The sequence below is a fragment of the Pollicipes pollicipes genome, unplaced genomic scaffold, assembly GCF_011947565.3.
Source record: "Pollicipes pollicipes isolate AB1234 unplaced genomic scaffold, Ppol_2.1 Scaffold_1600;HRSCAF=1878_pilon_pilon_pilon, whole genome shotgun sequence".
Taxonomy (NCBI): Eukaryota; Metazoa; Arthropoda; class Thecostraca; order Pollicipedomorpha; family Pollicipedidae; genus Pollicipes; species Pollicipes pollicipes.
Genome location: NW_023595962.1, coordinates 24,404,161 through 24,469,243, shown reverse-complemented (window position 1 = coordinate 24,469,243; position 65,083 = coordinate 24,404,161). Strand labels below are relative to the sequence as shown.

The window sequence follows — 65,083 nt, the reverse complement described above, 5'->3', positions numbered from 1 at the left end:
ATAGTGTACGCTTCGTAAACAGAATAGTGTACGCTTCGTAAGCAGAATAGTGTACGCTTCGTAAACAGAATAGTGTAGGCTTCGTGCAACGGTGCTGCTGCCGAGGCAATTTCGCACAAAAACATGGTGTACAAACCTCAACCTGGTCGCACAAACACATGGTGCAAAAACCTTAACCTCGTTCGCACAGTCACATGGTGCACAAACCTTAACCTGGCGTATCATTCGTGATGTAAAGCAGTCTGTCTGGCATTCCGGCTGTCCACCAATCAGATGGGATTTGAAAGGGCAGATCGGTGGGGCCCAACTGGGGCCCATTTGGGGTGATTATATGGGCCCCCACCTTGACTAGTTAAATGGGTCCCATCTGGAATGTTATATGGGTCCCAGCTCGGCATTCCCATGTGGGTCCCAGCTCACCATGCCCACGTGGATCCCAACTGGGCAGCCAGATGGGCCCCATGTGGGCTCCAGTTAAGCCTGACATGGGCCCCAGGTGGACTGCCCATGTGGAACCCATTTGGTTGGCCATGACATGCCTACAAGGGTCCGAAGAGGGCAGCCCAGACGAGCCCCATATGGCTGTCTATCTCGGACCCACAGTGGTGCCAGCTGGACACTGCTGGCATAGGCGTAAGAACGTTTCAAAAAGTGGAGGGGGGGGGGCAAGTTCAGGGCGTGGGGGGGAAGGGGGGGGGGGTGTACAGATGGAGGTTGTTGTCGTTCTTTATTCAAATGTCATAGCTGTTTTGCTAGATATATACCTAGAGCTGTTTCTCAGTGATGCACAATCTTGCCTGTTAGACTCGTCATGGTCTATGTCATTCGGCAAATAAGGCTGTCCAGCTTTCCAGAATTATTCGTCCATTTCAACATTGTCTTTCCTGGGGAGGAGAAATTCCACGCGCGAGTAGGCATTTTGCGTCATTAAGGAGGTATCTGCCCCCATAGAGTAAATGCCAAAATACGGCCTGGACGTAGGTTGGTCAGAATTTTGAAAGTAAATCGAGGGCTCACAGTGCGACAAATTTGTATACGCCTTCCATTTCGCCGGCTGATTTTCAAGAGATAAGACTTGTCGCAGTGAAACTGTTAAAAACAGTGTAACAAAAGCCATACAACTGAAAATTCTCCTTTAAAAACCGAGCCACAGAATGAAGACCCTTCTGTCATGTATTCCTTACTTGGGCCCTGCTAACGTCCGCAGTCGGCGGCCACTGCCCTGGGCCGGCTGTCTCCCCCATGACTGACTGCGAACTAAACGCATGGCTGCTTTGTTGGCATATTTCTGGATTAGCATTACTAAAAACATATGTTAAACACCTACCATATGTGTGGTGTAAAACATATTAAACACCAACAACAGCATCTTATCCGAATTGTCTTTCCTTACACCACACCATCGCAGAAAAAGCATCCGGGAAGCTGCCTGCCTTAGGTATGAATTGGCCCAATGGACATTTTAGTGCCCATCATTCAACGTAGACGACTGATCTGCTTTTGTGCGTAGGCAGTTGCGTAGGCAGAGCCTTGCCAAGGAGGAACACGGTGTTGAAAAAAACCTTCTGAAAATGATGACGCGTCTGAAAGAAGTACCTTTGAACGCATCAGGACATCAAATCTTACATTTAGCAGGCAGTCTGGGCACATAACTCACGTGTGCGATTTTTAGGCTGATGATACGAACGAATTGACCAATAAAGCACCACAAAGTGATGCTGGAATCTGGCGTGGGAATTGGAAGAGCAAAACTTAGAATCTCTATTTTTCGTGTTTCTGTAACTATCAATCTGTCGAGAAGACAGATTACCACGGGGCCCGCCGAGGTTATCTGTGTGTCTGGTGACACTTTCAGTGTAATTATAATCGCAAGTGTGTGGTGACACTTGCAGTGTTTGATGCCGTTTGGTTTTACGGAATCTGCAACCCAGGCCATCACTGTCCTTTCACTTGAGGTTGCGGGCGGGCATGTCCAAACATGTCGATGTAATTTGTTTTACTAATCCATTCTGAAAAAAATGAACGTTCTCCAGCAAACATGAGATGGCCTTGTTTGTTTTTTTAAACTCATTTCAACAAACTCTATTCAACAGTAGTGAGGCTACCACTCTACTCAACAACATTGGGACTCTCATTTCCTTCCAGGCAAGGGCCCCTATAGTAGAACACCCGGAGCACATTAACGTTTCAGGTCAAGTGCTGAACGGCCATTCCGGCCTATCGCAAAATGCCTTCTGGCTGTCATTCTGGCGACACGGGGCGGGATCTCCTGATCGATCCGGAGGCCATTAGGATATATCGTAACAAATTATTCCCCTCCCTGACACGGGTGGTCTTCTGATCCGCGCAGTTGGCCCTGGATCTGCACAGAGACCGTCACTGACGCATCAACACCCCTAATCGCCGCAGGTGGTCCAACAATTGTCAAATATACTCCGGCTCCATGTTTTTGTGTTCTTCAGTTATATTGAGGACTCCCTGAACGTTGATTGTAGATGAAATGGGGTCCAAAATTTGTATTAGCATAACTAATCCATGTTCATCTTAAAATGTTCAAGGTCCAGTCGGAATTGATTACTGATAAACGCTATGTAATATGGTTTGAACATTCCCGCTCGCAAGTCAAGCAACAACAGCCTCGATACCCGGCGTTGCAGTATCCATGGGCCGCGCGGCGTCGGCTCTGCGGCTGTAACACTAAGTGGTGGCCAATGAGCAGCCGAAAAAAAGATGACGCATCTTGAGGAAGATGGCTGGTGAACTAGGTAAATCGGCACATGTGTTTCATGTAGTGCAAAAGTTAGCCAAACACAGCCTTAATGTGAAAAGTGGGGTGGCCAGTTAACACTGTTAGCCCCCAACTTGAAAAGCGGGGGACATTGGCCCCCTGGCCCCCCTGTTCCTACATCTATGCATGCTGGTTGATACCTCCTCCCCCCCCCCCGGTCAACGGACCTGCTTCCCAGTTAGTTAAAGCATACCTTGAGTCTGACTCCAGCTTTTTAAAACGTTCTTACAACACCTATGCCCCACGCCAAGTAAAAGAGTCTCTTACTGACGTAATAGACCCATAAATTGCACAGGGTCTCCAGTTTCACTTTTCCCCCTTAGGTGAAACGGCTGGAGGATCTCTGTTCACTAACGCGGGTCACTTCCATTGTCTCATCGCGGCCGCTTCCCACCTCCTTTATTATCAGAGGGTCACGACCAACGCAACATTCTCACCCACATCCGGAGCCCCGTCCCTGTCTCAGATCAGAGAATGGGCCCCTGGCTGACTCAGAAATCCCTGCAAGCATGCGGTGCCCTGTTAGGCACTATGATCCCTGGCCAACACAGACCCCCCTCGCCTCCCCCCCCCATTGTCTGAGGGGTCCCAACCAAAGCTGAAAATCTCATGACACATATGCGGTTTGAAAAATGGCCCACTAGTTGACACGGGGTCAAATATGTGGCATTTGCGGACTCCGGCCAGCATGGGAACATGTCCTATGTCCATCCAGCATGTTCGGCCAACATGTCCTAGAAGGAGGAGATCGGTGCAGGAAACCCTCTAAATAAATGAATGAATGATATTTGCGGGCCCTGGGCCGCAGGACCGGAGTTCGTGAACATGACATCCGGCCGGTCCTTGGGGCTCTCAGACCCGGCAGTCAGACCCATGATCTTCGGATCCCATGAACCCTTTACCCCCCCCCCCCCCTTCGGGACATATGAGGAGGCGCATTCCCCCTGTAAATGCCTGAGCAACCAATAGGCCCTCAATATGTAGACTAGCACTGAGGTGGCTGAAAGGGCCGCTGCACAACCAGGGGTGCCCATAAGAAACCAGAGGGGACGTGGACGGTTGGTGCAGCCTCTGGGCAAGTTTTGCGGGGCACGGAAGTCGGGAGTAAGTCGGGAGTCACGACCCCCGACCTTCATGGCATCTCCAGCCATGACTTCGGGTGCGCGAAAAGCTTCCTTTTAAGAGCACACTTCCATAGTGTGCTTTGATCTTCTAGTTACATGGTGCTGCAATTCTATGGCGTTGGAAAAAACATTAGCGTTAAAAAACGCTATGCGTTTATTAGTACGTTTCTTCCGTTCCGCTACAGCGTGTTCATGCATTGCGCAAATTACGACTTCTCAGCGCGGCCCCTACGCTCTGAAAGTTGTTGGGGGACTCCTCCCCACGTCCCCCTGGATGTCACCGCCCCTGCCCATGATCTAAGGTCACTTTGGGCTATATATCTGGTAAGCTGTACAACTCTCAATAGTAAGATAGCTAAAATTTGACTTAACATACGTCATCATCAGCTGGCTGACTCAACTTCAAGTACCGCATCGCAATGAAAACCTGCGTCACATTCACAGGCAATGTTCGATTTGAGAGAGAGCGACGTGCTTCCTGCGTTATCGCCGTTGATGTAAGTATTTTCGTAGGACAATTATTGTGAGATGGCAGTAATCGTGTTTTTTATGTGATGTGGAGAACAGTTTATAACGTTATATAGGTGTGTATGAGCGTCGCGTCATAGTGCCGTTGAAATTCCCACTAGCTAGTCATTGTTACCGTCGCTGTGTGATCCCAATAAATTTGGGCAGTCGCGTGTCTCCTTTCGTGTGTTGGTTAGCGCCCACTGAGGTGAAAAAGTGAAGACCATTTAATTTAAAAAAAAATTCGGCGGTGGGAAAGATTTGATGTCCAAGATAGGAGCTGAACCCCACAAATCCGGAGTAACAGATGTGGCCAGTTGCATGGTGGGCAGGTGGATGATTACAGGGTGCTGTCCCCTATAGGCATCATTGTCATGTTATGGACTGACCTTTTCATGTTGAGCGCTATTAAAAAATTGCCACCAATTGAGTTAGGGGTGCATGCACAGTAATTCCAAATATTTTTTTACTTCATGAAGTTTTTGCAAGGCACCCCAAATATTTTCCCCCAACTCAATCACAGTGAGATGAAAATGGCATAACAGATTGAATAGTGTGGAGGTCAAGCTGCTTGATCAAGACTACCCACAAGGGATTGAGAGGTATTTTATACCTTACAAAGAGTTCAAGCTGCAATTCATTAGGAGCATACCTGTGATACAGTATTATAGACTATAGTCCTGTATATAGTCCAGTACTATAGAGCTCACAAATAACTGATGATATACTAATGGTTTGTTCAAGGTAGGCATAGGAACTTTTTGCTGCAAAAGAGCATTATACATAACTTGTCTTCTTCAAGGCAGTGGATATTGCAAACAATCTTAAAGCAGGTACATTACACTCTTACCTTCAAGCTTAAATAATTTTGGTAGTGATTGATGTCTGAACACTTTAGAGGAGCAGCACAATGCTCCTGGCCTGCCAGCTCCATAGTTTTGACATAGCCAAACTAATGTACATTGTCAAGAGCCCTAAGAAATGTAGCTGCAGGGAACATTTATCTGTTTTGTAAATATGCTTCTCAACATATAATTGTTTGATTGTCCTCATGCATTGTACAACTTAGATTAAAAGAGAGCTGACTGCTGTTGTATCTGGATATCTGGAAATGATGATTACTGCTGTTGTGTCTGAATATCCAGAAATGATGCTCACTGCTGTTGTGCCTGGATATCCAGAAATCATGCTCATTGCTGTTGTGTCTGGATATCTAGGAATTATGCTCACTGCTGTTGTGTCTGGATATCCAGAAGTCATGCTCACTGCTATTGTGTCTGGATATCCGGAAATCATGCTCACTGCTGTTGTGTCTAGATATCCAGAAATCATGCTCACTGCTGTTGTGTCTGGATATCCAGAAGGCATACTCACTGCTGTTGTGTCTGGATATCCGGAAGTCATGCTCGCTGCTGTTGTATCTGGATATCTGGAAGTCATGCTCACAAATACCACAAGATCATAAGTGGACTCCTCAAATGGTATTTTTAGCTTTGATTGATGACCAGGAAATTGAAGGGCAAGGTTTGAATGACATTATTGTAGCATCATGGATGTCTGTGTGGCACTGAAATAATATCCCTGAAATGGTCTGTACATCTTGTGTTATGTGCAACTAAGAAATAAGAGGGGCTTAGGTCCTAAGAAGGGTGGGGCTGTGACCTGCACCAAATGATCTTCAAAATTGTTATTTCAGTTCAAAACCCTATATAGTTGTAGAACACTCCCTTCAATAATGTGCACTGATGGTAACAAGTGAGCTTTTTCTATGATATCTAATGCTTGCATAAATATTGTTGAATGTGAGTCAGTTGCTTTATTTCAATGACTATTGGAGCTTCATATCTCACTAACTGCCAGGCCATTTTAAGATGGGGAACAGTCCTTTCTGCAAAGTGCTGCCTATTATTTGACAGTGCTTACCTGGTTGGTAAAAAATGTATGGTGGTAAATGCGCTTGGCCATGCAAAGATGTGACTAGTTGTTCGCTAGATGATTCAGCTGAAACACCACGTCTAGTAAGTTACATGTGGTGCCTTTGTGCCAGGCTTAGATTCTAGCTTTTACCTGTAGCCTGTTTTTGAAAAGTTGAGTGGACCTAGAGTTTTAAATTTTAACACCAACTTTCCAGAGGTGCCCCTTAAACTTGATGTTGACAAACACATTTTAACCAAGGTTAAGCAGGTTTCAGCTGCTATTGAATTTTGTATTGAAGCGTACCATTTGCCTAAACTGGCTCACATGCTGATGTGTTTTTATTATTTTGGTCTGGATAAAAATGCAATAGTCCACTGACCTACCTCAACAAATATTCAAACATTCAAGAAGTGGTCTTCAGGCTGTTCAGGTTTAGGATTGGTTGGACTCTTTATAAGCTGTGGTTGCTTCATAGCAAGTGTTGACTCCAAAGACCAAGGATGCAGGACCAGGGATGACCAGGGATGTAGGGAAATTTGCTCTGGCAAAGGTCATTGATCACCACAGTGCTGTCTATGATACATGTCTGCTCCATGCACAGTAAAGGCATCATCTTTAAGGCGACATCAGATGTGATGAAACAAGTTACTTATAACTATTGGTGTGCTTTTAAGTAGAAAAGATGGCTGTAGACACAAAAATTCCTCTGTTAAGTGAATATGCTGCTTAATGTGTCATTGTTTGACTACATCATCACATCTTGCACAACATTAATTAAGAGTCAATTGACCATCTTTTTATCTGAAATTCATGCTCAGAAACACTAGATATGAATGACTGGACCATTATATTTTTCTTGGTTTTGATTGTCACATGGCTTTTGAAATGGCAGGACTCCAGTGACGCTATTATGACATCATGAATCCCGAGGTGAATTTCAAATTCTCTATTAGCAATGCTCTCCCCATTCTTGCGGGTATGGAACTGAGAAACTAGAGGGGTTTATGTCTTCAGAAGGACAGGGCTATGAAGTGCTCCGAAAGGTCTTCAAGATGGCTATTTCAGTTGAAACCCTGATATAGATTTGGAACACTCCCTTTAAACTCATCTCTGACTTCAGATGATGGATGGCCAGAAGTTCTGCCTCAAATGGGATGGCTTCCAGAGCAGCGTGACGTCACTGTTTGACTGCTTGCGTCATGATGGCGAGCTGGTGGACATCACGCTCTGCTGCGAGGGCCAGCGGGTGCGCGCGCACCGGATGATGCTGTCTGCCTGCAGCCCATACTTCAGGGACCTGCTCAAGGTAGGATTTGTGGAGACTTAGTAACAAAGCTCCCGCATGTTGGAGGCACGGAGGGCTTTCTCGGGTCGCGCAGTCTCGTCCTGCAGCCGCCTGTCGCCGACCATCGCCGCCTCCCGCACGTACGACGGGTGTCGCACCAGACGACAAGATTTGGACGGCTGTTGTGTACTCATCGCTTGCTCTGCGCTGTGAAAAGACGGGAGGGTTGATGAGGTGCGAATTTGGACGCGTTGTCGTCATGTTTTAATGTTGGTTTCATGTTATTATTATGATTGCAACAAAATAAGCGTTAAGCCACTCGTTGAAATGACTCGGGAATACGATAAACTGAACTGAACAAACAACACTCTTGTTTCACACCAGACTTGCAGGGTTGAAGACGTACATTGTCACATGTGTATTGTTTGACTGTCTTTTTTTGTGTTTTATACATGGATGTTCAATGTTGTTACATGACCTTTACCTAGACACATGCTCCTGGGTCATGATGGTGATGACTGGTGTGTGCATTCAATGTATAGTTTTTTGCGATTGCTCCAGTGTGGGCAGGGGAGTTTCTCTCCCCCTAAAGAGAGACATGTCATAGTCGTAAAAAGCAGAGGACGAACTGTTTTTAGATGGAGTTTGCCATTTCAGATGTGGAACAGAACGCATCAGCAACATGTACGTCGGTGTGCATTAACATTGAGTGGTATCATTTCCGAGCATACGCGTATACTTCGCAAGTGCGAGTGTGACTCAGCTCATTCAGTGCGGCTAGAATTACCCATTACCAAGGTACCTAGAAGTACCCATTACCTGGAAGTGCCCATTACAAAACGCTGCTTTTTTCATGATACAGAAAGCGCGGTGAGGGCACGTAAAAACAGGCTTAACATACAGGCAACATAGGGTTACATTAGTAAGCACAGTTGTGTGAATTCGTAGCCACATGGTATAATTCGTCGTGTAATTGGGGATTTACGACGCACTCAGCTGCTGAGGCTATATGGCGTCGCTTGCCTCTCACCCTGGCAGGAAGGGCGGGCACCGCGGGGAATCGAACCCCGTACCTCTGGTTTCCCAGACGCGCAGTGGCTGACGCAGACGCGTTAACCACTACACTACCGGCACCTTCGCCACATAATAGAAGTCGGTTCCTGTGTTTGCAGGACAACCCATGTCAGCAGATGGTGATCTTCCTGAAGGACACGTCGGCCGCCGACCTGCGGGCCATCATCGAGTTCATGTACAAGGGCAGCGTGAACGTGGCCCAGAGCCAGCTGGCCAGCTTCATCAAGACGGCCGAGATGCTGCAGATCAGGGGTCTCAGCGGGGATGAAGAGAAGGTGGGCGGGCCGACGATTGCGCTTCGACTGCGAGAGAACCCGCTCGAATCTTGATGTAGGAAAAGTTGCGTCCGCTGTCCCCGTATGAAAGACTCGGGTCGGTACCTGGAAAAGACTAGTGCGTCATAACATTATGCTGTTTCGCAACGTTTTTGTCATTTGGCTCGTAGCTGCCTTGAGCACGTCTGGTGTGACCTTTTGTGCAGCTGTCCACGTCTGCGGTGCCAACATTCCGGGTGCCGTTGACGTGTCAGGCTCGTCGCCGCGTGACGGTCGTTCGCGCCTGCCACAGCCACCGCCGCCGGCGCCGGCGCCCCGTCCACCGCCGGAGCCGCGCCTGGCGCGGCCCGAGCGGCGTCCCCCGCCGTCGGAGCTGCGCCCGTCCTCCGGCGATCAGCGGCTGGCGGCGGCCGAGCCGCGCCAGCCGTCCAGCCCGCCGGCCAAGCGGCGTCGGCCGTCCGGGCCGGCCGACGCGCCGCCGCTGCCGCCCTCGCCGCCGCCGCCGCCGCCGCCGCCTCCGCCGCTGCCGCGGCGGCCGGAGACGCCCGTGCTGCTGTCCGGCTCGTCCAACCAGTCGCCGTCGTCGCCGCCGCCGCCGGCGCCGGAGGCGGAGCCTGGAGCCGGAGCCGGCGGCGCCGCACGCGCCCGGTGAGCCGCCGGAAGTCGCGGGAGCCGGCGGAGCCGCGCGGCCTGCTGCGAGAGCCGGTGAACGCGCGCGAGGCGCGCGGCGAGCAGGAGCCGGACGTGATCAAGGTGGAGAAGATCGACCTGACGGACGAGGACGAGGAGGGCAGCCTGGACGCGGCGCTCGGCCGGCTGGCGGAGTATGAGGGCGCCTACAGCGGCGAGACGGGCCCGGCGGCTGACAGCCACGACCTCACCGTCGGCAACGGTGAGTTATGGACGACTATTGACGCACGCAGCTCCGCTCGGTTTGCGGTCCGTTGGTGTGGTTACCGGAACGTTATCGCCAGGGGTGCCTAGTAACCGGGAGGAAGGGGGCGGGGACGTGGTAGGCTGTCGTAGGGAGGTCCACGGCTACCAAGTGCTAACAGCATGACGCGGCTCCGTTGTCACCGACCTTGCAGGCCTGCCATTCAAATAGCACCAGGAGTGTAAAAGCACGTATCGCCTGCTGTGGGCACCGACATTCACACGGCGCAACCAGGTGCCGGTTTTGAACGGCCACTCAACCGAACTGAGCAAGCTGAGGTGAAGGCTTGTTTTTCCCTTTGCTCAACACCAGAGGATCGCGCAAGAGAAGCCGAGAAACGACGTCGCACCCGGAACGCGTTTGCGGACTGGCCGCCGACTGTCTGGCGATCGCTGCCTCGATCATTTCCGCAGTCATTTCCCCAGCAGCCCAGACCGGGTAGACTGTCGCGTCATGACGTGGCATGTAGGAATCCGTCGGCAAAAGCTGTCTGACGAACTCGAATGACTCCCTGTCTGACGAACTCGAATGACTCCACTGAGGTAGTGAGGTTACGGTCTTGACAGCAAGCTGTGCTTCGAACGCATCCCTACCCCAGGACGGCCACTGCGAACCCTTCGGTCAGATTCGAAAGAAGTGTAAAAATGATGCAGAACATGTGAGCATGAACATGAACATGTATCGAATGGTGCATGCCCAACAGCGCTCACTCTCCGTCAGTGGCGTTTTCCACTCCGCGTTAGCCGTGTGTCGAACCAAGTGATGCCTGCCTTATAACGTTAACGATCCGTGTGTGTAACATGCGCGTGACGTCGGCGCAGCAGGAGTGCCCAGAAGCCCAGTAACTAGCTGGTTCGGCGTCGCCTGCCACCCCATGTGGTCCGTGCGCTGAGCGCTGACGGCGCGCCGCGCCTGTTTCAGTGGGTCCGTTCCCGGGCCGGTTCGCCGGCCTGCCGCAGCTGCCAGGGCCCTCGCAGCGACCGGGAGAGGACGGCTCCACCCCAGGTAGGCCTCGCCGCCTCAGCCCACGTCCGGCGCCGGCAGGCCGAGAGTCCGGTGTCGAGGTGCCCGGTCAGACTGGCTGGCTGGCCCGGTCAGACTGGTGGCCCGGTCAGACTGGTGGCCCGGTCAGACTGGCTGGCTGGCCCGGTCAGACTGGTGGCCCGGTCAGACTGGTGACCCGGTCAGACTGGTGGCCCGGTCAGACTGGCGGCCCGGTCAGACTGGTGGCCCGGTCAGACTGGCTGGCCCGGTCAGACTGGTGGCCCGGTCAGACTGGTGGCCCGGTCAGACTGGTGACCCGGTCAGACTGGTGGCCCGGTCAGACTGGCTCCGATGCCCGGCTGGCAGCCGTCTGATGACAGTCTGTCGGCAGTCTTCCAGTTTGTTAGGCTGCTGCCAGTCTGACTAGGTACCAGGTTGCCAAAACTCGGCAAACTTTGTCGTTTTAAGTCAAAGACTTACCAGCTGTTTTGCTCAAATCCAGCGAAATTCGCTCTGTCAAAGTCTGACGTGGCTTGCGGCGTTTTTAAGTCGCCGTTTTTAAGTCGCCGTTTTCACGTGACTTGAGCTGCGGCGCGGCTGCTCGGCGCCCCGTCTTCGAGGACTCTCTGCCTGCCCCGCCCCGATCGGAGGTCACACACGGTCCGCCGTCGAGGCGCCAGTTCAACGCTGATTGGTGTAGGCGGCGGTGACGTCACCTTCGATCCACCTATCGTGACACTGGCTTGCGACATCCGGGTGGCGGCTTGGATTCTGAGCGCTTGTTCAAGACTATTACTACGCTTTTTATGGAAACTCGCTCCGACCATGCGTCTAATGACACAAAACTATCCCATCCGTCTGGCAAGGCCTGTGATATACGAGCTCGGAACGAAAGCACTTCAGAGACATGTTGCGAAGATACGTCTGTGTACGTCCCTACGTACAACTGTACGTCGCGCATCAATACCGTACAATCACGCATCAATACCGTACAATCAGGCATCAATACCGTACGCCGTGCATCAATACGGGATTATCACGCATCAGTACCGCACAATCACGCCTCAATACCGTACAATCACGCCTCAATACCGTACGTCGCGCATCAATACCGTGCAATCGCGCACAATGCCGCACAATCACGCATCAATACCCTAGGTCGCGCATCAATACCGTACAATCTCGCATCAACACCGTACAATCACGCATCAATAACGTACGTCGCGAGCGCATCAGTTAGTGATTACTCGCATGTATTCAGTTCAGACAAGTCACAGCATCGGTGCGGTGCCAGCAGCTTCGCACTGTTTTCTGACGTAGGCTTAAAGAGGCGTGAGGTTCTCCAGACGGAATCTCACTGCGCGCGATCAGACTAAAATGTTCGTTGGCTGCCACTTTAAGGCTGGCTGTTGTGTATTGACACATTATATCAAGGTCATGCCATGCCAGTTCAACCAGTCGAGGCCACACCATCACCTCAGATCTGAACAAAACCTGCCCCACAGGGTTTTCGTGTGCTGCGATCACGATTCTGAAGCTTGCACGTTGGCGCCCAACCGTTTTCTGTTGATAATGATGCCATAAAATAGCGTAATAATGGCAATGCGCGAAGTAACATGATTTTTTCACAGCACATTTTTGTTCGTCGGAAAACGGAATTGTAGAATCATTGCCAGGACTGAGGACTCGCTACACGCTGCGCAATGTGAATGCGATCACAACCGGACGGAGCGGCGCGGTGCGGCACGCCCGGCGGACCGGCCCTATGTGCCACCCGGCCGGCCGTCCCCGCGCGCCACCCGGCCGGCCGTCCCGTGCGCCACCCGGCCTGCCGTCCCCGCGCGCCACCCGGCCAGCCGTCCCGCGCCACCCGGCCGGCCATCCCGCGCGCCACCCCGGCCAGCCGTCCCGCGCGCCACCCGGTCTGCCGCCCCCGTGCGCCACCCAGCCGGGCGTCCCCGCGCGCCACCCGGCCGGGCGTCCCCGCGCGCCACCCGGCCGGGCGTCGCCGCGCGCCGCCCAGCCCCTGCGGGCCGGTCCGGCCCGCGCTGACTCTCCCGGCAGCTGTCGGCCCCCTTCTGTGCTGGTCTAGAAAGGCGACACCGGACGGATTGAGTCCCTGTGTGAAAGATGATTGCGTCGTGGCTATCAGCCTTCTTCTCCATACCCAATGATATCGGCAGTCTCGGGTGTGGCTCACTTAGCGGCGTGAGCTCTGTGCGGTCTTACGCGCACCGCGTTTATGAAGCCTACATATCTTTCGAAAGGCATGGTTTGCGTCAACCCGTTTAATTTGAGGTGTAAAGCGACCATTGAATGGCTGCGATGTCATCAAAATCTTTATTGTTGGCCACTGTTCGCTTAGGGGGCTTGTATCCCGGTCACAAGTTATGCGTAAAATGCGGAAAGCAGGTCATCGAGGAGGGATGCTAGGGCCATGGACCTACCACATCAGGGCTTCGACCAAACCGAACCCGTCCCAGTCAGGCCGATCGAGCCCGCCCCCACGGCCGGGCACGTGAAGTCAAATCCGTCACAGCCGGGGCCCAGACCCGGCTCCATTCGAGGTCTTCTGAGCAACCCTTCGAACCCGGTGTTCTGAAATGATGGGATGTCGTGTGCCTGTCATTGTCCCAGCCTCGTTCACTAGTCAGTGCGGCCCGCAGTTATAGGTGTATCCAACGCACAACAGCTGTCACGCTCACTCAGCTGTCTGGCATTGCCGCTGTCACCCACTCAGTGGTCGCAGCGACAGTTGTCACGCTCACTCTGTCATTGCCGCTGTCACCCACTCAGTGGTCGCAGCAACAGTTGTTACGTACACTCTGTCATTGCCGCTGTCACCCACTCAGTGGTCGCAGCATCAGTTGTCACGCTCACTCTGTCATTGCCGCTGTCACCCACTCAGTGGTCGCAGCATCAGTTGTCACGCTCACTCTGTCATTGCCGCTGTCACCCACTCAGTGGTCGCAGCGACAGTTGTCACGCTCACTCTGTCATTGCTGCTGTCACTCACTCAGTGGTCGCAGCAACAGCTGTCGAAACAGAAATTACCTTGATGGTAGCGTGGAGTTTGTCCTGAAAAGCGTACAATTGACGGCGGGATAGCAGTGGCTCTTACGCATGCTTCGTTCCACCCTTACTGCGGGACAACTGGGCGTTTCGTAAAGCCCCAGCGACAACGTTGTTCCCATGCACAGAGCAAGAAACCGATGAGACTCCGCATGACGTGAAACATGCAACATTTTTCACTCAGTTCAAGGTCATCTGTTGATGCGTGCAATTTTAGAAGACATGGCCTGTGGTTTACTAAAATGATGTGCAAGGGTGGAATCTCAGGTACGTTTTGGTGATAGGCCGTTTTAACTTTCGCCCGCTTTCCTCTCATTTGTAGTTGCCTGTAACTGTAAGTCACTGCCGTCACAGTGCTAAAAATGTTCTTTAGTACAGTAGAAATTATCCATAATATCTAACTGGATATCTAACTGGCGGGATATCGAACTGGCTGACGACATTTTGTACACACCATGTATCTGTCTAAGGTTAAAGGCGGGATCTCTAGCTGGCTGACGACATTTATGCACACTATGTATCTGTCTAGAATTAAAGGTGGGACCTCTAGCTGGCTGACGACATTTATGCACACTACGTATCTGTCTAAGATTAAAGGCGGGATCTCTAGCTGGCTGCGTGCTGACACTTTGGAAAAATCTACGTCTCTGGTCTGAACGCGTCATAGACGCTTCATACGTATGACGGTCTATCCAGACAGAGCTCACGCCGCTAAGTGAGCCACACCCGAGACGGCCGATATCATTGGGTATGCAGGAGAAGGCTGATAGCCACGACGCAATCATCTTTCACGCAGGGACTCAATCCGTCCGGTGTCGACTTTCTAGACCAGCACAGAAGGGGGCCGACAGCTGCCGGTAGAGTCAGCGCGGGCCGACCGGCCCGCAGGGGCTGGGCGGCGCGCGGGGACGCCCGGCCGGGTGGCGCACGGCGGCGGCGAGCCGGGTGACGCGCGAGGACGGCAGGGGCTGGATGGGGCATGGGGACGGCTGGCCGGGTGGGGCACGGCGACGGCTGGCCGGGTGGCACATAGAGCCGGGAGGAGTCCGCCGGGAGTGCCGCACCGCGCCGCTCCGTCCGGTTGTGATCGCATTCGCGCTGCGCGGGTTGTAGCGAGTCCTCACTTGCTATTAATGGTTCCCGATATATAATTGACCGTCACTGCCGAAAATAAAGATTTCTTACGGATCGGAGGAGTCGTGAAATTTGGAAATGTATTGCTATTAGAATATCATAGTAGTGCAATAATGTTGTCAATGATGCCACCGGCCTATAAATTGCCTGTCAGAACGTTTCATTGCCGGTATGATGTTTTCCGGCAAAAAGTGTTACGGTTGCGGATTAACGGTTGACTTGGTGAATTTCCGTCATTGCGTGACTTTCTGAGGCCACCAAGGGGAACGGCTAAGCGCAGAGGCATACAAGTTTTATAATCGCCAGCAGCGCACATGATAGCCGAGCTCTTAACCAACTTTTGTACAGCTTTTGTGCAACTTTTACCAGCAAAGACAAGTCGGTGGCCCGACTTTTGTCCAGATGTGACATGGCACGTAAAATTACGCTGTTAGTGGTTGAGTTGGCGTGGAATGAGCCTCCGACAGTTGCAGTATCTCACACAACACAGACCAGTATGTCACGACATGCCCCGCAGCGCGAGGCCCGCGGGACAGTGGTGTGACTCGTCGCTGGCTCACCGCTCGCCAAGCCAGAAGTCTAGGCCCGACCTGTGTCTGACCTCCGATTGCCGCACTGTCTCTGGCTGTGCTCCACTGTCGCTGACGTGTTGTTCCTGTGCTGACCGTTGTTTGTCGCCCGTGCGTCACCGCTCGTATTCGCGGTCGGGGTGGCGGCGGCGGGTCGGCCGCGGCTGTGGGCTCGGGAGGGGTAGTCTGCTCCGGCAGTGCCGCGGCCCAGACCCACACTGAGTTTGGTGTGCAGAGTTTTACGTGGAGTAAGACGCGCCGGATTGTTGTCATTGTCAAAGACGGCCCCTGCTGTTCGGAGCGGATGCAACGTTTGATCACGCAGACAGCGCTTCCTTCAAATAGCCTTGGTGTAGATGAATGGCAGGGCAATGCAGCCAGACGCATCAAAAACCTTGATTATTTGCCAACGGCAAACAACTCCTAATTCATGTATCCCCCAAATAGGCATATTTTAATAACCGCCGTGAGGAGCGTGCTCTTGAGACACATCCCATTTAGCGCCCACGCTAAATGGGATGTGAGCATCCCATTAGAGCCCACGCTGACGCAGACAAAAACACCAGAAACTAAATGCGAAATCAGGCACGTGCACACCGAAACTCCGTGAGACGAACGCGTAGTCCGCCGCGACCTCGAGAGGTCCGCAGTCGCTGACCTGTCATTGGCCGGCGGCTGGCGTCCCTTGCTCAAGTTTGTTCACATTTTTGTTTCTCAGCCGAGTCGGAGTTACGTCATTGCCGGCCCCTCATTTCCGTGGGTGTAAAGCGCCGGAGTCCGCACTCCCCGAAGCGGACGCCAGATAGAATGACGCGCTGCAAGTAGGCTGTTCGGTTGACATTTTGTGTTGGGATGCCCTTCACTATTCTGGTACATTCAGCGTATCACACGATTCAGGGATGAATGGGTACGCACACACGCACACGTTAGGACACAAGAGAGAACTTTTAGAAACTTCTATCCCAAGTTGATTATCTGCAAAGGTTATCCGCCTTTTTTCCCAAGGAGTTTCGGTTTCGTTTCCTGTTTTTTATCACGTCTGCTTAGATTGGTGACGAGCGCCTTGCGTCTGCTTGTATTCCTGCTTTCCTGCCTGTTTAGAGCCGTGTCCTTGTCATGGCTTTGTCTCGTATGCCACCTAGGCCTTCGTGCTGACGGAGTTGCCAGGTAATTTAGAACCAACGGGCATTGGCACCCTCGCTGTCTGGATGGGATAGACCTGGCAAAACCGTAAGGACTGATATTGGCCGCGCGGTTCTTAATATTTACGGCTACCAATTTTGCGTCTGAGGTCTGAGTCATCTAAACGGCCTGGCATTTTCAGAGCCTGCGTATAATTGAGTTACAGACTGGCCGTAATGCTGCATGCAGGAAACAGTAAAACGAATAATGACACAAAAATACGGCGGTCAACCACTTGGCCTTAATTTTCACTGTCACTTCACTTATGACAGCTGACTGACCTATAATGCCGCTTTCAAGTGAGCAACAGAGCCCGCTAGAAAACGTATAAACCCACAAATTACACTTCTAGGTCGTGTACTACGAAAAACCGACTACACCAACCTAGGTCGTTGACTTATGTGACATTTTCAGGCTAAAATAAGGCCTGGTTGATGACTCTAGTTCCTTCTTTATTGTGCCTGTTATGGGCGTTATGCAACCGCGCAGTAAAAGCGCCCGAAAGCCCCAATTACTACTTCTACTAAATTGGACCGCTATAGCACTTCAATAGTTGAAAGTGAAGATCAACCAAGTCGGCAACCTACACATATTACTTGCAACGGAAAGGTTAATACGATTGGGGAAACAGTAACAACATGTAAGAACTTCACTGGGGCGCTTGCTTGATTGCAAATGCTGCGTGGAACAACGTTTTGGTCCGATAAACTGTAGCTAAAAGCCATCTGTAGTATCGGAGTAAATGCTGCGTGGAACAACGTTTTGGTCCGATAAACTGTAGCTAAAAGCCATCTGTAGTATCAGAGTAAATGCCGCGTGGAACAACGTTTTGGTCCGATAAACTAGCTAAAAGCCATCTGTAGTATCGGAGTAAATGCTGCGTGGAACAACGTTTTGGTCCGATAAACTGTAGCTAAAAGCCATCTGTAGTATCGGAGTAAATGCTGCGTGGAACAACGTTTTGGTCCGATAAACTGTAGCTAAAAGCCATCTGTAGTATCGGAGTAAATGCCGCGTGGAACAACGTTTTGGTCCGGCAAACTGTAGCTAAAAGCCATCTGTAGTATCGGAGTAAATGCTGCGTGGAACTACGTTTTGGTCCGATAAACTGTAGCTAAAAGCCATCTGTAGTATCGGAGTAAATGCTGCGTGGAACAACGTTTTGGTCCGATAAACTGTAGCTAAAAGTCATCTGTAGTATCGGAGTAAATGCTGCGTGGAACAACGTTTTGGTCCGATGAACTGTAGCTAAAAGCCATCTGTAGTATCAGAGTAAATGCCGCGTGGAACAACGTTTTGGTCCGATAAACTGTAGCTAAAAGCCATCTGTAGTATCGGAGTAAATGCTGCGTGGAACAACGTTTTGGTCCGATAAACTGTAGCTAAAAGCCATCTGTAGTATCGGAGTAAATGCTGCGTGGAACAACGTTTTGGTCCGATAAACTGTAGCTAAAAGCCATCTGTAGTATCGGAGTAAATGCCGCGTGGAACAACGTTTTGGTCCGGTAAACTGTAGCTAAAAGCCATCTGTAGTATCGGAGTAAATGCTGCGTGGAACTACGTTTTGGTCCGATAAACTGTAGCTAAAAGCCATCTGTAGTATCGCAGTAAATGCTGCGTGGAACAACGTTTTGGTCCGATAAACTGTAGCTAAAGGCCGTCTGAAGTATCGGAGTAAATGCTGCGTGGAACAACGTTTTGGTCCGATAAACTGTAGCTAAAAGCCATCTGTAGTATCGGAGTAAATGCTGCGTGGAACAACGTTTTGGTCCGATAAACTGTAGCTAAAAGTCATCTGTAGTATCGGAGTAAATGCTGCGTGGAACAACGTTTTGGTCCGATGAACTGTAGCTAAAAGCCATCTGTAGTATCGTCTGGACTAAGAGAAGCGTGAGGTATCGGTGCATGTTGGAAGTCGGTCTAACGTACAGGTTGGTTGCTCTGTGATATCTTGGATGATTAATGTATTTTTACTTTACGTGTTCGTCTCAGACACTTCTTCAGATTGCGATCAACTTTTCAGTTAGTTTATTTTTATTATTGTATGTTTTATTCATTGTTTTATTTTATTGTATTAATGTGCCGCTGTTCTCTTTACTTTGTTGTTTCTCCTCGCGTAAGTCACGTCAATCGTGCTTGTCCGTCGCTGTTCAGCCGGGGGTACCGTAGCAGCGAACTCTCTTCTTGCTTGACCTCCTCCTTTGTTTGTTCTCAGTGAAGTGGCACTATTTGGTGGCAAGTGACACTATTTTGTGGCTTTGTTTTGCGTAAAGTGGCACTATTTTATGCTCCGTCAGCGTTTGTAACTGCTCAGGCCATGGGCGTTGTAGCGCTCTGTTACCGGTAACTATGGCCGATGGAGGGGTTTTGTTGGGTAGGGTGTATCCTGGGTTTCGCCCGTGGACGGCTGACTTAGGTCTGTATTGCCCGTCGAGAGCGGCCTCATGTAACCTTTCCGTTGGTGCCAGATTGCGTTTATTTTTCACACTCAACCAATGCTGTATTCGCGGATTCTGAAGTCGTCAGAACTAGGGATATTTACCGGGTGGATCGATGGGACCAGCGGGATTGCTAAAAATGTCATACGTCGTCGTAGTCTGGCCCATTATCGGGCTGCCGCCGTGCAAAACACATCTGCATTACGCCTTTATTGAGGCTATTGTACGCCCAGGCAATTTTTTACGTCGTTTTGTCGCTGATCGATTTTTTAGTGCCATTGGAAGCTGGTATGCGCTTGGTGCGTTTGGTGAGAAGATTCGAAACCATCTGAAAGTGTGTATAACTTGAAGATGAGGACAACGCGCACGGTGATTGGAGAGAAGACATCAGCGTGTTGAAAGGTGGGTACTTTCCGCTTCCGTGCGAGATTCATTACAAACATGGTTGTCGTGTTGACATGGGATGAGCACTTTGCGTGCGGTGTGCTGAAGGGTCTTGGATTGTAGGGACATTTTTGGTCTGGTTCAGACCTACTCCGTGATAATTCCGCTGACGGGCTGGCCTTAATAGGGGTCCTCGGAACGCTGTATGGTTGAGCTTGGATATGGAAAGCCCCCGTCAGCCCCTCAGAGAATGACAGGGACCTCAAGCGCGCAGTGTCATTTATAATACGGAGTCGAGTGCGGAACATTCATTGGGCGGTGGTATTGACTAGGGCGTTATAGTCGAGACGGAGCGCAAAGGAGTCGCGAGATGTTGCAGGCAGGTTTTGTCTGTGTTGAAAAGCTTGTTTTTGGAATCAGAAGTTCCGGCCATTCTAGGAAAGTATGGTTTGAAAACTGTTCAGTGGGCCCAACTCCGTGGAGATCAGAACTCAGCGATTTTTGCACAACATGCAATTTAGTGGCTGTGCCTGGATGCGCCGAGCAACAATGCCAACGCCTTTTGCGTGCGTGGACATAGCTTAACCTCATGTGGATGCTCAGTCGAATTGGCAGAATCATAACTATGATGGGATCCTGTTCGAAATTTTGCATTTTGCGCTCTTATCCTGAAAAACTGACAGTCAATATACTAGGAGTTGCTTTTTAAACGACGACACACGGTCTTGACACGTTGATTTCTCAGGACTTCACTTGGTGATATGGTGTGTACTAGTTTATTGTCAATCACATTTGTATCGTTAGGGACTGCGCGTACCGAATACGTTTCTGAGCTAGCTACATGCGTAGAATTGTGTGGCGTGCTCTCCTGATTTATTCGCAATGTCCCGTGTGCCAGGGTGCTCTTTATGTTGTCCGCAAACTTGTGAATTAGCATGGGCCATATGGAAGGCTAGAACGCGGCGGTGGTGCGTTGCAGACGGCGTTCTGTAATCCAAAGCGTAATTGCCGAACATAAATCACATTTACAATAGGCCAGCCGTTTTGATTTCTGCAGTTTGAGGGCTACGTTGTGAAATCACAATTTTTTACTTTTGAAGTTCAGCCCCGCCCTTGAGGCGATCGGAAACAAAGAAAAGTCGCCAGCGTTTTGCATTATCAGTTCCAGTACTTGAGGTAACTTAGATTCAATCATTGTGTCACTGTCAATCATGTCAAAGTTGCCATGGATATGGAGAAGTTCTGAACCGCGGCGGCAATGTTTGTCATTTGAACATATCCACGACGGGAAATAGGAAGATCTTTGTCGTGTATGGAAGGGCCACTTTGAAATATGACGGCCTGGGGCGCATGCAAGCAAGCTCATATGTCGGCTTTGTCCAGTCACAGTTCGCCGGTGCTACTGCCATTAAGGTTTCAGTAATCCGCGGCTAAAAAAACCCTCTATGGCTACTGAAATAGGTGACAAAGCTATGGTAATTATGTTTTTGTTCAACATGTTTACGTCTGAGATGGAAATGTTATGTAGAAAAGACGGTATAAATAGCCTTATTACTCGTCGAATAACTGGGAGAATAAAGAGATAGATGTATTGGTATTTCGGCAACATGCATGTATCAGGCGGATATCACTAGTAACTTGAAAATTGTCAAGTAAGACGGGCAATGAAATGAGTCTGAGTCAATGTGAGTCTGATGAAATGAGTCTGAGTCAATGTGAGTCTGATGAAATTGTGCGGCTCGTCACTTCCTGTCTGCACGCATGGGAGGGATTTGAAATGCCAGTACGCTAGAAATGCTGCCCTGCGCTGGCATAAAAAGGGCTGCCATCTTTGTTGGAGCTTTTCGCGCTTGCAGGGCAAAGTGTGTCCCTGTGCCCACAAAAATGAACTAAAGCAGCGTTGGGTCCTCTGTGAATTTCGAAGGGCTAACATTTACATTCTGTTGTCATGAAGCCATCGCCGTTGGCGGTGAAGCCCGTGTTCAGCTAAACACATGGTTGTTCACAGGTCGTTGGACGCCAGGCCACGCCGCAGCAGGAGGGGCGGGCTCGCCAGTCCGCTGCGCCCTTCACAGCCGTGGGGTTGGGGCGCTGGAGAGCAGCAGCACATGGCCCGGACAGTGTCAGAAGGACGACGGAGGATGCTGTGGGTCTGAGATTGGACCGTTGTTCTCGGAAGACATAGTACGAGTGGAGCCCTACGAGTAGAGCCGCATAGATAAGTGTCACGGGGTCAAGTCTTGCGTAAAAGGAATTGTGTCGCGCGCGTGAGGAGAAAGTTCAACAGGACTTGTCGGCCGTGTTGGAAAGAATTGCTTCTGTAGTGCTTTTTCATGCTGTTGCGCATGTAGGGCTCACACTCCCAGCCTGCGCATTTCGAGGTACACCTTATTGTAATGTCTTGTCTGCCCACAATAATGTTCCCTCCAGCCAATGGCCGTTTTTATAATGCCCCCATTCGTCACAGCGAGGTGCATAACGTAATATGTCTGAGGGCGGATGTCAGTGTTTTCAATCAATTCGGAGCTCACAAAAGGGAGATATGGCGGGTAGATATGGGGATACAGAGATTATCGGAAGCCTTGAATGTGGATAGCGTATTGATCTCCACTCTCACAAAGCAAATCTGGTTACGTGGACCGATAAGTGGTCACCTGTGTGGAAGCTCAACTTCAGCAGACATCTGACACACGTGTAGTACATTTTCGGACTTTTGCACTACGTCGAAGAACTGCCTGGCGCGTTTTACCGCCTCCGAGGTGCCCCTGTCCTCGGAACACGTCCGCTCTGGCGATCGAATATTCCCTTCCGGCTATTCTTAATGTATTGCCCACTTAAGATAACTTGAGATACTCGTTCATTCAGTTACGGCCAAGGAAAGACCTGCTTACCGCCGGCTTATCACCTCCCCGGGATTCCCCGTCGGTTGGTGTCGCCGTCCGCCGTTAAATTCAACTTGTTATTTGTAGTCGTTTTGACTTATTGTCACGAAATCCCAGCTTCACTCGTGATCTTCATATCAGTCTTGTGGGATCATTCTCTGGCTGCCATGTCGACTCGGGCTCGATCCGACCGCTGGGATCTGACCCATGTTAGTGGTGCCAGAAGAAAATAGCGGCGCATGAGCGGACTGTCATCGCTAGATTGGTGAGTCTTTCAAGGTGTCACGCTCAATACACCTTATTCCTAACACATTGTTTCAGTCTGTCCATGAACGTCGGGTGTCTGCATTGGAATGTTTGTCTTAGAATGTGACATAGAATCACAGTGGGTGCCGTGCTTGAATTGGAGAGCAAAAAGGTGTCAGTTGGTCGCATTCCAAGATAAATTACAGCGCTGCCTGGTATTGAGCCAGATTTTAGACCATGGTCCATTGCGCTCTATCTTTCAATGCCTTATGAGATTCTATCCAATTTGTTCCTTTAAACACCCGTCATGCGCCAAGAAGTTGTTCTTTTTTAGCCAGCTTATTCTCTGCAGACGGTTTGCTCCTTTACAGCCTGTATCGCTGAATTGTTTCTGTTACTTTGCCCTGACCACGCCGAGGTGTTCTTGAATTGGGCTTTTCGATCAAGCGTGTAATGGAACAGCACATTGACGTAATGGGTCACGATAATATGATGCAATTACACTTGTGAAGATGTGGGTTTCGAACCTGGCCAAGACACCTAAATTTTTGGCGATGCGGTCAAGCTGCTTGCCACGAGCCTTCAATTGGCTTTATTTTAGCCGTGTACAGAAATGGCGGTGAGCTATGGCACTAAACGTACTTGCGCGCTACGGAACGTGAACAACATGCCTAGGGTTAGAGCATCTCAGTAAATGTGGTCTCGTGTGCGGGGTGTTATGTTTCGCCCTTTTGTGCCGAACGGTGACCGTACAATGTCTTTTGTTTCTAGAAGCTAACGAAGGCGCGCGCATAGCATGCCGATGAGACACGCTGGTGGCCAGAGCCAGATTTGCCTGACACTACTCATCACCGCCTGCCGCAGCTCGTTTTCTTAACTCGCCTTTCCGAATTCCCCCGACGAACTCCGCCGAACTCCCCTTGTAACTCTGTCTGCTCCCATTTCCGTTTCAGCGCGTCCGGTCTCGGTGTGCCGCGAGTGTGGCCGCCAGTACTCCAACCGCCAGGCGCTCACGCACCACATGAAGATGCACGAGGGCCTCACCACCTGCCGTCTGTGCGGCAAGGTGCTCTGCATTGTGGCTCACCTGCGGCGCCACCTGCAGACGGCGCACCAGCTGGCGCCTGAGGCGGTGCGCCAGCTGGTGCCCACGGCCAGCAAGGGTCGGCTTCCGGCGCACCAGCTGGCACCTGAGGCGGTGCGCCAGCTGGTGCCCACGGCCAGCAAGGGTCGGCTTCCGGCGGCCGGCTGGCAGCGACAGCCGGACGTGCTCCGGGCACAGCAAGAGGCGTGGCGCAGGCGCGTGGAGGCGGCCGGACAGCGGCAAGAGGAGCAGCAGCGCCGGTTGTATGAGGCGCCGGGGCCCGGATCGGCGCGCGGCGTGGCAGCGCCGGCAGAGGCGCAGGGCAGCGGCAGGCTGCGCCCGCTGGGGGATGCGGGTGCGGTGGTGCCGACGGAGGCGCCAGAGGAGCAGCAGCGCCGGGCGGCCGTCACGGAGTGACAGATCCGCGCGCGTTGCCGGTGGCATGACTTGCCGCTGCGAATGGTGTCGACTCAGTATCGAGACAGGAGGAGACATGGAAGTCAGCTGCCCTGGCTGGGACACCAAGCTGGGCAGAAGCGTAGCCGAGCGGGGCTTCGAGGCACGGTTTGGAACCTGGACCACCCGGAGGCGGGAGTCCCGTGTTATTAGTTGGGTCGAATGTTGCAGCTCTCCGCATATCGTGCTACATCCGGAGACGCGTGGTTCAGACCGTTGGGATTATTGATTTTGGGTCCCTGAGCTGGTTTTGTGTGCCGTGCCGACATTATTGTGTGTAGTGTGGTCGCTGCAGGGATACAAGTGGGGTCAACTGGCTAAAGCCCTTGCCACTAATATGAGGTGGTGCGGAGAATCCGTTTGCCCTTAGCGCACATGTCTTGCACCCGCGCGTTTGGTAGCATGCCATGTGCCGGTTAGTATACGCGCGAACAGGGATTAAGCGCGCTTGGAGCCGAGCGTCGTGCTTCCTGCCCGGGAGGAATCTTGATCGTTGATTGAAAGCAACTCTTTTGATGACGTGTTCATGCACTGCGGGTTACAACATCTGTGCGGATCCCGCTCACCGTGCTGATTGCACTTGCCCTCGCCTATGTGCTTGTTTGCGTTCATTGATCGGCGGCGCGTTGTTGAGCGCCGTTCAGAAGCTAATTAACAATGCATAGATGAAGGTAGAGTTTTACCATTGTCGAAGCAAAAGAATTTTACCAATGAATGAATGAAAGTTTTATCAATGAATGGATTTTACCAAATGCAAATCGCCTTAACAGATGTTCATAATTGGCTGCTTACATCAGGACTGGTTCCGTAATCTTAGAGTATTTTAATTTTATTCTGTTGGCATCAGTCATCTTTTTTAAGTGGATAACGACAGTAATTTTGGCACTGGACGGCTACTTCACTCGAATCACTCGCATATCGTTTTCATACGTGGGCTGGGGTTCGCGATAGGGTCTTATGCGAATGTTCTACGCGAATTACACTGCAGACTTCAAGTGATCTAACAGGGTGAACAGAGTACCATTGCCTTAATCAAGCCGTGTGATTGTGGCAGGGGGGTCTCCATGTGGTTAAAGTGCAAAGTGGTGAAGTGGGTCATTAGTTCGGTCAATTTAATTCGCCGTCGTTTGTTTTTTTATTGGTTATTTGATTGATACGGTGACACGGTAATAAATTCGCATGTGGATTGACGTCGGCTGTTTTATTCGTGCAAGGGCGCCGCCACCTGCGAATTGGGAGCAACACGTTGAGGTAGCCGGCGTTCTCGTGGTGTTCATATCTTGGCCCATGCTGTACCAATCTGCATCTTGTGACGTAGCGCGCATTAGCCTGGCTGCTGCTATTAGCATGGTTACACGCAGAATAAGGAATGGCTGTTGGTGTTCATTTCAGATGTTTTTGATCCTACGATTACTAGTTACTTCGTTCTTCTTTAGGCGTGTTAACACGTGCTCGGTTGGGGGCCAGTTGCCCCCCCCCCCCTTTGGGTTTTCTAGAACAACTTCCGAACGGCGTACCGTGGCGGCGCCAAATTTGATCTAGCTATGAGCAATTCAATAACCGATTGTTTGGTATAAAGCATGTAATGTACCTTTGAAAGGTCGCTGATCTAGGGCGAAATTAGTTCATGACTGTTAACGAAGGCGATTCGTGGGGCATTGGTCAATCTGACGCGATAACGGGTGCTAGACAAAGCCAGATAACTTTGAGATGTTTTCTTAGGCGATGAAACAGTTGAATTTATGAATACCTTGGGTCAGATATAAGAAGAAGACCGTTCCATTGACCTTGGGTCAGATACAAAGGTCTGACCGAGGTTGAAGCCAATTTGCTTTTCTAATGAAGAATTTGCTTTATGGGGTATTTTTGACGCTCATGTGGAATTTCTCGATCATGGGACGTCAACAAACGTATGATTTGTACTTAACAAGGGTCATAGGAGGTCACTGACCTAAACTGACCCCAATTAACCATTTGTTATTATTTATGTTTAGTTCTTTTGTTTAGTGTATTTTTTAGTTTTAGTTTATTTTTAGTTTATTTTATTTATTTTTAGTTTAGTTTGGTTTATATTATTAACCATCTGCCGCTTATTTAACTTAAAATATGAAAGTAACAGCGAAGGTTTTGAGCCCATGGACCACGGGATGGAAGGAAGATCCCATGGACCATTTGAAGGATAAATGAGATCGTTGGACCTGAAATGGTCTCGAGCTGCCCTTTTTGGAAGGGGTTACTAGGTTAAAGATGATTATATCAAGTCTGAGCGCATTTCGGATGCCAATCGGGAGTTCGCAATTGTGAACTTTTGTTGGCGCTGAGGTCATTACCTAGAAATCTCAAAATTTGACACAAATAACGTGGCATGCATGCATGCCTTCTCTGGACACTTTGGTGTGTCTCGCTGTCTTGGTTATTTGAGATCCCAGGAGAATCAAGTCGACCCCCAACTGAGCGCGTTGTGCTCAATGAGCAGCCCAGGCGTGTTTTAACGCATAACAAGGCTGCTAAGCAACCGCGTTAGCAGACCCCATACTGGGGCACACTCGGAATGATGCTCAGCTTGCTCCCATCGAAGGGTGTGGGCGGATGACGCTGTGCATTCTGATTAGTACCCTGTGTCCGGACCCGAACGAGGCCACGAAAATTCTGATTAATCGACTATATGATTTCTCCCCGTGCATCCCGTTTGGCCCTTATCCTACGGCAGTGCTCAGCGCCGCTTGCCGCAGGCCGTTTCCGACACCCGCGGAGTTTTGGCGCCGACCGGTGGTGTGCTCTCGGCTGATTTTGTTCAAACCCGACCATGAATTGGCATTTGATACGATGGTGGCTTTGTCGTCAACTTAAAGGCAGCTCTGAGTATGTTTCGTCATGCTCGCTCCTTGAATTGAAATAATTATGTTATTAATTGGTCTCTTTAACCTGTCGCCAAATTTATTTCAATAGTAGGGCTCACTGTTAGTTCGCGCTCAGTGGGAAATACTGATCAGACTAGGTGAAATAATGTTCTGATCCGTCCGCTTCATTGAGTTGCTGCCAGGGAGCTGGGACAGTAATTCTGTTTCAGATTTGGTGATCATTGACGCTGAAGTATAATGCATGTATTTTAATAGTTCAATGGAACAATAGTCCGCAAAGTGTTATCATTATCATTAACATGAATGCACGCTGCTGTCACGCTTCGGAAGCCCCAAAAAAGTCGTAATCTCGGGGTATGGTGATCGAGCATGTATGCCATGAGGCAAGTTAGAAGCTATTACCCCCACATCGATAATCACGCACTACCTGTGCTGCCGTGTTCTGCGTTGGATAGTATGCCACCTGCAAACCAAAAACATTCTGGCAATTGCAGAATTACCATTCTGAGCACAGCGCACGCTATGCGACTCTGATCCCACCTCTGCCACCAGTGTGTTTCAGCTGCGACATCTGCGGCCGCTCGTACCGGCACGGGATGTCACTAAAGCTTCACCGCAAGGTCCACGAGGGGCTGACGACGTGCCGGCTGTGTGGGAAGGTGACGAGCAAAGTGGCTCACCTACGGCGCCACCTAGAGACCGTGCATGGGCTGCACGTGGACGAAATTCGCCAGATGGTTCCCACGCGCATACGTCTGCCGTAGTACGACCACCAGCCGTTCGCGAGCTGTCCTCATCAAGCCAAGTCTGTGTTCCACGTGGCGGTGGTTTGGATTTGACAAGTAGCGGATGTAAGAAGTAGTGTAGCTGGTGGAGATTTGTCACACTATCGCTGCTTCCTGCCTTGGCGTTTCTCAAACTGGACGATAATTTCCCTTTCGGGTGTTTTGCCTACCTGGTGCTTGGGTCACATCCTGGTGTCTGTTATGTGTACACGTTTGTGACCAATATCATGTGTGGTGTCGTCTTTGATCATGTATTACCGAGCGATGTAGCCAGCTTTACCCGGGTATCGGCCCCTTCTTTGCCACGTATTGAGGCAAGTTGGACTGTGATGTGGTGTTGCCGTCGTGATGAATGCGGAGGTTATATATATTTCTGGTCTGTTGCTGTGATGTCCCCACCGCATTTTAAGGGGCCGTAAGTACCGTATCGCAGCCCTTCTTTGACTTGACGTTGGTCAGTTCGAGTTTGAACAGCGCGAATTCGAAGCGACACCAGAATGACCTTGGTGTTCACGCTGGTTTCATTGATGACATGTTCCTTCTTAATGTGTTTACAAATGGTACATCAGGTCTTGACCAGGCTCTTCCGCTCCGCTGATGTCATAGGCTGAGCGGAGGTTAGAGATGTGAGACTTAAAATGGCGTGTGCGAAATGTGTGGAAAGTTTAACGTGAAGGTTGTGAAGGTGCGTGGAAAAAACGGATTGAAATTCTCCGGAACCCCCCAGTGTTGGCAAGTTTGCCTAAGCGGTGTTGGAAACTGCGTGGTGCAAACTTTGACGGTACACTTTAGGGCAGTTTTACTCTCGCGTGGTTCGGTTTTTAGGTGATGTGGCTTACCGTGCCGCCTGCCCGGACTTAAACTGTGCCCTTCATGTCCATAAAATGGGCGGGCTTGATTGTCTTGCTGTTATTGATGAAGCCAAGTCGTTGAGATGTTAAAACTTAGTTTTGATATGCGTGGCTGCGGTATCGGATTCCACCCTATACACTTGACGGTGTTGATGTACATTCCGAACGGCAACTGCGGAACAAGCAAATTAGTTTTTATACTTTTGCATTTTTGTACCACCGGCTGCTGAATGATGGGGTGTGGCCAATAAACTGGATTGTAAGGCGTTGCAAGGCTCAGGCACCTGGGCTGCACTGAAGAAGAATGCCGTGGGTGTGGTGCGTCTGTGTATAGATTTCGCCGGGGAATACTGGCAAACACTACGTATCCATTGCGTTATGATTGGGCAGTCCTCTGCTAAACATTATTTGCATATGAAACGGCAACCTATGCTCTTGTTTTAAAAGATTTGAGCAGCGTTCCGTTGTGCTGCCATAATATGAAAATGCACGAAGACCGTTCCGATCTCGATGGATAACATATGTGTTCCTCACCTTTGCGCAAGGACATCGAAGAGACTTCAAATGTCTGCCATGGGCTGTCTCTTAATGTCGCACTGCACGAGACGCGCCCGAGATGAACCCTGCGGCGACAACCTGCCGGACACAATGATATAGCATAGCTGGAATCGACAACTTGCGTCCCTAATGTTAGTATTTCTCACTCGGCAGCCGGTTGTTGCGTGGAAAGCAATGCCAGCTGACGCACTTAGCCTAATCGCGAAACCAACCTCTACCAACGCAACGAGGTCATGATTCTCCTCAAGACGGCGGAGAACAACCAAATTTGCACTGTGATTTATTTTAGTGCAATGTGTGATGCCACAACCAGGGTGGTCTTAAGATTCGTTGACGGGCCACGAACCTTCCGCTTTACAAACGCATGTGGTACGCACCTGATGAGTATGTCCCGCTGTTGGGCATCCGCCGTATGGAACTCTTCGTAAGTGATTTGGCGTTTTGTTTAACTGGTGTCATCTGCCCTTCGTGATCTAGTGATATAAGCAATGCAAACCGCAAAGTACTTTTTTTCTCGGCATCATGAGCTACTGTCTTACTATTACCGTGTCATACTGAGCTACCCAATCTGCCGTATGCCAGGAGCTACTGCTTGAGAAAGAAACATCAAACGGTAATTGGAATATACCATGGCAATACTCAAGGCTTCTAGCAGTGCTCTCGGCCACGGGTGAACGAAAACTTGAAGGCATAAGACAAAATGTGGGTTGAAGAAGGAAAACGTGGCGTTCCGTATGCATCTCGCATACTCTGGAACATTTCCGGAGGGCTCAGAACACAACGAATCAGTGTGCACAGATGCAAGACTATTTCTTTGCTTGCGTTACGCCTTGAGTCAGTAGGTAGGGTAACTTTGTTCACCCGCGGCTATGAACACTGCTGGGAACGTTGAATACTTTGATTGTGTGTTGTAACGATTGCTTGATCACGTCGTTTAGCCACCACCTTCTCTTGCATGCGGGGTGTGACATCTAACTCTAAGAACGCATGGTCTGTGATAATTTGTCATCCCACATTCATTAAACGCAATGATTATGAGGTAAGTAAATAGCCTATGCTCATGGTATAGAAATGGGACCACAAGGCTTAGAGTCAGAGGTCTGTCACAGTTTTTTATGTTTTTTCTATAACATGAGCTAAGGCTATTTACTTTACGGCACATCCATTTCAATTTTGCTCAAAATACGATATACGAACTACAATTATACAAGTAATTTTGCTTGCGTCATTCCATTTCTGTTCGGCTCAAGTGCTATATTCCTTTTTCCCGGACGCCAGTCAAACTGCATCCAATCGTTGGCACTCGACGTCTCACGTTTGATTTTGTAATCCTGGTTGGGGCTACTCGGACCCCTCCCGGGCGTGGCCGAGTGATCCCCAGTATTTGTCCACATGTCTGACGACATTATGCCCAGCGCGTTATGTTTGTCTAATTTGCCATCCACCCATTCATGCCTCAGCCCTCCTGCTCCGCTTAATGCTTGGCACATGAGGTTTCTGCTCATCAGATGCGCTCCCAGGACTGTATGTAGCCGATGGTAGCATACATGACTAGCCGCAGTAATGGTGTGGGCTCGAAACTCACCAGGTTTTTGTAATCCTCCACTCATCGGCTCGGGAGACTGTAGCAGTCATGGCCGAACACTCACGTGTCACTCATCGGCTTTGGAGACTGTAGCAGTCATGGCCGAACACTCACATGTCACTCATCGGCTCGGGAGACTGTAGCAGTCATGGCAGAACACTCACATGTCACTCATCGGCTCGGGAGACTGTAGCAGTCATGGCCGAACACTCACATGTCACTCATCGGCTCGGGAGACTGTAGCAGTCATGGCAGAACACTCACATGTCACTGATCGGCTCGGGAGACTGTAGCAGTTGTGGCCGAACATTCACATGTCACTCATCGACTCGGGAGACTGTAGCAGTCATGGCCGAACACTCACATGTCACTGATCGGCTCGGGAGACTGTAGCAGTCATGGCCGAACACCCACATGTCGGGAGACTGTAGCAGTTATGGCGGAACACTTCCATGCTTCCTGAGATAAGCTAACACAGTCTAATCCGTTTTCGTTTTGCAGGTGCGGGCGAGCACGCGTGCGGCGTGTGCGGACAGCGCTACCGCACCTACCGCTCCATGGTGTCCCACACTAAGGTGCACGAGGGTCTAACCATGTGCCCGCTGTGTGGCCGCGTCTCCAACAACGTGCCCGACCTGCGCAAGCATCTCGCCCAGGTGCACAAGCTCACGGCCGAGCAGGTGCTGCAGATCGTGCCCGACCGCCGGCGGCGAACGGCAGAGCGGTAGAGCGGTAGAGCCGGACAGTGGAGTGGTGGACGCAAATGGTGGATTGGTAGAGCGGGAGATGGGAGTCTGGCAGAACAAAACTGTGAGTGGTATAGAGAGGGGCGATATTGGTAGGGCCGAATGTGAAGCGGAAGAGGACAGGACGGCAGCGCACCGACCACCGGGCGGCGGCGGCAGTCGCTGGAGCTGCGCTCATGCTGTGAACTGCGACTTGGATCTGTGGCTTTTGGAAGAAACGTGCCATTGTCTTGCCAGACGATATGTGCTGATTGTTCATAGGACCACGTGCTTTAAGTACATGTTGTACGCAGTGAATCATCTTGGAACACGTGCCGCGGTCTCCCGCCGACCAACGTGTGGATCACGGGCTGAGACAAGCACGTTCATGAAGGGTACTCATCCCGCCACACCTGTGCGCGGCACATATTTCTTTCGCTGGAGAAAATCAGCTGAGCGTGGTTCGGCGTCGATTAAGTCTCGTCGTAAGTCAGACGGCCTCCTCATGTTTGAAAGATGGGTATGGTTGGCCTCATTACCCATCCGTCACGGCGTTGCAGACCCATGCAACCAAGACCCCTTCGCTGTGAATCCGCGCTCGTTCTAATCTGTTGTCACTTGAAAAATTTACCAGTGAATTATTAGATAAGATCGGACATTTTCGTACAGTCTGTCGTGAATGTAGTGGGAATACTTTTTGATGTAAGAACGGAGGTCCTTCAGGTCCTGGTGTTTCGGCATTCTGAATGCAAAGGCCTGATGTAGAGGAAGCAACCCCTAATATACCAGGGGGTACTCGTGAACCCAAAAGTTTACATAAACACTTCCAAACACTGTTCGGTGAATCAGTGGTTTCAATGCAGTAATCTTCTGTTGGTATCTGAATATACAGCACTCATACCGATGTGTGTATATGTGTGCGTGTGCAATAGTGCAGACGTGCTGCTATACCGAAAGTTACTTAAAATATCACTTCGCGATGTGTCGCCTTGCCTTCAGTTGCAACGGTAATGAGCTTAGGTTAACGCCATGCGATGATGAGCCAAGTTTGGAACATTTAATTTAGTTTTGCTTGTTCTCATAACTTTTGATCTAAAGCTTAATAACGTTGTGTACCTATGTGTGATATGTGACACAATTAATAAGACAAAAGATATGTGACACAATTTATTCGAGATATTCTTGTAACGGTACTTTTGTAGGAAATATAAACTGAGGTTCGAAAGCCCTAGCTTCGCATAATCCACTTCCCGTATAGTACTGGAACATGGTGATACAGAAGCGTCCATTGCATTCTGCTTGTATTGCCAGACAAACCCATTTAATTCAAACACTGGCTAACTATGTGTTATGACAGAGGAATATCTCATTCGCAGAGAGTTGCTGAGAAAGTATAAATGCATTTTCGAGCCGGATTTAGGTCGCAGGGCATGATTTTAGATCACTGCGTGCCGTTAATTATGCTCTGGGACTTTATTACACGCAGTTGCAAAGATACATTCTGCTGTAAAGAACAGGCCATTCTCAACCCGCATTGTACTCTAAGTGTGCGCCGTAGTTTCACGACATAAGAAGGAGCAGGAGAACGAGATGTTTTTAGCGCTACGGTACCCTGCATTTTTGGATGCAGCAGGGTTGGTACTTCACAATTTAAACCAGATGGTGTGTGAGGGAGAATGAAGTTTACCCCACTCAGCTGCCCTTATTTTGTACCATTATGCAGCGACAATTCGCTTTTGCTGTCAACATCGCTCATACTTGGCAGCCGTCTCCAGCAATGGAGGCACACGACTTCTTGTTTGCGAAAACTGCAAGCACTCGATTTGGCATTGCCGGTTAAAACACTTCTCGGCGCGCTGATTGCGTGCGACCCGTCGGCGGGTACGGCACGTGCCGAGCTGTTGACCTGGGGACGCACTAGCGGCAGGACATGGGTTCCGTGCGCTGATTGCGTGGGGCCCGTTGGTGGGTTCGTCACGTGCCGAGCTGTTGACCGAGAGACGCGCTAGCGGCAGGACATGGGCAAGCCCTACGTTTGCGGCCCTGCCACGTGCGTCCAATGGCCCGTTGGAGAGGCAGGGGGCGGAACAGTGACTGCCCGGCGCTCAGCCGAGGTACACAGTCTAGTAGACCGATTAGCTGTCACCATACACAACACAACATAAACTCGCGCACATGAATCTGACCTAGCGAATCAAGCCGAATGTAGCTAAGTTGTAAGTCGCTTAGTTAAGTATGTGATTATATTTTTTTACTCAGGATGCCACGAATAAGAAGGCCCCTCCGAAGTTTACCGAATGTCCACGACAGGTAAGCGTCGCTCCGCGCCTTTGCGTTTCTTTCCCTTTTAAACTTTGAGTCGTGCTGCCGTCTCTGCGAGGTCAGACCACACGCCGATGGGCGCACTCAGGAGTGAGCTCCTATGCCCCTGTTTGGAGCGGTCATGTGTATGCCGCGTTGCTGGATGACAGGTCTGTATTCCGTTCCCCTTCTTGTGGATGTTTCCTAAGAGAGACCCACCACTTGTTGGACGTTGATTGTCTGTCACGTACGGGGAAAATGTCAGCAAAGGTTTTTGGTCCGGCAGCATGTCTCCTCTATCCGTCGCACGTGCTCCGGTGACAGGTGACTTTAACCGGAAGGTTTTTTCCTGAATAACCCACGAGCGGAGAGGGAGGGGGTCAATTTGAACACTCGATATCAGAAAAAACTAAAACAGCTGGGTATAGCAGGTTGACTATACAGGGAAGCTTACATAAGAACTCACCTATGTTACATTTCAAGCCCCTAGGTCGTAACGTCCGGGTCAAACAAGGCCCCGCAAGGTGACATTCCCAGTCGATATCTGAGGTCCCTCAGGCCTCCTCATGCAAGTTATTGTAATGAAAACACCCAATCGAAGCAGAAGATCACTGGTGCTTGTTTAAGGTCAGTGGCCTTATTTGACAAGTAAAAAGTCAAGGTTGCCAAAAAGATTCGAGGTTGTTTTGACTTTTCAATTCAAGCCAAGGTCGTTAAGTCATTTAAGACTTGAATTTAAGTCAGCCAGGTCAATGTCAGCGTCTAGGCTAGGCCGTTCTTCCTGTTCCTCAAAGCAAAAGGTTGGTAGGTGAGTTGCCTCCTCTAAGCTTCAAATCTAAAAATCTCAAATCCCTGTCTCAAAAATCTCAAAATCTCCAATCCAAGTCCGAATAGGCTGTCTGTTGACGTCTCTGTGATGAAGAAATTTAAAAACAGCGTCAAACACGTCTCAACAAAGAAGATGCTCAGTATGAAAGCAACTGGGTTATGACATTGGTCTGACCTTCATGCCATACCGACCCAAGGCCAGCTGAGTAAGACGTGATCCTAACTTGAAATGTCTGAGCGTCTAAGAGTCCATCTCGAAAATGCATTGCTTTGTCTGACACTCCATTGTCGCATCAGATTGAACGACTTCCTAGGAATTGTTGCTGACAGCCGTTTCCTGACTTTTACTTGCCGTCGGTCAGTGGCCTTGCAAATTTCCTACAGCTGGATCTTCGTGCAGCTGCACAAAATTTGGCGCAGCTATGCCTGGCTGCACTGCATATGCCTGACCTGAATGCTTTGCTTATGCAATAGTACTAACCACTACGCCGAAAACGCTTCTGAAATGTGTCATGGAGACTCGACATGTGAAATGAACGTCAGAGAGACCGGAATGAGCCAAAGCTCCGAAGGAGACCTTATTTAGCGATAAATTATTTCTGGTCATCAACGAGAGACCAAAATTATGAAGAGTCCAAAACTAATAACACGAAGTCTCAGTAAAAGGTGTCATTCTCCACCGAAAATAGCTTATTCGTGTCAAGTTACCACGTGCCTGCCGGAGCTAGTGCGCGATTTGTTAGCAAGTCTTTCGCTCAAAGCTTCGCTGGGTCCCTAAACTATAGTAAAGTCGAGATCAAAATGCAATACTTCCGTCTACGTTTAGTCAAGTATTTTCTGGACATTTTGCATAGTTCGTTTGCCCGGTGTTCATGATTTGTTAGGTAGCTGCTTGACCATGGCAGCAGAATAGTGCATTTTCATGAAGCTCCGGGTGCTGTGACGCGCAAGAACACACACATACAGTGGACAGCCATTTCTTTCAATCAGACATTCATGCCTAGAATTGATTCTCACACCCGGGGTTCAAAAACGCGCTCAAACGTGCGGTAATTTCAGGTAACAGGGATGCGTTGAAACGTTACACTACCATCGTTTGAACGAAAGTACAAAGGTGACCAAATCTCTGACGTTCGTGTAGTTTCTGGGACCTGAAAAGTTCTTATCGACACCGTACCGTTCAACGTCTTCCGAATGAGCAAAACAGATCTCTGTATCTGTCACACGTGCACGAACCGTTCGACAGCTGGACACTAGATTTGATAGTCCATCTGCTCGTGAAAGCACTGATGTCGGTAGTCAGCTTAATGACGAACGTTTGCATTGCCACACATTTCTTCGTGACCAGCAGGGCAAAGTTTATCACCGTGCCTTCTTTTAAACGCGAAGCGAGGGTTATCGTGTCCAAATGTCTTTCTTCCGCTGTGTTTCCTTATCTCCACCGCAGATGCTTGTGCACGGTAGGCTTTCTAACCCGTCGTGGGCTCGGTGACGGCTCAGCTCTGCGTCAGCCTCACTTCACATCACGTCCTTCGAAGGGACTGTGGGAGACGTGGACGAGGGTCAGTCTCACTTCACATCACGTCCTTTGAAGGGGCAGTAGGAGACGTGGACGAGGGTTCAGCCTGTGTCAGTACAAACGTCGGCTTTGCGTTGTCGCTTGGTAAGCGCTCACTGTAGAGTGTCGCCTTTTAAGTCGAAGTCGAGATGCAGTCTTGCACATTTAGTTTACGCATATCCACTCAGAACTGGAAAACCGTTCCTACAATTTTACCTAATGGTCCAGATTTTTCGTTTGAAATGTATATTTGTGCGGATGCTTTCGCCGGAAGTAACTGGGTGTTTTTTGCAGCATCCATATCGGTTATAGCCATCTGCAACGGGATTTTTTGTGAGATTTGTGAACAAATTGTGCAATGCATTGCATGGTATCTAATCATGTCTCATTTCGATGGTAGCATTGCAGTTTAAAACTCCAGTCCAGTGCCATTCCAGCGGCTGGGACGTCAGCACACTGTGTAATTTGGGTAACTGAGGTGCACTTCCCGCACACACCGCATTCAGTGCGGTGTGTTTTTGCGAAAGTTTCCAGAATGATCAGTCTGCCCTTAACCACCGGACACAAACTACCTTGAAAACTTCATATACGCTTCGTATCACCACCGGTACTAACTCGCCACGTGCGTAAGGTCACGTCGCGTCAGTCACGTCACGTCAGTCACGTCACGTCAGTCGCGTCGCGTCACGTGAACCCATTTTGAACATATTTGCGTCGGCACCAAGGGAGAATCACATGGTCATCAAGTACAGGAACGGCCACTCGCACACAACGTGATGTGCCATGCAGCCAATGATTGGTCACCTGAGCGATGACCGAGGTTCTCGAGCGCATCGGCTGCAGTGCCATGTGTCACAGCTCATACTTCGATCACGCGTTTGACACGAAACTGGACTGGTGCCAGTTAGATTTCTACTACTTCTTTGCCTCACACCGTTGCTGTTCTTATGGTTACCCAGCCACCTCCTCCGGCAGGGTTCTCTTGCGCCACGTGCGGGCAGGTGTACCGCACGCCGGGCTCGCTGTCAAACCACCAGGACAAGCACCGCGGCCTCACCTCCTGCCCGCTCTGCGGCAAGGTGGTCAGCATCGTGCCCTCGTTGCGGAAGCACCTGCGGAACGTGCACCAGCTCAGCCCCGACCAAATCCTGCGGCTGGTGCCATCAAGGAAGTGATGCGGTTGTGTGGTGCCCAAGGAAGGGATTTGGCCATCTGGTGTCCTCCAGGAAGTGATGCGGTTGTGTGGTGCGAGAGGAAGGAATATGGCTATCTGTAGCCATCCAGGAAGTGATGCGGTTGTGTGATGCCCAAGGAAGGAATTTGGCCATCTGGTGTCCTCCAGGAAGTGATGCGCTTGTGCGGTGCCAGAGGAAGGAATATGGCTATCTGTAGCCATCCAGGAAGTGATGCGGTTGTGTGGTGCCCAAGGAAGGGATTTGACCATCTGGCGTCCTCCAGGAAGTGATGCGGTTGTGTGGTGCTCGATGAAGGAAAATGGCTATCTGGTGTCCTCCAGGAGGTGATGCGGTTGTGTGGTGGGATTTGAGGAGGGGATTTGGTCATCCGATGTCCTCCAGGAAGCGATGGGGTTGTATAAATCCCAGGAATGGATTTGACAGTCTGGTGTCCTCCAAGAAGTGATGCGGTTGCATAAATCCCAGGAAGGAATTTGACAGTCTGGTGTCCTCCAGGAAGAGGTGCTCATCGTGATCGCTACAGTTGGCCCTCTTCAGGAACTGGAAGGTCTGCCAGCTCATTCCGATGCTGACGTGGAGGTTGAAGGATGCCCTCACCTGATTCCATCAGGAAGACGGCTAATGATGATGCGGTGAGACAGTTTTTCCTCAGGAAGTAGTGTTGTAATGTTGCCCACCAGTAGGAAGTGAATGGCACTAATTGTCGTTGAGCGGCACTAATTGTCAGTGAGGGGTGCTGATTGTCAGTGAGCGGTACTGATTGTTGGTGAGGGGTGCTGATTGTCAGTGAGCGGTGCTGATTGTCAGTGAGCGGCACTGATTGTCGGTGAGCGGTACTGAGCGGTGCTAATTGTCAGCGAGCAGTATTGATTGTGTTGAGTGGTACTGATTGTCAGTGAGCGGTGCTGATTGTCAATAAGCGTACGCGAGGAGGAAGACGTGTTGGGGCCAGCCCCGTCAACCTCAACGTGGAGTAAGCAAAATACGTCTATCTGGCATGGGGCATAATTTCGCAAATTTAGTTGGAGAGGGTCGGGGCGGTGAAAAACGACGTGACCTGACCCCTCCCCCCCAAAAAGGTCTTCATCCCGCATTTGGCCCACTTCTGTCTCAAAGTGGGAAGGCCAGAGTCCAAGTTCACGGAAGGGGGCGGGGGATGGCAGCCTCCCCACTGAGCCTGTGCCGCTCCTGTGCCGGGCGCGTCGTCTTAAGTAATATAGAGATCACACCGTCAGCCGGTGTCGCCCAGAAAACCAGGAAGGGTAAAGAGATACAGCCTACTGCTCCTTCAAAACAAAGTGGAGCATAGGGTAAGCGGATGGGTGGACAGCTCCAGAAGTTTGTGAACGAAATATGTAGGCGCCGTGACATCTCGGGAAGCGCGGAAGTGGAGTGATAAAGTTAACCAGCGCCATCTCAAGAATGACGCACCTGGGTGTGGATGCGGCGACAGGCGGTCGGAGTTTGGTTCTGGCGACGGATCGTGAAGGAGGTGCTGTCAGGCGCCGAAAGGTCGTCGACGGAAGGGGAGACGGATGCCGGACGAAGTCTCGAGCTTCGTGGTGATTGTGTCATGGATACTTATGCTCCGCGAAGTATCAATATACGATGTTCAGAATCTAGCAGTGTTCTGGAATTGCTGAATCTGCCTTAATCAGGCAGAAACCGTGTGCAACCTTCTAACGCTTTTAAACAGGGCAGCATCTGGCCTACTATACATGCCTTCTCTGGGAGAATGTATCGGTGCTTTTACACTCCGCACATCCCAACAAATGGCCCACCGTCACACAAACGAAGACATGAACGGTAGTGCATGAGTGAGTTTCTCGCATGTAGTGTTCTGCTGGTGTTGTGGGTGCTTTAGTTGGCCGTGTAACCGCGAACCTTGTGCGTCTTTCGTGGCTTAGAACGCCCGGTTTTAAACGCATGGGGCCTAACGGACCCATGAGCAGCCATTTTTTGTTTTTGGTGCTCACGCGGAACCATGAAAGCAGCGGAAAAAGCTTGAAAGTGCGCCAACACCGGTGATTGTGCCTACCTTTTCCTCCACCGTAAAAGTGTTGGATTGGCCCCTCCAACTCCAGTTCAGCACCAGCCCATAGCGTGCCGCGATGGGAACGGGTCCAGATAGTGGTTTGGACACCTGGGAGCCGTCCGACTCCTGGGAGCTGCCGCACCATTGGTGGTTTGAGACGGCTGCAGGCCGCCGCCATGACTGCGCATGCGCCCTTACCCTGCCATTGTGGCCGCCGCCATGACTGCGCATGCGCCCTTAACCTGCCATTGTGGCCGCCGCCTTGACTGCGCATGCGTTCTTACCCGTCATTGCGGCTGCTGCGGGCTGTCTGCGGGAAGATGGCAAAGGTTTGCAGTCCACCGTGTGTTTTTCTGGCGTGATTGCGTAGGTAAGATGGAGCCCTCGGACATTTTGATTTTGTGTGCTATTTTTGTCCGGAATTGAAAGCTTATGTGAGGCACTGATGCTGTGAGCTGTGCTCAATTTCTTTTGATTGCGTGTTTTGTTTATAAATGCTGTTTAGTTGCATGTAGCATGGTTCCACACTTCTGCGGTTGGACGGTGTTCCAAATCATATACGCTGGCTCATGTTCATCGCTGTCGCCCACATTATGTTGCTTCGGAACGCCACCGCCGCAGTAAAACCTGAATTTCTCATTTTTCGTTCTTTTAGCGATTTGAGAATTTGTGTCACAAATTGAGCTGTGGCCATTTAACCACTTAACATATCTCCATGCGCCTGCAGAATGGCACTGTCCACAGTCTGGACAGTCGAAATGCTGGTCTCGGTAACTGATAATCGTGTGAGCCGATAAATCAAGATTATTTATAGCTAAGCACCACAAAAAATCAACCGTGTTGTACAATGGAAATATGAATACACGAATTAATAACACCGAGATGTAAGGTCTGTTAGTCTGCTGCGCGTGACTTCATTTTCTGGGACCGAATCTGCAGTCAGTTGTCCATTACAAACCAGAACCTTAAGACGTGAGACAGAGTTGTATTTCGTGACTTTATCCTGACCTAATGAGAAAGCCAAATTGGCCTGGTTCGTTCGAATTCTGTCCGCTGCATTTACTGGGATCTTTCGAATTCTGTCCGCTGCATTTACCGCTGCAGACGGCGTGGAAGAATCATTTTGTCCTCAACAAGTGAGAGTCTTGGCCACAGTCTAGCCCAAACTATGTGGGCCACGGAGTTCAAAACAGCTTGTTGCGAATTCAGCGCGAAAACCTGAGAGAGTATTCACACTAGCGTGACAACGGCGCGGAAAGCACACACGAGGGAATGAATCGGACGCGTCCATGAGCTGTGTCATCGCTTCCGAGCACGAGCGACTGAATCGGACACGTTCATGAGCTGTGTCATCGCTTCCAAGCACGAGAGAATGAATCGAACGCGTCCATGAGCTGTGCCATCGCTTCCGAGCGAGTCGCGATGTGCTCCAGGAACTTTTTTTCTCGGAAATTACCTTGCACTTTGAATGGGTGACTCCAGCTTTGCATCCCGTTGATATAGAAGGCAGGCTGTTTGGCAAAAAACGCGTTTCTTTCGAAACTGGTGTGACAGCAATTACGTTGCCTCATTTCAAATTGATGATGTACGCCCACTGCTTCCGTGTAGTTACGCGTGCCTCAAGTTACTAATGATCTATTACGCCAATGCTCGACAACATGACACGCAATGATCACGTTATCCCAAACTCTTCGCTGAAAACACAACCTGACATCAGTCCCAGTGACAAGACCGGTACCTGATTGTGGGCACATGACACAGACGGCTGCTGGTCTTTCCGCTCCACGTCATGGCACGCGGAATGTCGATTCTGTTCTTAAATGTAGAACAAGCTCTCTTTCAAACTTAGACAAATCTACTGCCTGTGGAAGAAAGTATTTGGTTATGCTGCGTTCTAGCTTCCTCTTCTGCACTCCGCCATGTGTTCCACCTGTCTCGTGCCCCGAGTTGTCTTACTGATCTGATGTCTTGCTGATGTCCGCCTCAAGCGGAAATTCCGATCATTGTAGTTGATTCGTTTGAACACGCACTCGGATGGAGCGGAGGCCACCGTGAGCCGACACCGAAGGTTTTTCCAGAATGATCTCTGAAAGGTGCGGCGTAGCCGCACCAAATTTTGCTCACCTGAAGGTGTCTGAATAGCTGGTCTTTTAGTGCAACAAGCCACACATGTTTGAGAGGGTTTCTTAGAAAAATAGTTTTAAAAAAAAACAGTCAATTTGATCTAGGATTACGATATAATTCATGCACCTTGGGCCAGGTATGATGGCCAGACGAAAGTCAAAGCCGGTCTGCTTTTTTACTGGGGAGCTTGCTTTGTAAGATAGTTGCTGATACTTATTTCGACTTTTTAGATCACACGGATCACAAGAGAATCTTCCATAACCTTTTGAAAGGTCAGAGAGCTCACTGACCTGAAAGGACCCAGATCAGCATTTTGTTTTTAGGAACATACCGCCAAGCGTAATGCTTCACGCATATTGAAATTCAAAAAACAAAATAATCTTGTAGATTTTTTGGTTTCCATGATCTTCTAGAGGTGAAACAAGAGCAATACCTAAAAATAATACCAGTGACATTTTGCTTATATCAGGTATCTAGACTTAGGCGGTTGCATCAGAGGTCTGCGGCACTTCAGACATCAATCTGGAGTTTGACCTTATTTGACCCGAAGGTCAAGATTTAGGAACCTCAACCTTGGACACAAGTGATTTCACAAACAGGCCATCATGTCCTGTGAATTTGAGGTCTCCTAGCCCTGTTAGTTTTTGGGACCTCAGTGGTCAAATTCCCTCCCCCCCCCCCTTCCGAGCGTGTGGTAATCAACCGGCCATCCAAGTGTGTGTTCAGTTTAATTTTTCTTGGGCTGTTTCGCGACAATTGCAAACACCAGGTAGCTTCATGATCTAGGCCAAGGAGGTACACTTGACCCATGTGTTAAACCCTAGCGTTATGGCCATAAGCTGTGTCTCTTTAAAGGGACCGTACTCCCGCAGTGCTGGTCTCGGCTGCACACCAGTTTGAACGTGCTATGCGGGCGTCCTACCCCTCTTAAAAACTCTGCAATTAGCAGAACACCTCTGCGCATTGGAACATCCATCCCTCGCCCCTCCCCGGCGCCGAACTTCACGAGACTGCGCCGTGAGAATGGCTGCAACCTGTCCTGCGACCTGTCATGGGCAGGTCACCGCCCTGGCGCGTCCTGGGCGCTCTGCTCCCCCGCTCCTGGCCTCTGACCCTGGCGCTTCCGCCATGGTCCTGACCGCCGCCGCCATTGCAGGAGGCGGGTTCGCGTGCGCGTTGTGCGGCCGTGTCTACCGACGACGCAACGCGCTGGCGGCGCACCGTCGCACGCACGAGGGTGCGACCACGTGCGACGTGTGCGGAGCGCACATCAGCACCGTTCACAACCTGCGCCAGCACCTGCGCATGGTGCACCGGCTGCCGACGGAGGAGGCGCGTCGCAGGACGGTCGGCCGCGGCTGGAGGGGCTGGCGCCGCGCCCTCTAGCGGCCGCCGGTGGCGAAGGTGCGCTGCTGGCGTGCGGACCGTGCGGAGATGTGCGGTGTAGAGGAGCTGGTGGGAGCTGGGATGGTGCGTCTGCCGGACGTTTCGACTGTGGGATCATTGTACGGCATGCGATTGTGTGAGGATTGGCTCACTGGTTGGTGTGTGATAACGTCGTAGCGGATGTAGAGACGTGCAGAATCCTCCAGGTGGTTAAAAAGAATGCTCCACAATTAAGGTTACTGAAGCAGGCACCAGACATGATGAAATACGCACATTTATAGCTATTGGTAAGCTTTTGTGTGGGAAAGACTGCTCTAGACAACACATTTCTCTATTTGGCAAATATGCTTGTCAATACGTCATTGTTTGATTGCGTCATGGAACGTTTGTAGTGCTGCCAAACTGTTCTTACGAAATTAATATCCTGGAACCCACGTAGATTACTCCGATCTCCGGAGAGGTACTCGTGGCGGTGCTGGAGGTCTTGCTGAACCACATATCGTTATTTTCCCGTGTTTTGACCCTTGTCGTGGCGTTCTTGCCCATTCATTTGTGAGTTTATGGTGTTTGATGTATTCGCATACTCGACTATGGCGATATTCTTAACGTATTATGTTACGAGTCTTATACCCGTAATAACCAACACCTATGTCCCAACTTCTTATATTTTGTACCACAAAACGTGATTCGTGATTGAAAATTATGAAGCCTGCAGGACATTGACACAGCCAATTGATGTCTGGTAGGTCTGGAAATCGTGCTAACGAACACCAGATATGGATGACTCGGTGATTATAGTTCTCTTGGCCTAAACGACCGCTTGGCCAATGGCATGGCAGAATTTGAATGCTGTTTTTATGGCGTGCGAACTTTCTGTGTCATTTCCATTTTCTGGTCATTTTCCAGAAAATTGTGCTCACCAACACCAGATATTAACTACTCGACGATCGTATCCTTCTTAGCCTTATGTTGACCACCTGACTTGGCCTTATGTTGACCAATGCCGTATGACCAATGGTGTGGCAGGATTTCAGTGACATCATTTTTTGGCGTCGGAGGACGTTTATTCCATGACGTCATGCGTGGCTGAACGAGCCTGAAATAGTCTGCACATCTTAGTGGGCGTGTAGCTCAGAAACTGGAGGGTTATAGGTTTTAAGAAGTGCAGGGCTGTGAGCTGTACCGAATGCTCTTCAAGATGGCCATTTCATTTTAAAGTCCAACAAAAATGTGATCGCTCCCTTTAATGCTTGATGCAACTGAGCCCGTTTGCGGTAGAGAAGCAGCTTCTGCGGAAACAGCGTTGGTTGCATTGTTCACCGGCCAAGGTCGCTGCAATAACGTATGAGGTCAAAGGCGATAGATCTGCTTGGGCTTTTCTGGAGCATTTGGTAATGCTAATGACAGTTCAGTGATCACCCTTTCGGTGCTACGGAGATCTTGGATATCCTGTTAGTGGCATGTGACATCCTCAAATGTTTCTCTCTGTTCTTGCGAGAGGTTTGGACTTCAAGCTCTTCTAAGAAGACTTCTTAAAGAGCTTGGAAATCGAAAATGTCGATAATTTTGCATTCAGCCCCCCCCCCCCCCAATATTAAAGAGCCCATCCTTGGTATGCTACGTGCCGTAGTGCTTAGTAAGTTAGCTTTATTCAATGTGGTAACAATGAGCCTTCATATCGCAAAGGGGCGCTAAATCCTCAGTTACGGAACCCGACTGAACCTTGTCGGTTATCGACCCAGGCGACCGCGTGATGCAACTCTCCCAGTGACACCCAATAACAGCTGCTCTGTCTCGTGATGCAACTCTCCCAGTGACACCCAATAACAGCTGCTCTGTCTCGTGATGCAACTCTCCCAGTGACACCCAATAACAGCTGCTCTGTCTCGTGATGCAACTCTCCCAGTGACACCCAATAACAGCTGCTCTGTCTCCTGATGCAACTCGCCCAGTGACACCCAATAACAGCTGCTCTGTCTCGTGATGCATCCTTCTCACTCACACCCAAAAATGCATCCTTCTCACTCTTAAAGTAACCGTGCTTGAAGGACAACGTGGACGGCTGGTTGCTGGTCAACGCTGACCGATGCGATCCTGTCAAAGCGGCTTGGTGAGAAGCGTATCTGTTCTGCCAGCTGCATACGGACTGCGTCCCCATACAATACCTGTCTGGGCACAGCTCCGAGCACAGCGGTTGCCTAGCAATGTATACACAAACAACTTGCACTGCCTGGGACAGACCAGGTCAAGTTGGTGGACGCAGGCAGGCTGTCGCTAAAATGCACGGCGGACGAGGATATTATAGATGCTTTTTTGTCATTGGAGCGTCAGGACGCCTTTAGCATCTTAGGTTGTTCAACGTCGCTTGCCTCTCGCGCCGGCGGGAACCGTGGGTACTGCGGAGAATGGAACACTGGTTTTTCAGACGCGCGGCACGACTACACCGCCAGCGCCCCAATACACGCATCTCTATCCAATCTTGTACACTTGAATTGTGTCTATGCCCTCGTACATCAAAACCGAAAACACGGCTTCCCAAGCACGTTGCGAAATTGCAATTTTGTTATCGCAAATATCAGCCCTCACTATGCCGGTAAAGCAACCCAAGCTGCTAATGTCGGTGGCTTGAGTTACTTGAACCGAACTCTTCACACCGAAGCTCTCCCTGGTAACCTGCGCAGATCAAACTATGGTGCTTCCCACAAGTCCCTCCCGACCTCCTTTGCATGTAACTAAATTTCAGAACAGTTTCAGTCAAACTGCAATCTGGGGGAAAACCGCGGCCCGACAACGGTATTTTTGATAAGAAAACGTAAAAAATACGCGTGCTTTTAAAATTGCATGGAAAACATTTCATTTGGGGGAGGATTGAGGAGAAATGTCCCCCTCCCCAATGGCTACACCTATGCGATTCCCAAACCACTGACTGCCTTCTATGCTATCCCAAAGCCACTGCACCTATACTATTCCCAAACCACTGACTGCCTTCTATGCTATCCCCAAACCACTACACCTATGCTATCCCCAAACCGCTGACTGCCTTCTATGCCGTCCCCAAACCGCTACACCTATACTATTCCCAAAACACCGACTGCCTTCTATGCTATCCCCAAACCACTACGCCTATGATATCCCCAAACCGCTGTCTGCCTTCTATGCTATCCCCAAACCGCTGACTGCCTTATTCCCTCAGACTGGCATCAGACGCACGTGTGCGACGCTTGCGGCCGCAAGTACAAGTCGCGCGACGCGCTCGTGGCGCACCGTAAGCGCCACGAAGGCCGCACCACGTGCCACCTATGCGGCACGACCACCAGCAACGTGCAGAACCTGCGGAGCCACCTGGAGCTGGTGCACCACCTGCCGCGGGCCGAGGTGCGCAGGGTAACCGGCTTCCGCGGCGGGTGGCGCTGAGTGGCGCTCGGTCGGCCGTACTGGCGACCTCAATGGTCTCCTCGGCCTTGCCCCCAAGGCGACTAAAGCAACATGTTCTTAGTGTCCTGAAGGTGTGGAGCGAGAAGTTGTGGATAGCGAGACTGGATGCTGGAACTGCGCTTTGTCGATTCGTGCTGGAGCCGCTGGGCCGGCCGGGGGTGGTGCTGTTCATTCGGCAGCCCGCGCAGTCAGGTCACGTGACTGTGCTTGGTGTGGGGCTGGTGGTACAGAAGAGGTGGTCATGTTCCAGGGTAGCATGTCAAGGTAGGGTTTCGACATAAGCCACCATGCCATCGTCATCGCATATCAGGCAAAAGGACCGGCAACTGTTCTTACGGAGCTCGCTGTGGTGTCTTTATGCAGGTGGGATGGACTTTGATGATGATTTACTGATGATGATGATGATGATGATTTATTCACCTTACATTACTGGCAGACGTAAGACTGTATTGTTTGTGGAAATACGCAAGGTGAGAACATGGGATTTGCGTGTCTTGGAAGCCTTAGGAAATGAAGCCTGACATGCCCTCGCGTTTAACGTTTATTTTGAATCTAGGCTTATCTCCGCAATGTCCGGAATGCGACTGTTTTGTTCTTAGATCTCAGTCTTTTCACTGTGTTTTGTTCTCGTAGTGTTCATAAACTGTCGTGTCGCTCTGGACCATCTATCGATCGCAGAAATACATTCGCTGTTTGTGGCAATACAGGGATAGTCGCCGTCGTCAATTACGTAATGTTTGCTTCGCATTTCGCCCTTTATAACATACAAAGCGTAGCCGACTGTCAATACGCAATCTTTGAGTGCCGTTGGAGCTCGGGGAATATCGCTGATATCTCAATTTATCTGCGCGCTTCTGGACAGAAATCGGCCGTTTTGCTGCCGCCACGTTCCAGGGCCCCGGGGCGCACGTGGACGCGATGCCAGCTAAGAATTGGCGGAGAACTGACCCTCCTCCCTCAACTGTAGTCAAGTTTGTCTTCCCAGCGCCGAGTACGCTATGTCACACCTTGTACCGGCCGGCGGAGCGCCCCCCTTCGGTCAGCCGTCGTCACTGGACAATACTGCGCTTCCTGGAGCGGTTGGCTCGTATGCAGTCACGTCCCGTCGCGAAAAAAAAAACTCCAAACAAGTCAACCATATATTTTGTAAGGCACAGAACCACACACTTGTAAATATGATACATAGATACATACATAAAACAATGTCCTGCCCGTCAGCCTCAGTCTTTGGCCCGGCCCGGGTAAGTATCACGTTTCCAAAGCCGCAGCCCGACCACGAACCGTTCCCGTAAAATCGCAACATCCAGCGACAAACCTCAAAAACCCGCAGAATGCCGTGGACATTTCTCCAGACGGCTCGACAAAATCCCCATCCGGGTGACCAGGGGCGCCGCACAGAGAACGTGCTACGCCGCCGACCCGAGACGCGCAGAACTGCACGGGAACATTGCACATCGCAGACGCCGCGACGTCGTGACGTCACCACCGCGGGCGGTGACGTCACTGGAGCCCAACGGCGACGTCACCGGAGAGGAATGCAGACATCGCGGGAATGACGGCCAACTATCACAGCAGAGGCGACAGGCGGCGGGCGTCTTTGGTAGCGAGGCCCCAGAGGCCGCGGAGGGGCCGGCGCGGGAGGAGCGGGGGTCGGCTCCAGCCGCCACAGGTCTTCAGCTGCGCAGGCCAGCAACTGAGCGGGGTCGACAGCGGAGCAAGACCCTGACGCGCACCCAGGCGAACGTGGCTGCTCCACGGGGTCTTGTTTCGAGCCTTTGCAGCCAGCTCACAAGGCTGCTGTATGAGCCCAGAGCAATCCGCGTCGTTCTGAAGAAAAGCACAGCATTTCGCCGGCGATCTAGAGACCTTGCTCCTCTCGACCCGCGACCGCGACGCCCACACCGCACCTCCGTCACACACCACCGCGCCGCCGTCGCCGCCGCCGCCGCCGCCCCATCCGTGCCATCCATCACTGGTCGGGGACCTCAGAGATGCGCTGCAGCAGACTGCGGATGTAGCGGCCCACGCGCGCGTTGCCGCTCTCCTTCTGCGGCGGTCGCGGCGAGCCGGCCGGCCGTGGCGCCTGCCGCTCCTCTCGCACGGTCGCCGAGCGTGCCACGCGCGCCGCCGGCCGCGCCGCCGCCGCCGCCTTCACACTCCCGCTCTTCTGCAGTCGAGCGGCCCCGGCCGTCGCCGCCGGCGGGGGCGGCGGCGACGGCGACGGCGGCGCAGCATGCGCCGTCAGGATCTGGTGGATGAGGCCCTGGCTGGGCGGCATCAGCGCCGGGTCCGGCCGCGTCTCGCCCGTGTAGCGGTAGCCGAACCGAGCGTCTGACTTGGCCGCCGTCGCCGGCATCGGCGTCGTCTGGCTGTCGGCACCGCCGTCCAGGGCACTCAGCCGCTCCAGCACGCCGCCGCGCCGGCCCGGCTCCGGGCTGGCGCGCGACGAGCCCAGCGAGGCGGTCGGCGAGGCGGCCTCCAGACGCGCCTCGCGCAGGCGGCGCTCCATCTCGCGACGCAGCGCGCGGATGTCGGCGGCCGTACGCGCCAGCGTCTCGGCCGGGCCGGGCGGCTCTGCGGCGCCGCCGTCGCCGTCGCCGGCGCCGCCGCCGCTGCCGCCGCCGCCGGTGCTGCCGCCGCCGCCGGTGCTGCCGCCGCTGCTGGTGCGGCTGAGTGCGCTCAGAATCTGGCCGATAGCGTGGCTCTGCGTGGCCGGGATCTTGGAGGCCGAGTCTGCCGGGCGGCGCGCGGAACGGGGCGGCTCGGCTGTGGCCGGCCTGGCCTGTCGGCGGCACACTACCGTAAGATGAGGCTCTCAGCTGGGTCACACGTGTCTCCCAGAAGCGTCAGACACATACGTGTCTCTCAGATGGGTCATACGTGTCTCTCAGATGGGTCATACGTGTCTCTCAGATGGGTCAGACGTGCCTTGGCCCGGCAGCAGTGACCGTGGGAGGGGGGGGGGGGGGGGGGAACCTGACAGGCTACGACGGACGGCCGCCGGAGGGGGTCGGTACCCCCGTGGCGAGGCGGTGCCCTTCCGGGGGAGACACGCGGTCACCTCAGCGGAGACGTTAAGCAGCATGTGTCGGCCTCAGACGGTGGGTGACACCGTGACGAGGGCAACCGTCGTCAACCGTACAACCGTCAACCGTCGTCGTAGGCATAACCGTCGTCACCGGCCACGAGGACGACGACGAACACGGAGGGATGCGGTCACCGTCACCAAGGAGGCCAGACCGAAACACACGGCCACCAAAGCAAGGCCAGCACGGGAGCCAACTACACCACGGGCGGAAATAAGGCTCATTGGAACGGTGAGCTGGGGATGCATCAAAGGCACGTGGCGCGAACAGCGGCGAGGGTCAGCGGACAGACAGATATGCCGCTGCAACCGGCCCTCGCGTCTGCCGCGCTGTGAAATCAGTGGGGAAGTGCCGTGGTGATGAGGGCCGCGCGCGAGGCAAGCGAAAAAAATCAACGACTTAGTTCGTCCGCGAACATGAAGATTACGGGCAGGCAACACGCCTGGTTCCTTGCAAGCGGGACATTGCAAGCGTGGTTGCATGCAGGATATGGATATGTTGCACGCAGGTCACAGGATATCGCGTCACGCAAAGCAAAACGTCTCGGAGAAAATAACGCAAAGCTCACGAAACAAGTAAAACACAATAAGCACAAGACCAGTCGAGCAAAACAAACCAAGACGCACCCAGGCGGCACGTCTGCGCTCCAAAAAAGCAGACAAAGCATGTGCAGACACTCGATAAGAGGAGCCTGGTAAAGACGTGCAAAAAGGGCAACTAACAAGACAAGGACCCTAGGGAAACCAAAAAATAATCACTTTCTGATAGCCTATTCCGTACTGGCATGCAATACGCATTTGTGAGACTTTCACCCAATGAAATACTGGCTGCACTCGACAGGACTGTTTCGTTTGTGAAGAGGTGGCGGTGCCATGACAGTTACCAAGGCGCAAGCTAGAGGAAGTGCCGACAAAGAAGCAGCGGCCCCTACAGACCCTTTACCGCTTATACGCTATTCTATTTTCAATACAAGTGACATGAGTTGACGCCAACAGGATAAGACAGCCGCGAATTTCAGGGTTTGTTAGCACTAAGGGCGACACAAAATCCACCGATAAGAGACCATCTTGCTCACAGGTTTGAGCCACGATCCGTTTAGAGCCGTTACAAGCCCCACTACCACCGTGCTATTTAGTGTCGTGGCAGACCAACGCGACTCCGGAGAGACGGAGGTCGTTTGGGAAGCGCCAGTTGCGGACTACGAGGGACAAACAAGACAGCTGGGGCGCTGACAGGACCACGTCGCTCATCTCGAGGGCAGGCAAATCAGAGCATTTTTGTTGCGCTCCCTCCCAGGCCGCCAAAAACATAACACTAGTGCGATCGATGTCGGAGTGGGGACCTGAGCTGGCACCAAACGCGCTCCCAGCCTCTTCTCGCGCGACAAGAACGCCCTACAGACGACACGAGCCGGGACATGAGACAGGCGACGAGGACTAAAGAGCGGCCCGCACTGAGGGGAAAGCCGGTGACGGTGAGGGCGGGCGGGGCGGGGGGGGGGGGGGGGGGCAGTCATTACCTGCCCAGCGGACATCGCTGCCAGCCCAGTCCCTAGTCCAGCTTCACCTGTGCGCGGGCAAAGACGCCGTGAAACCATGCAGGGCAAAACTGACCAGAAAACACTAGCGGGGAGCCGAAGGGAAAGCCGGCAACGCGCAGGCGGTGGCGGCGAAACCAACAGACAGGCGGCGGTTAGCATGGAGACGTGCAGATTCCAGACCGTTTAGTAGGGCATGCCGATAGTCACACAAGATGCCACATTTATTAGCTACCAGAACACCAGGCGGTGAGCTGAACGGCATGTCATTCACGGGGTGCCAGTCTTCGACGCCGCGCGATTGAAACGACTCGGCCCGATGCCAGTCAAACGGCGCCCCGGCCTGAGACGGGACCGCACAACAAGCCGCCCCGGGCGGCCTCGCTCTTGACGCCTTGCCACACGACCGGCAATCGTCGCTATGACGTCCTCACCCCGCGTCACAGCTGCGATCTACCAACGGTTCGGCGTCTCCGGGCGTTACTGCGAGACAGCGGAGCGAAGCCCCGCGCGAATGACATGCCATCGTGCGTCACCGACGTCCCCCACCTGCTCCGCGAGCACCCGTGCTTAGCGTGAGAGAACGTCAGGCGCCTGCGCGCACACTTACAGAGCCTAGTTAGACAGCCAGAGAGATTAGGTCTTTCCTTCGGTCCGCAGCCAAAGCTCGCAGAGAGCGCGGGCGCGTACCTTAGTCTTGACCTCTTCCTGGGCGCGGTCGGGGCCGCGCGGGCCCGGCGGCGGCGTCGGCGGCGCGCCGGCCGCGCGGCGCAGCGTCCAGTTCAGCTGGCGCATGGCGCGCACTGTGGCGAGATCGCCGCCGGCGCCGGCGCCCGCCGCCGCCGCCTCGCCCGCGCCGGCGCCGGTGCTCAGCGACCCCACCGAGCGGACCAGCTCCGACCGCCCCGCGTCCGCCAGGCCGCCCGCCCTGACGGGGGCTGGGGCGGGGGCGGGGGCGGGGGTGCCGCGGCCGCTGCCGCCGCCGGCCGCCGTCTGTCCGTCGCACGCGTGTCCGGAGCGTGGCCGGCGTCGCTGCCGTGTCGGGCTGGCCGCGCGCACCAGCACCGGTATGCTCGAGTGTCCCAGGCTTCGGTCGTGCGGCGAGGCCGACAGGCTGGCGCCGCCCCAGCGCGCGGCCGGCCGGCCGGCGCGCGGCCGCGCGGCGCCCGCCGGCGACGGCGACGGCGTCTCCAGCTGCCGGAGCCGGGCGCGCGTGCCCTCCAGCTCGATCCGGCGCTCCTCCAGCTGCCGCCAAAGACCACGGCCAGGTCAGGTCAGGCCCAGGCCCGGCGGCGTAATGACAGGCGGGGTGCGCGAAAGGCAGCTCGACTCCGGAAGATGAACAACGGGCTGGACGGGCTGGACGGGGTGGACAGAGTGGACAGGGTGGACGGGATGGACGAGATGGAGTAGAAAATCGCCATATTTTGTGAGTAACAAGAAGTTGTCTAGGAGCAGATGGGTTACGCTGCCGCAAGACAAGCTCCAGCAAGACAAGACAAGACAAGACAAGACAAGCTCCAGCTAGGACAAGACAAGACAAGACAAGCTAGGACAAGACAAGACAAGACAAGCTCCAGCTAGGACAAGGCAAGACAAGACAAGCTCCGGCTAGGACAAGGCAAGACAAGACAAGCTCCAGCTAGGTAAAAATGCCTGCGTTATTCGACAACAAAGACGAAAGAGCTCCTCGAACCGCTACAGCAAGCGGCAAATCCAACAGTGCTACACCGGTGTTCAGGTCTAGTTCGTCACCCCAAACCAGACCTAAACCCACGTATTCATCGTGGCAGCTTGTACCCGGCCTCCCGGCATCCGCCCTTTGCGCTATCTCTGTTCCGCGTGTCGTTCGCTTCGCGTGAGCCCCTCACATGCGATCTGTCACCGTTCGTGCGCCCCCCCCCCCCCTGTGGCGTAGGTGCGCGCTGTTTGGGGCCGAATTTTTTTTCCATTGGGATTATCATGGGCGCAGGTAAAACACGTGACTTAAGATTTCGTTGCTTTGCGAAATGCTTTTATTTTTAAAAAACTGGTATTGAGGAAGCCGTAAAGGCATGTGACTGTTTCTGGCTCAAGATACTTTTGGTTTATGTTCTCCGCACCAGTACAGCATCCTGTTTAAGAATCCGCCCATAACAGACCAAAATACGTAATTCATATCATTTGGGGTGTTGCGCATGTATGTCATATTTATCCGAAATGTGGATGGCATAACCGAGCGGCGCTTCAACACAAATCGTAAGGTCGTTCAATGCATTAGCGAGGAACATTATTCACATAGCTAAGACAATAGTAGCAGGCTTATTCCTCGGGGGAACGCCAGGAGAATGGAGATATAGTTGGGTTAATACTTCGGCAACATGTGTTTATCAAAACAATAGTTGTATTGTAGTTTATCGAAATAATAGTATTGTTTCGAGAAAAGCATATTGTCGAAATATCAACCTAACTATATCTCTACTCTTCCGGTTTTTCTCCGAGGAATAAGGCTATTATTACTGTCTTATCTATACCAATCGTAAGACACACAGAAAAACACACCACGCGCCGGGCATTTTGAATGCGAAATGTTGGACACAGCGTTGGTACTCGCGGTATGTCTCAAGCGGCATCCACCCGCACTGCAATAAAACTTGGCGCGACTTTGACCGCACCCTGGCGCGCTATCAAAGCCGAAGCCGCACCTGCAGGCGCAGATCACCGTTGGTTCGCTGCAGGGCGGCCACCTTATTGCGGGGGTCGGCTTCAGGCGCCGCGTCGAGGTCACCGCCACCGGGGTCACGCTTAGGGTCACCACCCAGCGCCGCCAGCTGACTGCGCAGGACCTGGGAACGCACCCGGCAGATGTCACCACTGGCGCGCGCGACTGGGCATGGCACGCACAAACCGGACCAACCAAGCCATCCTGGCGGCCACAACACGCGCCAAGTCCTCCGCCCGTAACAGGGCGTGCTGCAGGACTACGTAAAGGACGTTGGGAAGCAGACCCTGCCCGTGAATCAGCCGCGCCGCGTGATGTCCTACACCATGTGCGACTCCATGAAACTGGTGATGACCAGGTGGAGAGTTACAGCATGATGACCCATGCAGGATGAACAAGCTCGCTACCACGCGTGGTGGTAAACGCGTGTTAATCACGGGACAAACACGCTCACCTGCAAACGAGCCACCTCCCGACAAGTGTCTACGCTAACAGGACATGTCTCTCTAACAGCTCCAGATTTCTCACATACCCGGCCCCTCCTCGCCCACCCAACTCACGTGGTCAATCCACCCAATCCACTTTCAAGTGACACCCTTCACTTTTGTCATTCTTCAGCTGAGGAAACACCTGCCATCCCGCCGACCTGTAGTCGTTACAAACACCCGCACATAACGTGATTCGCTACTGACATGCACCCCGTTGCTTCCGCTTAAACACATCGCTATTAGACCTCTCTTCGCGCCAAACGAGACGTGTAGCACACTGGTGGACCCCCTCCCCCCTCCCCCGTCCCCTCACCACGCTTTCTCCGGGCCGCCACTTACCCCTACCGCCCGGCCCCCGCCCCGCATGTGGCCCGCTCCTCTTCTCCTCTCACCTCAGCCTCCACCAGCATGAGCAGGAGCTGGCGCTGAAGCCGCTGCGGGTCCGACTCGCGCAGAATGGCCGCCACGCGCGCACGGTCCGGCCGCGGCCGCCCGCCCGCCGCCGCGGCTGGCGGCTCCGTCTGCGTGTGGCGGCTCGCCATCTCTGCCGCCGCCGCCGACGGGGCGGCAGCGTCAGCGCCGGCGGTGGCGGCGGCGGTGGACGCGGCGGACGCAGACGACGCCGCCAGGACCCCAGCGCCTGCGCCAGCTCCGCCCTCAGCACCAGCACCAGCACCAGCACCAGCGCCAGCAGCAGAGCCGGGCGGCCGCAGCGAGGCCGGCTCGGTGCCCGTCCGCTTCCGCAGCGACAGCGGCTGCGGGATGCGCGAGGGTAGCCGCAGGTCGGGCGTCGACCTGGCCAGCGGCGCCGGCGTCGCGCGCGGCCGCCGGGTGCGCACGAACTGCTGGTGCATGTCGTGGATGCGCGCGTCCAGCTCGCAGCGCCCGGAGCTGGCCAGGCGCAGCTCCCGGCGCAGCTCCTCGTTGGCGGCCGAGACCATCTGCAGACGGGTCTGGAGACTGGCGGCCTGCCCCTGCGACCGCACCGCCACCTGGCGACGACGCGCCGAGTTAACGCGGGGAGGTGAGCCAGCGACGGTGCTGACATCTAGGAGAGACAACGGGAGTTACGCGGGCAATGTACGCCTGCGACAATGCTGCTACCTAAGGGGAAACACTGTGAAACATTCAGTGCAATATCCTGATGGGCACAACACCACTCTTATGGGACTCATGGTGTGAATCGCAGGGCATGTCGCACAGTTCGATCACAAAGCACACAAATGTCACGGGGTAGATCACCCCCAGTCGATTCCAGCGGCCAGTCAGCGTAAACCCTATGAAAAGAGTGCCTAATCACGGGGGCCGACAACACACAGCATGGAACAACCCTCCCCCATTGGGACGGCCGATTCCGATGCTTCCCTAAAACCTCGGGTGGATTCGGTACGCAATGAGACTCCCTTCCCTGCCCGCTAAGCCAGACACGTTTCGCAACAGCTGTCTGCATGAACGGCCGAGCCACGAGGACCGCGACGCGTGTGCCGCACAGCCGACACGCAAGTCCTCGACACGTGCTGCGGGCGCACGTGTCGAGGGCGCAACACCGGTTCGGCAGGCGCGCGGCACTCACCGCTGTCTCAGAACACTCATATTCACTCTCGGAGTGCTACCACAAGCGATCGTGGCAAGCGTACGAACGCAGCCAGTACAGCAGCAACCAGTGCCCTTCCCAACAGCCCTGATTTCTCCGTTTGGGGGGCGTCATGGCCGAATGGTTACATCGTCGGACTCTCAAGTGGGGGCCTGCGTTTCGATCCCGATTGCGCCATGGTCCCTGAGCGCTAATACGATCATCACAGTCGCTTGCGTCCCATAAAAGTGGCGTGACGATGCGCGTCACGGTTCCTTAAAAAAATAAGATTTCTCCGTTTCACCTCGAACGCCAAAAAGTCCCGTTACACAGGCGAGAAGCGACCGGCACGTCCTCAGGTTACTAGAGATGCGTCCCCGAGCTCCCGACGCGTTAACAGTCGGCTCCCGTTAACAGTCGGCTCCCGTTAACAGTCGGCAGTCAGCGATTGCCCCGAGGAGAATGGTCCCCAGCTCAAAAATAGCCGATCCGCACCTCCCGCACCTCTCCGCAGCACCCAACACGCTCAACCGCTGCATCGTCCCTCCTCCACCAGACCTCAGACCAGACCAGACCTGACTGCACACCACCAGACTGCACACGACCTCAGCGCCCAGGCCGGCCAGGCCTGCTCACTCCCCACTCACAGCACCCCGCCACTCTTCTCCACCTCTCCTCCACGGCGCCCAGTCACTCTCGCACTCCTCCAGAACTCACAGCAGCGCCGCCGCCGTCTCCGCCGCGCCCGCTCACGCCAGCGCGGCCCGCATCACGGCACGCTGCCAGCGCGGCGGCCGCGGCCGGGCCTCCTCCGGCGGCCGCGCCGAGCCGCGCCGGACCACTCAGCGCGCTCAGCCGACCGCGGCACCGCCCAAGGACGCGCCGCCCCAACGGCCCCCTCACGGACGCCACGCCGCAGGCTACGCCCACCCCGCGACCACGCCCACCGGAGCTCCGCCCATCGCCGAACGAATGCCGGTGGTCCTGGTCCGGCGGCGGAGATGCCGCTCCCACCCGGTCACCCGGCGCGAGGTGGCAGCGCGCAGGTGTTGCCATGACAGCGCTCCCAACGGCGGAGGGCGGCGGTACGGTCCGTGTGACGTCTCAGAAGCGATGACAATTATCCAGCTCGGACCAGAACACCAGCTCTCTCACGAAGCGATGGGGTCTGAGCGGCTCCATGATCGGCTGCGGGCTGGGTGCTGACAGCGCCGGCATGTTTACCGGCTTTCGCTCCGGGCGGCTGACCAGACCCACCTCCGCGGAGGCTCTCCTCGGGAAGATACCTTCAGTTGCACTTACGTGAGGCAATGCTATCTTAATTATCTAGGCACACAGCTAGGCACGTAGCGATGCCCGCGGAGGCTCTCCTCGGGAAGATACCTTCAGTTGCATTTACGTGCGGCAATGCTATCTTAATTATCTAGGCGCACAACTGACGCGATAGCCAGCGTCAACACAACGTATTCCCCGCTTCGCCACCTCCGCTGCGAGCAACTGCCACGACACCCGACGTCGCCACGCCGCAATGCAAAAAAAAAGAAGAGAAAAATCAGCGCCGCGCATTCTTCCGCGGTCGCGAATCCAACCCAAACACCATCCCACAATCCCACTCCATCCTCCAATCCCACTCCAATCCCAATCCATCTGAATCCCACACTTCCTACGCCAAACCGTGGCAGACAAAATCTTCCCGCGCTGGGAATCGAACCCAGCCCTCGCGCTGCGTCGGGCACTGACCAGCTCCATGGCGAGCAGGCGCTCCAGCAGGAGGTCGCGCTCCTGCATGAGCCGCTCGACCTCCGTCAGCGCCGAGATGTACTCGTCCCGGGGCCGCAGCACCGGCAGGCTCAGCGGGGGCGGATAGTCGCCGGCCGCGCCGCCGTGCGGCTGCAGCAGCGGCGACCTGCCGGCAGCGGCGCCGTCAGCATCAGCATCAACATCAGCGTCAGCATCAGCATTATCATCATCATCACCTCCACTAACATAATCAGCAGGTAGAATCGACTCAGTTATAATCGGCATCAGTTATAATCGAAGTCAGTCACAATAGACACCAGTTATAAGTGACGTCAGTTATACTTGACATCAGTTGGAATAAACACCAGTTACAATCGACATCATTACACTCGACATCAGTTATAATCGACATTATCATGCTCTACACCACCATCAGGGGCATGACCGGTGCCATTATGATGATCATCAGCAGTGTCATCGTCAAAATAACCACAATCGGCTTCATTAGTAAAATGCCACGGTCGTTATCATGGTTATACTTGCAATCAAGGTCGTTGTCCGTGATAAAAATATCACGTGGGATGGACTGACGCAAATGATGACGTTTGAATCTGAGCACATCGCGACCAACACACACAAACACAACGATGATAACAATCAGCACCACAAACACAAACACAACGAGGATAGCAATCAGCACCACAAACACAGACAACGAAGATAACAATCACCACCACAAACACAAGCACAACAAAGACAGCAATCGGCGCCACAAACACAAACACAAGCACAACAATCACAAAACGGCAGCTCACTCCCAACGGCTGAGGTGAACGCAGGTGAGCATCTGCACAACTGGCGTCTGAAGAAGCAGCGAGATCGGGGCCAATATGCGCTCTCTATGGCCTCTTACCGCTTGCACTCCACAGATGTGGTGAGGCCTGTTCCCTTTCGTTATGGTGACGCCACCGTGACGTCACAGTGACGCACGAGTGCTTTGTACCTCCCAGTTTTACGATTCGCGACACAGTTTCTTTCCGTCCGCTGGCGCCGCAAATCTGACGAATGTTTCGTTCACACTCCGGAGCACATCAGCCGCACACATCCGGGAAGTGTCCTACTGCTGCGCAGGCATTCCCTCCGTGTCCGTTGAGCAAGGCCTTCGAGACCCGACGAACGCAACACCGGCCACACACACACACACACACACACACACACGCACGCACGCACGCACGCACGCACGCACGCACGCACACACACACGCACACGCACACGCACACGCACACGCACACGCACACGCACACGCACACACACACACCCAGAGAAGGTGTGGCCTGACTCGAACGACACGCCTGGTCAGCACACATTGCCTACGTCGTATACACAGACAGGGCCCGAGGCACTGAGTACGCTGTCGATTCAAACTCAGCGAAACTGCACGTCCTAACCGATCTGAACGACAACTCGAAGTTGTCTCACAAGCCACCACCGTCACAGGCGAAGCCAGCAAATACGGCAGTGATCGCGAAGGGCAGGGAGACCGCTGGCAACAATTGGCAAAATGGAGACAGCAAGACCCACGCGCACGGTGGCGACCCCAGCGAGGCACGTTCGAGCGCCAGCGAGCAGAACAGGGCCGCGGCCGCCGCCGCCGGCGCCTTACGTAACGCGACGCAGCCGTCCAGAAACCCCGCATCGCTCGCAGATTACTTCCGCGCCGCGCGGCCGCCACGCAAACCCGCTCGGGCGCGGCGTGTTGACATACATTGCGGGCGCGCGCCAACGTGCATGTGAGGTAGCGTCCAGGTAAACACGGCCTAACTGCCGGGAAAGACGCTGACACTATGGCTCTGTAGCCGGTGTCCAGTCATAACAGTAGTTACTGAGGTTTGACGACGCGTGCAGCTCCAAGTCCGTTAGCGTCATCATAGCTCAGGCCGACTGCCGCGGTTGGGAGGGGGGGGGGGGGCGACCAGCGAATGCCCCTCCCCCAACTAGCCCATACCGTGCCCTAGCTGTTCTGCGATCCTTTATGGGTAACCAGGAATACGAAAAGGACGAGGCGGTATGTTTAAAAAGCAGCATGAAGGCAGACATACGTTTATCACTTACCCGATCTCACAAGTTTCATGGCATGTCTTTACATCTCACAAATCTAATATTTTTTGCAAACCATACATGTGTCCTGACACGTGCAGGCAGATACCTCCGACACCAGAACACACAGAACCCCACACAAGCACACATGGGCCTACAAACCTCGCCAGCCTCACGCAACACAAAACCCTCACGCTATCCAATGACGTCACCGTGCTCAGCAACCAATCGCAATGAGGCGGAGGAACAGCGCGCCGCTGCGGCGGCCGCCACGCCGCGGCGCCCATCTAGGGCGGGCGGGGGAAGCGGGGTGCGACGCCCCCCCCCCCCCCCCCCCTCCCCCGGCGAAGCGCTTCGCCGGTGTACAGCACATGCAGAGCGTTTTTCCATGCGATGGTTTGAAGAGTTGTATGACGACACGCTGTTAGAACTATGTGAACACCATACATTTTCCTCGACCATCGTCAGCGATAATAACGGTTAACGACGAGCGGGCGGAACATATCCAGTCATTATATAACATTTGGTACGTCGTGAGACGAACGGCGACTTTTGGCGCGCGTTCTTTTCACGTGCAGAACACCGCCAAAAGACCATGACAAGGTCACCTCAATGTGAGTAGCCACACGCCGACACCTGCCAGGGCCGTCACCGCATGGTTGGTTTTTGACGGAGACGGCGTGTCACCTAGCAATTTGGACCGCACGCTCGGTGCCGCCGTCAGTCCGCCACTTTGAGCGGGCCGCCGCGCTGGGTCGAACCGACTTCGCCCGTCCCCCCAGCGGCGCGACAGCCGGGCCCTGGCACGGCTCCCGGTGGCCTGGGACGCACCGCGGCTGACGCACCCATCCATGAGACATGGATGGGTGCGGAATGACGCACCCACGGGACGCACCCATCTGAGACACGGCGGGGCGCACCGATCTCAAGACACCGCCAGGTGAAGCCAAAAGCCACAGAGCCACCGGCAGAAGCGCGTCGTAACCGGACTTAAACGGACATTCCCACCGGCTTGTCCACAACCGCTATACGCCCGGCGCCTGCGCGCAGTCAGGCACGGAGCCTGGGACGTCCGTGAACTGATGAACTGAACGCGGTCACGACAGCCAACCGGCACACAGAACAGAACAGGACAGCACAGCAGACGCTTCGTGCATCATTCGTACATCCAGCCAGCGGTGAGCACAAGGAAAAGCAGGCGCTTCTTACCTTCCTGCCAGCGGTGAGCGTCCCGTGAGCAGGGGCGACGGCGCCGCCCCGGGGGGATACTGTCCTCCGAGCAGCGGCGAGTGTCCCAGCAGCAGCGGCGACTGCGTCTCCAGCAGCGGCGAGCGGACGCCGCGATGCACGTTCAGATTCAGGGCGTCCGTGACGGGGTCGCCGCCGGGTGCCAGCCGCGTCGGGTCGGCCGGCGTCGCGCGCGCCGGCAGCGGCCGCTCGCAGTAGCGGCATCGGAACGTCACGTTCGGGTCGCCGGCGTCGGGCTCCTCCTCGGCCGCGTCCGCCTCGTCCGGCTCGGCCAGCTCGGTGTGGCTTAGCACCTCGGCCAGCTGTCGGTTCTCGTCGCAGAGCCGGCGGCCGCGGCTGGCAATGGCGTCCAGCAGGCCCAGCAGCTCGTCGCCGTCGGCCCAGCGCGGCTCGGCGCCCTCGCTGGTGGCGCCGCTCACGCCCGGGCCGCCGACGCTGGTGCCCACGCCGCTGGTCGAGTTACCGCTGGCGCCGCTCTGGCCGGCGTCGTGCCAGCGCGAGAGCGGCCCCGCTTCGCCGTCCGACTCGCCGGCCGGCGAGGCGGGCGAGGCGGGCGCGCCGCCGCTCGCCGGCGCCGCCGCCGACGCCGACGGCGAGTCGGCGCCCAGCTCGGCCGGCGAGGCGGACGGCGAGGCGGCGGGCGAGGCGGCCGGCAGCGTGGTGGCGGGCGCACCGCGAGGCCGCGGCGCCCCCATCGGCTCCTGATCACCGCCGCCGAAGCCGGAGTCTCTGCCGGACGGAGGGTCCGTGTGAGGGCGGCGTTCGTGACGTCAGAGGGACGGCGCTGAGCGCCGCGCGGTGTAGCCGTCGGGTTATGTAATGACGCGTGCGACTCCGGAGGGACTAGCGTCGCCACAGTCGCGTCGGAAGCGGCGCGTCTGGCGGCGGGAGCATCCCACGCTAGCTGATTCAGGCGGGTCACAAATTACCAATACGGTGCGATCGCGTCACTTGAGATTTGTGAACGAGCAAACTCCCAATGACACACTCATAGATTACCAGCGATGCTAATTTTCTATTGATAACGATCATCATCAGCACTTGGATATTGATAACAGTTAGCATTATCAATGACCGCTCACGACTGAATTGCAAACAACACGACCCAATCGCTGAACAAACGGATCAACAACGTCGCTGCGGGCTTATGTATCCCCCGCCATATTACCACTTCTGCGGGCTCTCATCCGCAACGCCTCCCACGGCGCGTCGTCACGTGGCGGGCAGCAGTCTGCTGCGGCGTGTTTCCACACACCGCAGCAGGCGGGGCGGGGCGGTTTTCGGGCTGGATAACGTAACATTTTATAAAAAGATCGGTCCATGACAGTCTTCGCAGGTAGACTGAACGCAGACAAACCAGACGAGACGTTATTAATACGTACTGCACGCAAACGCCTACCGTCTGAGTAAACAACGCAAAACACTCTTCCACAAAGAATGCGGACAGCCTTATTCCCCGCGCAAAAGAGACAAAACCACTACCTTCCACAGAAGCACCGAGCCTTATCCAGCGGCCAGAGCCGGGGGCCCATGCGGGTCGCGGGTCAGCGCACCTGCTCGGCGGCGGGCCGCCTGTCACGCGGCTCCGCCACGTGACCCGTCACAGGTGGTGTGACGGCCGGCCGTCACAGGCGCCACCCCAGGTGTTTGACGGGCCGCCGGCGAATGCCCCGGGACGGCGGCGTGGGCGGCTCGAGGGCGACACACCGCGGTTAAGGGCTATGGGGGGGGGGGGGCTCAGCCGGGACTCAGTTCCGGCAGGCACTCTTATGCCACGCTGGCAAGGACTGACGCTTTTTGGTTGGCGGGCCCATGAGCTATCAGATGGCCCGGACATCACTTAAGTGATGCGGATCGAGGGCGACAGTATTCAAAACCCCAGCGACTGAGAAGTGACAGCGTCGGTTTGGGAGACGGCAGACGTCAGACGGCAAGCATGGATATCTCTCCCGCAGCGGGGGCGCAGCCATGCCTCACACTTAAGGAAAAATCACGCACGGGAGAAAATGATGCGTATGCTTTCTTCATGTGCGTTCGTACAAAATTGACATTTTTCTTATCTGAAATGGCCGCAGACCAATCTGAGGAGATCTGTGTTGCACTCCACGAGCAGCACGAACCGACTGCAGAAGCCGCCATATTGTCGGCTAGCCGAGGTAGAACCAGCCATATTGAAAACCGGCGTCCGGGCCCTGGTTCGGAGGTCCTTGATCCGCCTCTGGACACGGGCCGAACAGATGCAAGTGTCGCCATCTAGCTGGTTGCCTGACCTTCGGCGCTGGCCACAGCTGTACAGCCATGCTGACAGACTTGTAACAATGCCCGGCTCATATTGACCGGCCTCGGAGCTGCAGGTGTTGTGAAGCCCGCGCGCAATTCTGTTCAAAATTGGCAAAACTGATATCGGCTATAAATCTCACGCTGCAAGCGCGCGGGCCACAAACCGTCCCAATTCTACCGCATCTTGGATTTTTAAGTCACTGATGCATTGGATGAACCGGTGAAGCATGCTCTGTGCCCCGCATACTTTCACGGCTGGATCTCACGTGCCTAAGATAGACATTTCGCTTGATGAACCCAACTGGGTGTGGGCAGGACACGTCAGCGGGCCCAGCAGCCGTCCTGGTCCAATACCCGGCCCCGGCGCGTGACGCGTGCCACCGCCGATAACCGGCTGCAGCACGCGACCGAAACGACCCGGTCCACAACTCAAAACAGGCCTTATTACGACCATTACCCGAGCGTAATGGTTCAGCAGCAGCGGTTAAGCCATTCGCTGCAATGTCAGGCGGCCGCAGGAGTTCGAAGGTCACAACACGCTATAACGCCGGCGAAGGCGGCAGCCAGCGGCCAAGTTCAGCAGACATGGAGTGACGGACGGACAAGGTAGCCAATCATAGCACAGCCAATGTCACTGCATCGTCTAAAATTTAAAAACACCCCTAAACGGCACGCCATTTCCAACAGCTAGGCCCGGGATGAAGTCGGCAGTCGTGTCAGCGTCAGAAAAAAATGATCACTGTCCAATCGTCTTGACCAGTGTCTGATCGCAAGGCTACGCCGACAGACGACGCCGCAGGACTGCTGGAGCTGATGACGTCATCAGCTTCAGCAGGACTGCTGGAGCTGGTGACGTCGTCAGCTCCGTCAGCGCCGCGCCGCAGGTGGCAGCGGCCGGGCACGAGAAACGCCGCCGCCGCGCGGGGCTCTAACGGAGGGCGGCAGGCCGGACCTCGTCACAGTCTGACCCGAAACAACGCCGCCGCGCGCGGGGCTCTAACGGAGGGCGGCAGGCCGGACCTCGTCACAGTCTGACCCGAAACAACGCCGCCGTCGCCGCGCGGCTCTAACGGAGGGCGGCAGGCCGGACCTCGTCACAGTCTGACCCGAAACACGAGAAACCCGGTTCCAAGCGGTCAGTTCACCGGCTAGATGGACTTTCGGGCAGCATCATGGTCATATATCGCCCCCAGTTTTCATCGGAAGAATACGAATCATATAGAGACGATCCATACGCGTAGGGTGATTGGGGACAGAAGTTCATGTTCGCCCGAGCCGAGTCGTCCCGTCCCCTCCGGCGATAACAATCCCACCACGGGGGGGGGGGGGGGACGGAGAGCAGCATCTCACACTACACCAAGGCGTGACCGAAATTCCCTTGGGAGAGGCAAAGGCAGTTTTCAAAAACACAAAGCATGAGAATCTAAATCAAATTCCTGCGAAACCGCCCAGTGCCCAGTGTAAGCCTCTCTGCTCAGAGGTGAGAGGGGAGGGGCGTGGGTGGTGCACGCCCCTTACCCCCCCCCCCCGCTCCCCTGGCTACGTCCCCGAATCACGCTCCCAAGTGCTCCGTGCCGCCTCAGTCACAACATCTCACCGAGGCCGCCAGGGCGGTGCTGACGGCGGCGGCCGCGTGGCCGGGCCGTGCTTCCAGGGCGGCTCGCTCGGCGGACTGGGCAGCCGCGGTAGCGAGTCCAGCACGTGGTCCCGGAAGTCCAGCAGCGTCGTCACGTCTCGCTGCAGGCCCTGCCGCACAAAGAGAAAGGTTGA

At 53.5% G+C, this 65,083-nt stretch overlaps 5 protein-coding genes across 5 annotated transcripts in view; 3 read left to right on the top strand and 2 right to left on the bottom strand.

Annotated features, from left to right (window-relative positions):
• The first annotated feature begins 4,366 nt into the window (after positions 1 to 4,366).
• Positions 4,367 to 24,296, top strand: LOC119114860 (zinc finger protein 131). Its single transcript, XM_037238918.1, has 8 exons — positions 4,367 to 4,409; positions 7,457 to 7,642; positions 8,794 to 8,970; positions 9,263 to 9,287; positions 9,545 to 9,564; positions 9,652 to 9,862; positions 10,826 to 10,909; positions 23,749 to 24,296. The coding sequence occupies exons 2-8, from the start codon at positions 7,457 to 7,459 to the stop codon at positions 24,294 to 24,296; spliced, it is 1,251 nt and encodes a 416-aa protein (XP_037094813.1). The 5' UTR covers positions 4,367 to 4,409.
• A 6,641-nt stretch (positions 24,297 to 30,937) lies between these two features.
• On the top strand, positions 30,938 to 37,562 carry LOC119114853 (myeloid zinc finger 1). The gene is made up of 3 exons (XM_037238905.1): positions 30,938 to 30,950; positions 31,477 to 31,677; positions 37,363 to 37,562. The coding sequence occupies exons 1-3, from the start codon at positions 30,938 to 30,940 to the stop codon at positions 37,560 to 37,562; spliced, it is 414 nt and encodes a 137-aa protein (XP_037094800.1).
• A 5,308-nt stretch (positions 37,563 to 42,870) lies between these two features.
• On the top strand, positions 42,871 to 46,542 carry LOC119114843 (replication initiator 1-like). Its single transcript, XM_037238894.1, has 2 exons — positions 42,871 to 43,078; positions 46,322 to 46,542. The coding sequence occupies exons 1-2, from the start codon at positions 42,871 to 42,873 to the stop codon at positions 46,540 to 46,542; spliced, it is 429 nt and encodes a 142-aa protein (XP_037094789.1).
• Positions 46,543 to 51,968: 5,426 nt separating this feature from the next.
• On the bottom strand, positions 51,969 to 54,861 carry LOC119114833 (uncharacterized). The gene is made up of 4 exons (XM_037238886.1): positions 54,768 to 54,861; positions 53,871 to 54,011; positions 52,174 to 52,431; positions 51,969 to 51,989 (listed from the first exon to the last, which is right to left on the bottom strand). Exons 1-4 carry the CDS (start codon positions 54,783 to 54,785, stop codon positions 51,969 to 51,971), a joined length of 438 nt encoding a protein of 145 aa, XP_037094781.1. The 5' UTR covers positions 54,786 to 54,861.
• A 2,191-nt stretch (positions 54,862 to 57,052) lies between these two features.
• LOC119114825 (uncharacterized) overlaps positions 57,053 to 65,083 on the bottom strand; it is a 112,029-nt gene continuing 103,998 nt past the window's right edge. The window contains exons 3-5 of the mRNA XM_037238876.1: positions 64,911 to 65,059; positions 57,689 to 57,797; positions 57,053 to 57,136 (exon numbers count right to left, since the gene is read on the bottom strand). Coding sequence (XP_037094771.1) covers positions 57,053 to 57,136; positions 57,689 to 57,797; positions 64,911 to 65,059 — 342 coding nt within the window. The remainder of the gene's footprint in view (positions 57,137 to 57,688; positions 57,798 to 64,910; positions 65,060 to 65,083) is intronic.

What these genes read in the sequence shown, in the direction of transcription:
- LOC119114853 (XM_037238905.1), top strand. An exon ending in GCTGCAGATCGTGCCCGACC is followed by an intron (nt 31,678 to 37,362) that starts GCCGGCGGCGAA and finishes CTCCTCCGGCAG; the next exon opens with GGTTCTCTTGCGCCACGTGC.
- LOC119114833 (XM_037238886.1), bottom strand. An exon ending in ACGGTGATCTGCGCCTGCAG is followed by an intron (nt 52,432 to 53,870) that starts GTGCGGCTTCGG and finishes CTTTGGCGGCAG; the next exon opens with CTGGAGGAGCGCCGGATCGA. An exon ending in CGTGCGACGGACAGACGGCG is followed by an intron (nt 51,990 to 52,173) that starts GCCGGCGGCGGC and finishes ATCTCGCCACAG; the next exon opens with TGCGCGCCATGCGCCAGCTG.
- LOC119114843 (XM_037238894.1), top strand. Translation starts at nt 42,871, where the DNA reads ATGGTCCTGACCGCCGCCGCCATTGCAGGAGGCGGGTTCGCGTGCGCG. An exon ending in GCTGCCGACGGAGGAGGCGC is followed by an intron (nt 43,079 to 46,321) that starts GTCGCAGGACGG and finishes TTATTCCCTCAG; the next exon opens with ACTGGCATCAGACGCACGTG.
- LOC119114860 (XM_037238918.1), top strand. Translation starts at nt 7,457, where the DNA reads ATGATGGATGGCCAGAAGTTCTGCCTCAAATGGGATGGCTTCCAGAGC. An exon ending in GCCGCCGGCGCCGGCGCCCC is followed by an intron (nt 9,288 to 9,544) that starts GTCCACCGCCGG and finishes TCGTCCAACCAG; the next exon opens with TCGCCGTCGTCGCCGCCGCC. An exon ending in CGACCTCACCGTCGGCAACG is followed by an intron (nt 9,863 to 10,825) that starts GTGAGTTATGGA and finishes CGCCTGTTTCAG; the next exon opens with TGGGTCCGTTCCCGGGCCGG.